This window comes from Onychomys torridus, chromosome 23, assembly GCF_903995425.1.
Source record: "Onychomys torridus chromosome 23, mOncTor1.1, whole genome shotgun sequence".
NCBI classification, from domain to species: domain Eukaryota; kingdom Metazoa; phylum Chordata; class Mammalia; order Rodentia; family Cricetidae; genus Onychomys; species Onychomys torridus.
The window spans coordinates 58,965,361-59,031,375 of record NC_050465.1 but is presented as its reverse complement, the minus strand read 5'-3'; the positions used below and the strand labels follow the sequence as shown (position 1 = coordinate 59,031,375).

The 66,015-nt window shown below is 51.3% G+C and overlaps 2 protein-coding genes and 1 long non-coding RNA gene across 3 annotated transcripts; 1 reads left to right on the top strand and 2 right to left on the bottom strand.

The window, feature by feature from the left end:
- Nucleotides 1-12,217: 12,217 nt before the first annotated feature.
- Wnt10a (Wnt family member 10A) lies at nucleotides 12,218-24,250 on the bottom strand. The gene is given in 5 exon segments (XM_036173443.1): nucleotides 12,218-13,026; nucleotides 13,028-13,345; nucleotides 15,402-15,781; nucleotides 22,338-22,600; nucleotides 23,709-24,250. Coding segments are annotated over 5 exon segments (1,254 nt in total). The 5' UTR covers nucleotides 23,822-24,250; the 3' UTR covers nucleotides 12,218-12,846.
- A 7,207-nt stretch (nucleotides 24,251-31,457) lies between these two features.
- Nucleotides 31,458-44,347, bottom strand: Wnt6 (Wnt family member 6). The gene is made up of 4 exons (XM_036172799.1): nucleotides 44,018-44,347; nucleotides 34,295-34,515; nucleotides 33,745-34,079; nucleotides 31,458-32,216 (listed from the first exon to the last, which is right to left on the bottom strand). The coding sequence occupies exons 1-4, from the start codon at nucleotides 44,101-44,103 to the stop codon at nucleotides 31,755-31,757; spliced, it is 1,104 nt and encodes a 367-aa protein (XP_036028692.1). The 5' UTR covers nucleotides 44,104-44,347; the 3' UTR covers nucleotides 31,458-31,754.
- Nucleotides 38,542-41,038, top strand: LOC118572946. The gene is made up of 4 exons (XR_004943569.1): nucleotides 38,542-38,727; nucleotides 39,136-39,216; nucleotides 40,530-40,705; nucleotides 40,895-41,038. It is a non-coding gene; the product is annotated as an uncharacterized LOC118572946 (long non-coding RNA).
- Nucleotides 44,348-66,015: the final 21,668 nt, after the last annotated feature.

The following is a 66,015-nucleotide window of genomic DNA, read 5'->3' as shown; positions in this document are numbered from 1 at the left end:
CAGTCTCAGAGAGGCAGAAGTTGATACTGAAGTGGGTAGGACCGGGCAGCAGTCCTGTCCACATGAAAGGGGACTCCCTCTGTTCTATGCTCCTCTCCTCCTGCCCCAGAGTGCATCTCTCCATTGGAGGTGAGAAAGCCTTTAAACATCTTATTCTCAGCTCATCTACTGGGTGTGTACTAACAACAGCATGGCCATGCCCAGTCTCATGGGATCCCAAGTAAGGTTCTTCCATCTGCTGTGTCCAGTGTGGCCCCCACCCCACCCCCAGCAAGGCCACAGCTCAGTTGATGAGCTCTGGGGTGGGGGGAGGGGAGCTGCTGTTCCTGCCTACAGTCTAATGTTTGCCATGGTCTCCCAGCCCGCTATACATGACTACTCAATCCAAGACCCTAAATCCAGACATCCAAAAGATTCCTGATACCATCAGCTTAAAGGACTTGGCTCAGGAATCTGGAAGGTTTCACCAGGAGGAGGCAGTATTACCTGACCTCTCCCCTAACTCAAAACGCTTTGTCATGAAGTCTTGTTACACAGATAGCATTAAACCCATGTGACACGGATGAAAACAGGACTCCCAGAAACTCTTCATAAACGTCGAGACCTTAGGAGTCCCACTTCATATAGACCTTAATGTCTGAGTGTAACCATTCCAGAGACTAACAAAGGCCTTTCAATATAACTGATCCTTCAAGGAATTTTAGGCTTCGTATGGTGGTCTATGTCTGTAACTTCAGTTCTCAAAAAACTGAGGCAGGAGAATTGAGAGTTTCTGGCTATCCTGGACTACATAGTGACCATGCTTTTGGAAAGAATTCTGGGAGAGGTGGGCAGTATGAAGAGGTGGCTTATAGGTTAAAAGCACTGACTGCTCTTGCAGAGGACCCAGGTTCAATTCCCAGCACCTACATTATGGCTTACAATGTCTGTAACTCTAGTTCCAGGGGATCTTGTGTCCTCTTTTGACCTACATTGACATCAGGGACTCAAGTGGTATATATCTGAATTTGATGCCCAGAACCTACCTAAAGGTTGAAAAAGGACTGGAGCAATGGCTCAGAGGTTAAGAGCACTGGCTGCTCCTCCAGAGGTTCTGAGTTCAATTTCCCAGCAACCACATGGTGGCTCACAACCATCTATAGTGGGACCTGATGCCTTCTTCTAGCATAAAGTTGTACATGCAGATGGGTCCATATACATAAAAATAAAACAATCTTTAAAATAAATAAATAAGGGGCTGGAGAGATGGTTCGGAGGTTAAAAGCACTGGCTGCTCTTCCAAAGGTCCTGAATTCAATTCTCAGCAATCACATGGTAGCTCACACAATCTGTAGTGAGATATGATGCCCTCTTCTGGTGTGCAGGTATACATACAGATAGAGCACTCTTATACATTAAATAAATAAATAAATAAATCTTAAAAAATAAATAAATGAGTAAATAAATAAAATAAAGGTTGAAAGAATCAACTCTACAAAGTTGTTCTGTGACCTACACACACACACACACACACACACACACACACACACACACACACGGGGGCGGGTGGGGGAGAAAGGCAGAGATAATAAAAATTCTTATTAAAAAATTCTGGGAAGGGGTTGGGAATTTAGTTCAGTGGTAGAGTGCTTGCCTAGGCACAGGCCCTGGGTTCGATCCTCAGCTCAAAAAAAAAAAAAAAAAATCTGGGAAATAGGTGATTTTATTCCATATAGCAGGTGCACATAGAAAGGTCCACAATAGTTATTTTGTCCCAGGTCATGAGGGTAGTGAGAAATAAAGTGAATCCAACCTCACTGCCTCATAGACCACAAAGCCTAGAATCAGCAGGGATCCAAACAGAGGGAGACCAGGCGGCAGCATGAAGCATGGTTCATAGGGGACCAGCATTGGAGAAGAGCCACTGAAGGAACTGAGACGGGAAGGGACAGTTGAGGGAACGGACGCAGTCGGGCTTCAGGGGAACATGGTGTGCAAGGGAAAAAGTGAGAAGAACAGAGCAGATGGTGGAGGAGCCCGGGGCGTGCTCCAGAGCCTGCGTGTGGATGCGCAGTGGGGCCGTTAGCGTCTCAGCATCTGAGCCCCGACTCTGCGCTAGAGAATTCTTAGTGTGACCCTTTGGGGACATCACATCCTTGTCCCCTTGAACCTTGGCAGGAAGATCACAGTCAAACCAGTGCTTCCGCTCCGGACCCTGGATCTTTACAAAGTGATTCACTCAGTCATCAAACTTTATAGTTCACCTCAGACGCAGCCTGTATCGGGGCTGTGGTAGCTCTCTGAGGGGCAGCCCTCAGACCGCAGCGGCTCCGGGGTGGGGTTGGGGGGCCCCTACCCAGTCTCCTCCTGAGACAGAACTTGGTTGAAGTTTCAGGTGCCTGATATTTTTCAGCTCTTACCTACTTCTCAAGATTGATTTTGCTTTTAAGACAGAGTCTCATCTATCCCAGGATCACTTCAACTTCTGATCCTCTTACCTCTGCCTCCCAAGTCCTGCGTGGTATTACAGACATGCACCACGGTACACAGTTTTATGTGGTGTTAAGGATCAGGCCCAGGGCTTCAGGTGTGCTGGGCAAGCACTCTGCCAACTGAATTACAGCTCCAGCCTCCAAGCCTGATCCGAGGCTTCCTGTCAATTCTGGGAGTTGCTCAATATCATCCAGGAAACTCTTCTTCCTGTAAGTGATCAGAGTCCATTTCTGTTGCCGGCAGTGAAGAGCCTCAACTAGTATAGAGACCTATTGAAAGCATCAGCGAGAGATAATGGCATGCATTTTATGGAAGAGGAAAATAGAGTTCTAAGGGGGATGGACTGAAGATTTAGAAAAGGAAGAGGCAGTTATGTTGTGTGAGAGGTATGTGGAGAGCATTGACCTTGTGAGTAGGATGACCATGGATATAAACATGGAAAGGGAAAAGTAGGAGAGTCCAAGTTAACAGCAACTTTGAGACTGGATAGGTAGGAAGATGATGTTGCAAAAAGAAAGAAGCCATTTACAGAGAACTGGCTTGAAGGAGACAGGTATTCATTTATTCAGCAAATATTAAGTGTCTGTTGAATACCATGGACTGAGAGGCACAAAAAAAAAAAAAAAAGAAAAAAAAAAGCAGGGGGGAAAAGAAAGGACTCAGTTCTTTGATGAGCAAATACGCACCTAAATAGTGATTCTGCATTAATAAAGTTTGCTTTGGAGTGCTATACACCCACCACAATACATCTGGCTGGCAGGTAGAATTTCAAAAAAAGATCTAAGGAAGGACAGCTGGCCCAAAGACAGAGATTAGTAGTCATTCCCATAGATGCTCATGTGGTGATATTTTATTTGTGCTCTAATAAATAAAGCTTGTCTGGCGATCAGAGGGAAAAGGCAGCCATTATAAGTAAACACAAAAGTCAGGCAATGTTAGCACATGCCTTTAATCCTATCAGTTGGGAGGCAGGGATCTGTCTAGATCTATGTGAGTTCAAGGCCACACTGGGAACAGAGCCAGGTGTGGTGGCACACACCTGAAATTCTAACACTAGTTAAACCATGGAGGTCTGGAGGTCTGTATAGACAGACAGGAAGTGGCAGAGCTGGGCAGGAAGAGGAAATGATGTAGCTGGACTGAGTGAGCAAATCAGATGGCAGAACATCAAAGCATATAGGCATGGGTAGACAGGAAGTATCTTACTTTTGGAAGCTGTGGAGTTGGTGAGGTGAGGTTAGCATGTGGCTTTCCTGTTACTCTGATATCTCTCAGGTTTTCATCCCTATACCTGGCTCCATGTTTTCTATTAATAAGACCATCTAGAAATTCATCTACATGCTCATTTTATTCATTCACTTATTCAACCATATTTACTGAGCATCTACTATGTTCTCAATTCCATTCCTCAAATTAGAAACACAAAACCTACACAGAGAGAGAGAGAGAGAGAGAGAGACAGACAGACAGACAGACAGAGACAGAGAGACAGAGACAGAGAGCACAAAAGGAAGTCTGAGCTTTTGTCGAGTTTTTGACATGGAGAAAGAGGCAAGTCAGTAAGCAATAGACTGTGGTGGATTTGATGTGAATTGTCCACAAAATGAAGGCCTCTATGAATCCAGGGATTTTTCAATAGAAGATCTGGAAAAGTGGATGTCACTTACCAAAGGAAAAGGATTAAGGAATTTCCCTAAAGCTCCAAAGGGAGTGGAATTGTTTCCAGCCTTTGCCTCCTTTCTTTTTGAATCATTTTGTTCAAAAGTCAGGACATAGGAGGGACCAAGTGATGCTCGGTATCCATGTGATGGGCAAAGGGAACCATGGGATGGCAGAGGTTCTTGAAGCCCAATGTGGAGGAAGATAATGTCTGCCAGGGGACTGGATAAAGTGGAGGCAGCAAGAAGAGAGGAAGATATATAAAAGGGAAAAAAGATAAATGGAAGACAAATTGTGTTTTGTGAGTGGGTTAAAGGTGAAGCCATCATTTTCTACACAGACATGTCTGTCAATGATGATCGATAGATTGTGTTGGTGGATAGATGATAGATTGACAGACACAGAGATGGTTGTTTGTATAATAAAACAGATTGCTTAACACTGTCCACAGAGATGTCTGGGAGCAGTGATACTCCAAGAATAATGAGCTTATCTAGAATGCAAATATCAGTTTCTACATTTCATCTTCCATCAAGACAAATAAAGAATGCTTGTCAAAATGACCGGTGTCAGGGCTAGAGCAGAGAAAATACCAGACCATAAAATAAGGAAGTGCTCAATGAATTTACTGAGCCAGAAACTAACTCGGCAGCTGGATCAAATCTAGGGAATTTGAAGCATTGGAAAAAAATAACGGGGCACTGAGGGAAAGATTTAACATCTGCAGTATTGTTGCCAAAGACACATAACCCACATCTAATCATGAAGAAACAACATACAATCCACATGGGGGAATGTTCTACAATACAATGGGTCTGTAATCTTCTAAACTGTACCGGTCATGAAAGTAAAGCTTTGTAATTGTGTCAGATGGGAGGACACTGGGAAGACAGAATTCAGTGTGATGAATAATTCTGGACTAAATCCTTTTGTTACAAAGGATAGCATTGGCCCAAATGGCTAATAAGGGCTGGGAGTTGGGCAGCATTGATACAGCTATGCTAATTTCCTGATTGGGAGCATCACATTGGGTTAGAAGGAGAATGTCTATTTGTAGAACACATACATATCTAAAGTACTAGGGATAATAGGTCACATGTGGGCAACTTACATCCAAAGCACTAGGGATAATAGGGTTGATGGGGGCAACTTACTCGTATGGTCCAGCAAAGGAGAGTATTCTCCACAACTGTTCTAACATTTCTGTACCTTTCAGACAGTTTCCATGTGGGTCAGTAGTAGAGTACTTGCCTAGCATCTGTGAAATTCTGCATTCAATCCCCAGTATCTGGCAAGTGCAGGCAGGCAAAAAGGAGCAAAAACATTCACTGAGGCAGAGAAGAGTGAGGGGAAAATCAGACAGAATGACATCCAAAAACATCATTTTAGGGTCACAAGAGAGGACAGTTGATGCTCATTGGTGCAGAGGCTGAGGAGGGTGAAGAAGAAGAAGAAGAAGAATGTATTAGGCTTTTTCTGTATTGTTCATTGTGGTAGTATCTTCATACATGGCTTGCAATGGAACATAATAATTCTATCATCCCACCCACAGACAACACTGGGTATATACAGACTCAAGGACTATGTTAGGGTTTTACTGCTGTGAAGAGGCACCATGACCACAGCAACTCTTAAAAGAAAACATTTCATTGGAACTGGCTAACAGTTTAGAGGTTTAGTCCATTATGGTCATGGCAGGAAGCATGATGGTATATAGATAGACATGGTGCTGGAGAGGTAGCTGAGAGTTCTATATCCAGATCCACATGCAGCATGTAAAGAGAGACACTAGATTTAGCTTAAACTTCTGAAACCTCAAAGCCCACCCCCAGTGACACAATTCCTCTATCTTACAAGGTCACGCCTCCAATATGAGTTGGGAGGTGGAGCGCATTTCATTCAAACCACCCTTCCAACAACCTGTTGGTTTCAGTTTCTCTGAGACTGGACACTTGTTCCCATTACAAATGATTAGGATTAATTTTTTTCTGGGCACAGTAGAGCATACTTTTAATCCCAGCAGTAGGGAGGCAGAGGTAGGTGAATCTTTGAGTTCAAGGCCAGCTTGGTCTACAGAGTGAGTTCTAGGATAGCCAGAGATGCACAGAGAAACCCTGTTTTACACACACACACACACACACACACACACACACACACACACACAATTAGATTTATTTATAAGTATTTTGACTGCATGTATGTGTGTGTACCGTGTATATGCCTGGGATCCACAGAGACGGAAATAGAGTGTCAGATCACTTGGAATGGGAGTTACAAATGGTTGTGAACCATTATGTGGGTTCTGGGAACTAAACCCAGATCCTCTGAAAGAGCAGTCAGTATTCTTAACTGCTGAGCTAACTTTCCAGTCCTACAAACTTTTGGATTATTAAAAGAAAATCCAAATAGCATAACCATACTATCTTTTGTTTGTTTGCTTGCTTTTCAATATAGGGTTTCTCTGTGTAACAACTCTGGCTGTCCTGGAACTCCTATGTAGACCAGGCTGGCCTCGAACTTCTGCCTATCTCCAGATAGTGCTTGGGTTAAAGGCATGTGCCATCACCGCCTGCCAGGCCAATCATACTAGTTCTTATTAGAAGGTCTGGTCTCCCAATTCCTAGGGGTTTTTTTGTTTGTTTGTTTTACTTTTTGTTTTGTTTTGTTTTTTCGAGACAGGGTTTCTCTGCGTAGCTTTTCGCCTTTCCTAGAACTTACTCTGGCTGGCCTCAAACTCACAGAGATCCACCTGCCTCTGCCTCCCAAGTGCTGGGATTAAAGGCTGCACCACCACCGCCCAGCAATTTGGCATATTTTAATAACACAATGTGAGGTCTGGAGAGATAGCTCCATGGTTAGGAGCAAGTACTGCTTTTCCAGAGGACCTGGGTTCCAGAGGACTGCACTCCTGTTGGGCAGTTCACAACTGCCTCTAACTCCAGCTTCTGGGAAATGATGCCCTTTTCTGGCTGCATGAGCCACTACACATACAGATAATTTATTTTTTTTTTATTTTAATCCCTCCTTGTAAACAAGGTCTCTCTATGTAGCTTTGGCTGGCCTAGGTTACACAGCTATTTAGACCAACCATCCTTGAACTCAGAGATATCTACCTGCCTCTGCCTCTAGAGTGTTTTAAACCTTTTCAAATATATATATTATGTGATTTTGACTTTTGGACCAAAACATGAACAAATTTTAAACCACCTATAAGAGCTCTTAATGCAAAGTAATTCAGCTCTTAGATGCCTGTTGGATTTTCTTTTTTTTCTTTTTTTTTTTTTTCTGTTGGATTTTCTTACATTAAAGAGAGACCCTGCCCTGTGCTTTTTGTTAATGTATCCTTCCCCAGTATAGAGCAAATACTAAATCAGACACTAAATATATATTCTTCAACCACCTCATTCTAAAGGACACGGCAAGAAATTCTATTGAGCAAATGTGTGGTTATTTATGTAACTGTGTTCCTAATTTAGGGCTTTTACGTTCAGCACTGAGTGATCGTGGGGCGTTGAATGACAGGTCTCAGAACCTGAAGTCAGAGCTTGTGACCTTGTGAGGTCTGGAGAAGCTAGGTCACTGGACTGGGTTTTAGGCACACGTGCATGCAGAAGAAGGGAGGATCAGTAAGATCGATCGTGACGGGCAGAAAGCTAAGAGTATGATTTTGGAGCTACGCGAGTCAGAGGGTGGAGGTTTTCCGCGGGCAAAGGATATGGAATGAGTGGACCCGAGACCCACGGATCAGGAGCGAAACCCTGGACCCTCTGCGGCAGAGGCGCACGGCACGGGCCCTGGTGCGTCACTACTCAGCACCAACAGAGGGCGCCCTGTCCTCAGTAGTTTGTGGTGGGCGGTTCCCAGCTGCTGGCCAGATGTGTGGAGCCGGACTGCGGGAGGCGCGAAGCTTTACTCTAGCCCCTGCAGAGTAACCCGCAGGGAAGAGCAGGAAGGAACGGCAGGGGAATGGGTGGTGGCCGAACGCTCCAATGTCTATCCTCTGCAGACTGCCTGGTTGCTTTCCTTCGCCGGACAGAAAAGGGGAACCCTCTTGCCCAAAGGGGGCGCCGTTTTATGCCTTCCACAAAACACCAGTTACTGGCTGGCGGCTGCTCTGTGGTTGGTTCAGCAAGACCAAGCTGGGTCCATCGGTCAGGGCGTGGGGCCAGGAGAGACCCACGCGGCAGCCTGCGGTGGAAAAAAAGAATAGGCCTTAAGGACCTTGAACTTTTTTGAGTACACACAGCCTTGGACCCCAGACGTTGCAACACACACACACACACACACACACACACACACACACACACACACACACAAGGCTGCAGCCTGAAGCTCCAGATAAGGAGGTCAAGGACACCCCCAGAACCCCCACCTTCTTGATTTGCCTGCTGTTCCCACCCCTAGCCTCTCCCGGGTCTTCGAGGTAATCCTGCTGGGCAAAGCTGTAATTGGCAGCAGACTGGGCCAGGCAGAGGCTGGGGTGGGTGGCCCAGGGGCGGGCGAGGGGCTTAATGTCAGGGCAGTGGCTAGCAGCATGAACTTCAATGCTACTGGAGGTGAAGTGGGAGAGGCCTCTTAGTTCCACAGGCCCGACATGGAATAGTTAAAAGGGGTTTGGGTCAGTTATTGGAAGTCCTTTCCCTGGAAACGGAGGCCGGGATCCCCAAGAAGGGTGCAGGAAGAGGAGAGGGACACCTCGGAAGAACTGGAGAGTAGGGGAGAGAACAGATTCTAAACTCCCCCGCCCCAACCTCAGAAACCCTGGCTTGTCTTGTCCCAAGACTCCTCCCTTGTTCTGACCATCCTCTGCTCCCCTTTCTGCCGCCCCCGTCACCCCCCTTCTCGTGTCCCCAGGGCGCTCCCACCCTGGGGAAGAATGTGCCCTCCTAGCTCACCCTTGCCATGGTAACGGCACACCCCCACCCCCGCGCACCACAGCAGCGGGGCCAGGCCCCGCTGGCGGCGAGAAGGGGGGTGGGGTGGGGATGGGTACCTCCCAGGCCCGCGGACACACCTCGGCTGCCCTGGTTTCCACAGCAACCGGGGGCGTTGCGAAGTGCGCAGTCGCGAACCAGCAAAGGGTTCTCTTCGGTACCCCTTACTCTTCTAATTCACCAGCAAAGGACTCTGGGCTGGATCCAAAGGGATCCTGGGGTGTCCCAGGTTCTGTCCTCAGTCACTCAGAAAGAAAAGGCAGCCCAAGGGTCCCAGAGAGCCTGGCACCTGAAGAGAGATCTCCCTGTCGCCAGCCTGTCCCCCTCCCCCAGCAGAAGCCAAGGCGGGCGCTGGTAGCAGGAAGCTGAGGAAGGACCGGGAGGTACGCCGGCCCCACAGTGGAGCTGTGATTACAGGGACCTGTCCCTCCCGCCCCCGGCTCCCACTCTCATTAAGTCATTTTTTCCCCTGTTGGAAAGTCCCTGTGCCTTGAGCGCAAGGGATGGGGCGACCGCAGGCAGCTGCCGGCAACCACATGAGAAGGGGGTGGGGAGGGAGGAGGAGGGCTGAACCTGGGGTCTGGCCACTCTCCAGAGTGGAAGGCCCCCTGCCGGAGGCTAGCTAGGGGCGCACTAATTCAGAGAACGCAGAGAGAGGGAGCTCCTAGGTGACGGTCAGCCTTGACCTTGCTTCCTCACCTAGGTACTCTGCAGCTGGCAAGTCCGTCTTGGAACGCCCTTCCCCTTTAGGTCCCCTTGGGCGACTGGAGAGCCAGATGCGTGGGTTCCCATCACACTCCAGCGGGCTGTTTCTCCCTGACCTGTAACCCAGCACTGTGCCTCAGACTCATTTGCTGTTAGTTCGCTACCTCCCTCTTCAGGGGACGGTAGACCCCACTAAGTTCTGCCCTGGCAGAAATAACCAAAGTGTTCCTCCGGTCAAGGACAAGGCGGGTCTTTTCATCCTAGGGATGATCCCTGGTTACTTTCTGTTCACATTCCAAATTTCACCTCTGGTGATTTCCAAGTTCTCCAGGCCACCTTCACCCTAAGCTTGGGCTCCTTTCAGCCCATTTCTAATTATTTCCGACTATCATCTCATTCCCACTGTACCTTCAGCTAGTGTACGTAAGTCCAGCATCTTCTCACCTCCATCACCTTTACACCTCCCCTTATGGAGTCCCTTAGGACACTCTGCTATTGCAGGGCCCAGCCTTGGTCCCAGGACTCAACTTCTGGTCCAGACCAGTGAGGCTGGGTGGTAACTTAGGGGAAAATAACTTTGTCCCTTTCCCAACCCAACAGGTCACACTAGCATATATCAAACCATAGACTCTGCCCACTGGAACTCTCTTATAGCTCTGTGTCCTGTCCTCTGTCCCATTCTGCCAGACAACATGTTCTACAGTATGCTGTTTCCACTTTATTCCCAAACTCCATCCTATAATACTCACTTCCAGTCTCCCTCCCGCAAGCTCTGAAAGGCAGAGGACAAGGTCAAGGCTAACGCTGTAGTGGTTTCTGCCAGACTTGGGACTATGCCTCCCTCCTTCAACTATCCCAGCACATCTCTCTTCCTCCCTAGGCTGGGAGGGGAAAGGGGGAACCCAGCCCCCATAGTTCTCTCCAGGATGAACAAGAGGAAAGGAATGAGGCAGGTGTGTCTGTCTGCTCCTGCCTACCTTCCCCTCCTCCCCCAGAGACACTCACCCACCCGCCTGTAGGGCTGTGGTTTTGGTGGGTTTTTTGTTTTGTTTTTTTTTTTGGGGGGGGGAATGGGTCGAGAAACCCTGTCCTCCACTGAGGCAGTAGAACTGGGCACTTGAGAGGTCCTGATGCCTCAGGCATGCCTAGGAGCTGCTGAAACAGAGCAGTTAGAGGACAGGTTGCTGAGGACTATCTAGTGGGTCCAATCTTCCATCTGGAGGGCCAACAGAGAGGTGCATGTTCTAGAGTCACCCCCACAAGGGATGAGGGCAAGGAAATATGGGAAGGGTCCTGTGCAAACTAGCCTTTGGAACAAGACTTTGTCTCTGCTTGGTTTATCAAGATGAATGCCATTAGATGATCATTGGAGGCATCCAGCAAGGTCACTCACTGACTGAACAGCGGGCCTGGATATGGTCAACTGTGCTCTGCCTGCGATCCTTAGGGTCTGTTCTAGAAAATGATCAGCCTTGAGCCAAAGTGAATACAAGCATGAACGCAAATTCCAGCTCAACAGTGTCCTGGTGGAAGTATAAAATCAGGGAGGGGTTTTAACTTGCTAAGTGACACCTTGAGCTGTGGCTCTGGGGCAATGGGGGAGGGGGGTCAGGAAGGCTGCCTACCCACCCCCCAGCTTTCCTGCCTGGACTCCAGAGCCCAGCTCCAGACGGTGAGTCTGTCACCCTCCCCACCACCCTATTCCCAGCCGCACCTCCTGGCCCCACCTGCTCCCTGGGGCGCTAGGCTGGGTTGAGCTGGGTCTTGCCCAGGATTACTCTCCTCAGAGTGCCTCCTGTCTCTGCTGTCGGTTGCTGCTGGGCACAGCCACTCGTCCTGGCTTGTGGCAAAGGGCTCAGGTACAAAGTGGGCGGTTAGAGTTCTGGCACTGAGGGCTCTGGATTCCTGGATCCCGTTCCCCTTCTGGACATCCCTACCGCTGTCATCCAATCCAGGCTTCTGCTAGGTACTAGTTGTAATCCCCTATAACCTGCTTTCTGGCTACCGTCTTGTCTCCATTTCAGCCAGATCCTGGAAGACGTGGGAATCAGAGTACAGCTGCTTAAGATAGCTTGCTTATTCTCTGCAGATCCTTCTTAAATAAAAACCAGTTCCTACCCCAGCTGCCCCAATCTCCGACCTCTCCTATCAGCCCTTGATTTCTACTCTCCAAACGCAGAGGCTGCTCTGCTGCTCCTCCAACAGGTGGAGTCTCTCCCCTCAGAGCTTCGCATTTCTGTAGCCTGTCTGGAAAGCCCTTCCCCATCTATGTACGACTCTTTCTCACTTTGCAGGTCTCAGCATGTATATCACAACTCAGAAGTCTCCCTGGCAGATAGTTTTAGCGGAAAGGGCTCCATTCCGCACAAATCAGCGTATACCCAGTACCCTGGTTAATCTTCCCCACAGTCCATAGCACTGCCTGAAATAATCTTGTTTGTGTGTTTACTGGTTTATTGTCCACTTCCCTTAGTAAGCCTGTAAACTCCAGAAGGCTTCTCTTTCCCCAGAGAGTGCCACAAAGAGAGTGCAAAATAAATATCTGTTAAATGAATGATGGGAGCAGAAGCCTTGGCGGGAGAGTATCTGGGGGCCTTTGTAGAATCGCTTCAGCCTGATTATGTCTGTTTCTTCATTTTAGTTTTCTTCCGCCCGGTACCCATCAGCTTCGGTGCACTGCCTGCTGCTCCTGGGGAAGGGGAGAAAAGACGACAGGAGATAGGCCTGCCAGGCTGGGCTGTTTTGGTGACATGTCCTAGGGTGTGGGGCAGTCTCCAACATCACTCCCAGCTGTCCGAACTAGGAGCCTGAGCCGGTAGAGGGGAACCCACAGAGAGGGTTGTCAGTTGGGTCTAGACTGTCTGCTGATTGCAGATCCTGAGAGCAGGAAGAGCCAACCACCTCTCTCAGGAGCCAAGGATGCTGCTGCTGCTGCTGCTGCTGCTGCTGCTGCTGCTGCTGCTGCTGTTGCTGCTGCTGCGGCTGCTGCTGCTCCTCTCTGGCCCAGACCACTAGCGGCAGAAGCCAGGCGCCAGGTGGCGAACCTTTCCTCAGACCCAGAGGAGCCCGGGCCCGCTCACTTGCAGACGCTGACCCACTCGGTGATTCTGCATTCTTCGCAGACCACGAAGCAGCACCAGTGGAAGCGGCAGTGGCAGCGCTCACTGCGCGTCTGGCGCAGGATGTTGTGGCCGCGGCCACAGCACATGCTGCCGCAGCCGTCGGGGCCCGAGCTGCTCTTGTTGCACAGGCGGCCCCACAGTGCCCGCCGAGTCCAGGCGAGGCTCGCGCTCACAGAAGTCGGGCGATTTCTCAAAGTAGACCAGGTCGGAGTGGCTGGCCCTTCGGCGCAGCCCTGGAGTGCCGGGAGCTGGCGAGGGTGCCCCGGCGGGGCCGGCCTCCAGCTGGCCACCGTTGCGGTTGTGCGGCCGGATGAGCGTGGCGCGGTGGAAGCGGTTGCGCAGCAGCGCCCCCACGGCACGAAACTCGGGCGTCACCTGCCAGCACGTCTTGAGCTGGCAGCTGCCTGAGGTGCCATGGCACTTGCACTTCCGCCGCATGTTCTCCATCACCGCCTGCAGAGGGAGGCACCGAGAGGGCGTGAGGCTGGCAGCCAGCGTCCCGGCCCTCCTCCGGCCACAGAGGCTGGGAACCGGCTCCCATTGTACAGGAGCAAATACTGAGGTCTGAATCTGGGCCTGAGAACTTCTTCAGGCCCTTCTGCAGGCCTCCCACCCACCTGGGGGAATTCCCTCCTTCGAGCTCCTTCCTTCCTCCACAGCCTTTCTAGCAACTGCAAGGGGGCCCTTTGGGCTTGGGGGTTCTTGCTTCCTGAGCCCCGGGGATCCTAAATCTTCAGGGAAATTCCCTCTCCTTTCCCTGGAGCAAGGAGAAGCCTGCTCACCTACATCCCAACCCCAAAGCCTTTGGCCTCCCTCCAGGTGGTTGAGAAGGGCCCCTTTCCGCGGCCACCCAGCCTCCAGCTGTGCCCTGCAGCTCTTTGCGGAGGGCGGGGGTTGTGGGGGGGAAGGGACCAGGTGTGAGGGAGAGGACAGGAGCTGAGGAGATAGCCCCCTCCTGTTGTATCAACTCGAGCTTACTCTGTTCACACAGACAACAGGCACCAAAGCATTCCCCGAATGCAGAACAGAACCCAAACAGCCAAATTGTCAGCCCTGTGGGAGCAGACCAGTTTCCCAGGGAAGCCTACTTGCCACTCAATCTTGGTGCTCAATCTCCTCCCAAGGAACCCCTTAGTGTTACCCTCATAGACACCCACCCGGGGGTTGTCCTCCATATCCTCCACCACCACCACCCCCTTCAAATACTACTTTTTTTTTTTTTTTTGAGCTGAGGATCGAACCCAGAGCCTTGCCCTTGCTAGGCAAGCGCTCTACCACTGAGCTAAATCCCCAACCCTCAAATACTTCTAAGGAAAGCAAAGATCTGAGGTCTTCAAAACTGCTCTGGATATTGAAGGGCTTCACAGCCCACATGTGTATGTAGCCTGTGGTGTCAGCAACACGTGGGAACACGCCCCCATCCCACCCACCCCCAAGCTTCCTTAGGCCAACCGCTCCAGAACATCTGCTTCCCACAGTCTGCAGCCATTAATTAACCACTTTAACAAGGACAAGGAGGAGGCCCTGTTGGTCCCGGCTGGGGTGGTATCAGGAGCTTGGGAAAGGAGCCCCATGCACAGGGCAGGGCTGGGTGGGAGCTGGATGGGACCTGAGGGTAAAACATGCCTCATTTCACCCTCCCTCTAAGCCAAGATGGAAACTGCTGAATCAGCTGCAGAGGGGCAGCTGATGGACTGGAGTGGGCTAGGAGGCCAAGAGGAAAGGAACGTATGGTGAGAGGAAGCCAAGCAGACCGAGAGGGTCAAGAGGAGACATGAGCTCCATTGACTGTGGATGGAGCCCACCTCTGTCACTTCCCCAGCGCAAGCAAGTTTCTCCATCATTCTGTGCCTTGGTTTCCAGATCTGAGCACATACTTATAAGAGTGTTGACATCATAGGTAAGTAGTAGGTAGGCTGATAGCTCAGGACAAATGCCTAACGCATGGTAAGGTGTGATAAATTCAATCTATTGTCCTTTTCCTCCCTTCTGTGTCTATGCGTCTCTGTGTGTATTATTATTGGTGGTGTCACTTTTACCCGGAGGAACTTTAAGGTAGTGTGAGCATTCCAGAAAAAAGAGGTCCTCAATCAACAGGAATCCCCTGCTGGGAGACTGAACAGAAAGCTCAAGACTGGTGATCTCAGGTTCCTAGAGCTAAGAAACATTTAGAGCTGGGTACGTGATGGGTGGTCTTGTTCAATGTTCTGAACAAGTAGGAGGGGACTGTGGCAGCTCAGGTCCTGAATGCCAGCCTACACCTTTCTCTGTTGGTCATCAGAGAAAATGGGAGGAGCAAGTTGTTACGCATGGGGCAGTTTCAGCTCTATTTCCCAGGTCCACTGCAATGCTCCAGCGCACAGTAGGAGGACCCCACAGCATTTTGCTGGGTGAATTAAGAAAGGGCTGTGAGGTTACTGAACTGGGAAGATAGGGTGATTTCTAGGAGGAGCTACCCGGAGTGGATGCAGAGCCTGCTTAGCAGTGGAGCAGTGACCGTGAATCTCACCTGCCTGCCAACACGGTTGTTGTGGAGTCTCATGCGGGCGTGAATGTCTCTATGAGGCTCCCGGGAGTCCAGAAAGTCCTTGGAGAAACGTTCTCCGAAGCCCACATCCGGGCTGCAGCCACCCCACTCCCAGGAGTCCTGCAGGCCTGGGCTGGCAGGGGGCAGAGCAGGGTGTTCTGGGACCCCGTGGCTCAGGCCCTTACCGCGCTGCAGCGCGTCCAGCTGCAGGCGGTGCAGCTTCCGACGGAAGGCTTCTTCGTCCCCACGCCTGGAGGCGTCGCAACCGCAAGCCTGTAGTTTACCCAAGGCGCATGCGTTGGACACTGCGTGCACCACCCCGGCAGCTGCTATGGCGTAGGCGAAAGCACTCTCTCGAAAACCTGTGGCAAGGGGTTAGAGAGATATCTCAGCGCTTAAGAGCACTGGCTGCTCTCCTAAAGGACCCGTGTTCAAATCCCAGCACCCACAGGCAGGTTTGCAACTGTCTAAACTCCAGTTCTCGGGGATCTGACACCTTCACACAGACGTACATGCAAGCAAAATACCAATGCACATAAGATAAAAATAAATCATTAAGGAAAAAGAAAACCTGTGGCAAGACACTAGGAAAACATGGTAGGAAGGCTGAGGATATAGTTGGATGTAGATGGCTCACTAGTATACTGTGAGATTCTAAGGGGGTGTAGTGGGAATGAGGGGGGCAGGAATTACACGCCCTTCTCTTTTTCATTAATACCTCCTTAGCAAGCTTGGAATTTGCATGTCTAGATCTTTCCTCCAGGGCAGAAAGTGCCTGGCAAACACATTCTTTTTCAGATCAGGAACTTAATCTATTACCTTTCGCGGTGATATCTGTAATTTTAAAATAGCCTGGAGAAAGAGGCAAGTGTAACCCAAGGAGTAAATTACAAGCAATGGAATTCCAGACCCCAGGAGATGCCAGTGGGCAGCAGGCTAAGATCCTGTACCCCAGACTGTGGGCTGCTGTGTGCTCACTTTAGGCTGAGCCTGGTACCCTCCCTCTCTGGTGGTTTTCATCCTGGTCTACAGAACATGGCTGAAAGAAGTGAGGACCCTCTCATATTCTGGCCAGCCTGTCTACTTTGTCTTGAGTCTGCTGGTACCTACTGAAGGGTGGTACAGGTGAACCCAGTGTCCTAAGTGGCATCTGGCATGTAGCAGGCAGGGTTGCAAACTGAGTGGGAAGACAGATTCTGCTTCTCATTAGAGGCTTAGGAGGCAAAAGAACTCTCTCTGATTGAGACACTCACAGGGCCCTGGGATGTGCTAGCCTGGCCCAGTGCCTGTTTGTCCTGTTTCCCTCTTGGGTACCCCAGCCTTAGCCATCTCCTGAGAGGGCCCTGGACCTCTACCAGGAGAGGCCTACTCAAAAAGGTAGGTCCAGCTCTCAGATCTACAGGCTACTTCTTGCTTATTCTCCATTGAGAAAGTACTAGCTAGAACCTAACCTCTGGACCCTGGAGACAGCAGGCAATGAGAGAAGCCAGAAGAACTGCCTTCACAAACTAAGGAATCTATCTGTGCCATAGACCCCTGTGGAAGAAACTCAGCATGTGTCAGGAGGGTGATGGCCTTGGAGAATACCAGGGGTTCGGAAGAAACAGGATCCTCCCACTCCAGCCTCAAAGACTAGGATGACACGTTCTCAGAGAGGCTTTACAGGCTCTAGAGAGCTATCTAGGACTAGATAGAACTCCTAGCTCATTCCTGCCCTACACCGCAAAGCTATCTCCTCTTCTTGCCCAGACAAATGATAACAAAGATTTCATGGGGTTTTTTTTAGCAGCTAAGATCTGATTTCTGCAATCATATTGCCAGGGTTTCAAATCTTGGACCTTCTACTGACCAGTTGTTAATAACGGTATGACCTTGGCCAAGAAACTTAATCTCTTTGTGCCTCAGTTTCCTTCTCTGCAAACAAGTGTTATCATTACCTAGCTAACTGTTGTTCCAAGAATTGAAGGAGTTATTAAATTTAAAATACTTAGAATGGTGTCATACTCATAGCAAGTACTGCATAAACATTGCTGTTATTAATATTAAGACCTTCGTGCAATTCTGCTACATTTTTAATTTACATCATTGTTTTTTGTTTCACCCTGATCAAAGACAGAGCCTCGCAGCTCATGACCCATGTCTAGAACAAATCATTTGGATTGGTGGAAGCCTACAAAGCAGATTCTCCCTCTTTATTACTCTTTCTAGCTCAGGACATGCTGGTAACATTTTTCTTTTTTTATAAGGGGCATAGCTAGGACCAGACAGGAGGGGATGAAGATTGATCTGCAGCCTTCAAAGGGGATCTTGGAACTTGGCACAAGCTTCAGGGGAGCAGAAACTGCTGTGAGCTGGTGGAGCCTAAGGGTAAAGAGTAGACCCAAAACTCCAGGACATGCACCCTGCATTTATCCCCTGCCTTTTATCTTTGGAGCTCTAAGCATGCCTCTTACTGCTGCGAGAGTCATCAGCCTGTCTGTTTTAGGACACATGACAATACTCAGACCTCCAGAGGCAGCCTAGACCTCAACACCATCCCCTCAAAACACGAACCAACACACACACACACACACACACTGCAAACTTGGAAATCCCAAAGCCGCAGAGATTATGGAAGTGAGCAAGCCCCCACTTCGCTCTTTTCACCTCCCAGGGCCAACAATTTTCTGCTGAGGGACATGGGCTCCAACTGAGTCTTCCTGCTGAGAAAGAAACCCAGCTATCCCAATTTCCAGTTCCTATGACTGTATACAGTCTTGGCATCAAGTCTATAGGAGTATTCAGGGACAACTATATCTTCAAGATTTTGCCATGGTGAAGACAGGCATGGAAGAATCTGGAAAAAAATGTAACTCACAACCTTAGAGAGTACCCCATGCAACTTAAGATGCCTTCCCACTACATGTTTCTGACAGCTGTCACAGCCATGTGTGGAGGTGACCAGGGCATGCATGGTCACTCTTTCTTTGCTCTAAGCATCCAGGCTCAGAGAAGTCCTGCCCACTGGGTCTGCCCCAGCTCCCATTCAGGGCCCCAGTTTCGGTCTTGGCCCCAACCGTCTGGGCAGATGCAGGCACTGTGCCATCTGGCCAGCTGGAGGGGGAAAAGGGTGGGGCCATAGCCAGCTGGGCTGCCCGGAGCGGGGAGGGGAGGGGGCTTGTTAAGATGCACAATTAGCCGCCCTGCCTTTGATCTGGGACAGAGACTGCCAGCATCTAAGTGGAGTCAGCTGCTACTATAGGCCGCAGCCAACGGCCAGGAAGGGGGCCGGGGGAGTAGGCTTGGAGGACAGGGCAGTATGAAGAGAAGATGATTTAAGGGCCAGTGGGAACAAGGAGGGGCCAGAGAAGCTTAAGCTCTGCCCATTCAAGTCACAGAGGGAGGAGGGGAGAATAGAGGTCTGGTCCCCATTCACTCCTTGCAAATCATCTATGCATGCTCCTAAGCCTGGGTGGTGGGGGAGAGAGAGAGAGAGTCTTGTGCATGTGGGAACAGTTAGGCATGATACAGAATGGATATGTTTACATAAACATAGGTGTGTATGTTCTTCACTTCTTGGAGTACTTGGAGTATACTCTCAATGCCCCAGCTCACCTCTGGGCATGGTGGGCACTGGCCTGGTAGTTTGGGATACAGTATAGAAGAGAGTTGGGCAAGAGCTCTAAAGTCAGGTGGACTGCGTGGAGTCCTGGCTCTCCTGCTCATTTATAAGCGGTGTGACTAATAACAAATTACCCAACCTCTCTTAGCTTCATCTGTAAAGATAATAATAGGACCTACCAAGTGGGGACCATTTGAGGACCCCAAACATGGATACCATGTTTTAGTACAATGCCCAACACATACTACGTGCTTAAGACATGTTGGCTAATTTATTGGGATGTCATCAAAATACTAGGGCTTTAGATGACCCTGAGATACGATTATCTGTGCCTCAGTTTCCCTATCTGAGTGTCACTACATTCCCCACCCCCGGGATGCCTGCTCTGAAAACCATATTCTCTGAAACAGTGAAGAAAGAAGGAACAGGCTCTGGCTACTCTAACTGCTGATTTTTCCTGGGCTGGGGTCCTGGCTTGCTGGAGGATGGCAGGTCCCTTCTTTACATTCATTCCAAATGTAGCTGAGCCTTAGGGCCAGCAGCACCTAACAGTGGCAGCTCCCTGGACCGGCTTTGTGAACCTACCACACTCTACTCTAGTCTCTCCCGATCTCTCACACCTGACACCCTAGGACTTGAGCCCAGGCCCTTTGAACCTCCTTCCTCAAATCTCCTTGCCCTTGCCTCCTGAGGGACTGATGGAGGATTCTCTGTTCATCCCCTAACAGGTGTTATGGCCAGCTCCCGGGGCGGGCAGGGCAGTCATCAACCTATCTGGGTTCATAGTACAAGATGCTGAGGGCATGGGTGCCCTTGTCCCTCAGGTCATTGTTGCCCTTAGGGCTGGGCAAAGAAGCTAGCATGATTTTAGGGCCCTCTCACAGTTCCCCCCCCCCCCCCCCCCGCCACTCTGTCAAGCCCCCTGGAGACTCCTGTGCTTGTCCCCATTTGTCCTCTGGACTGGAGCAGCTCTCTTTGGTTAGGTAAAACCTGGTTGTATTCCTGGGCATTCTCCTCACCTTTACCCTCCGCCCTTCCTTAGACACATCTGTCCAGTTCAGTCTCTCTTTGGGAAGGTTTCAGGAGGATGGTGTGGCAGTAACAGCACTACCGTAGGGAAACCTAAGGAACCCCCACTTACCCTCAGTAGTCCTTGAAATTAATTATGCCAGAATATATTTTAAAAGAACTTCCTTGGCAGCCTGGATCAGAAGGGTCAGCTGCTGATAGTACACTGGTGTGTGTGTGTGTGTGTGTGTGTGTGTGTGTGTGTGTGTGTGTGTGCAGAGCCAGGTCGACAGGCTCCACACCGATCACGATGAGATAGAGGAAGGAACCAGATAGCCAGGGGCTGGCCTCCACCAAGAGTTGCCTGCTGGGATTCAAATTTAGTGAGTCCTGGCGAAGAGGGCCTAGAAATGGACCCGGAAATGAGCCCAAAGGAGCTAGATATGAGGGCAGGCTCGGTGGCAGTGAAGAGGCAAAGGGGGTTGGGAGGATGGCAATTGTCTTTCCAAAAGCCCAGAGCTGTCCCCACTAAGAAGGGAGAGGTAGAAATGAGGTGTTGCAACGGATGGGGGGGGGGGGCGGGGCAGAAGCCACTGAGGTAGGGCGGGGTTCCTAGGCCTAAGGAGAGAACCCAGCCCCAGTGGCTGGCGGAGTCCTGGAGCCACAGTCCCGCCCCCTCTCAGCACTAGGTGCCGCCCCGCCCTGGCTAGCCCTGGCAAGTCTCCCCCTCCACCCCTAACCTCTCTCCCCACCGTCCCCCCAGCTCACCTCCCGCTTATTAAACTGCAGGTGAACCCAGATCACCTGGCCCCGCGCCAAACCCGCGCGGCTCCAAACTCGCCCCTAACCTCCAAAGACCCCAGGTCCTTCACCGGGTGGCAGCCGCCTGATTGGAACCCCATCACGACTCCTGGATTCAGGCTAGAGAGATCACCAGGACTTGGGGCAGGTGGGGCGGGACCCTGAGGCCAGGGAGAGGACTTAAAGAGTTAGCCCAGGTTCGCCTCTCTGGTGGTGGCAGGGAAAAGACCCTCAAAGCCTGCGGGGCCACCAGTGTACAGAAGTTGAGGCTGGAGCTCAGGAAGAAAATGCAGCTGTGTGAGGAGAGTAGGTGACCTAGCAACCCCCCGGAGTGGCAGAGGGTGGCTCTAGGGAGGCGGTGAGCACCGGTCTGGCCCAGCTGGAGCCTGGAAGATGCTGAGACCTGTCTGCCACTTGGTGTCAGCAAGCGCGGGCGGTGAGGAGTGGGTGGTGAGGTGTCGTGCAGAAGGAGTGGAGCATGCTTGCGGGCAGGGGATCCCTTGCAGAAATGTCCCCCCACCAACTGTCGGGAAGGGATGATCTGACTGTGCGGGGCTAGAGGGATGCGAGCGCGGGGCAAGGTGTGTGTGTATTGGGGGGGGGGGAGTTGCTCTCGGAGAGCAGCGGGGAGCAGTCTGCTGCGGCCCGCGGGGATTAGTTCGCGGCTGCATGCCGCCACACGCGTCGGGCTGGGCTCGGCCGGGTAGAAACAGCGCCCGAGGCGTGCGGGGGAGGCAGGAGGGAGCGCGCAGGGGCGGGGCAGCGGCCTGGGGCTGAGCAGGGGGAGGCTGAGGTGTCCCCTAACTTGGGGGCCCAAGGAGTGCAAGCACGGGTCCTACTAAAAGGGAAACCAACCCTGATTAAGGTTCTTTCTGCAATTGGGACACATTAAAGCCTAGGTCCCCACAGAAGCCCTAGGCATTAAGGCCATGCCCCCTCCTCCTCCACTACCAACTAGACTCGCTCAAAGCCTAAGGAACCAGGGCTACCAGGTCTCCTCATTGTCCTGACAAACAACTCAGACAAGAAACTATACCCAGTTAGACAAACCCAAGCTGCAATCTTGCCCCAGAGACCTGAGTCAAGGCCTCGGCCAGGAGGTCAGTGAGAGTTGAAGCAAGCAGTGAAAGGACCTGCCAGCCACAGCTTGGCCGTTCTAGGGAGTGTCCAGGTGGGCTTGGGTTATTCAGAAGTTGGGGACAGAGAACAGGCAGTGTAAATGGAGGAAGGTGCCAGGGATATTTTCTGAGTCTGAAGCATGAGGTATGGAACAGAGGGGATACGGTCTAGTGGTCAGGCATGGAGTCCACCACCCTCAGTCAGAGACACTTCCAGCCCATGTTTCTGCCCCCATTCCGGATACTTTTCTCAGACCAGAAAGAACATGGCTTGCAGAATACAGGGGTGTGAGGAGACGCCACCTTGAGCGTTCATTAGGGATAGCTAGCAGGTTCTGGGGTACAGGTCCCGAGTGGGAAGGGCAAGAGTTTAGAATGGGGAGCAGCTACCTCTACTGAAGATGGGACTCTCGTAGGGGACTTTGTTCCGAGTCTCCAGGCTGGAACAGTTCCAGCGCTGGTCCCGGAACTGATGCTGGCACTCGTGGATGGCGATCTGGATGCCCTGGATAGCAGAGGCGGCCACGTCAGGGTGACGCACGCACACCTCCATCTGCCGCCGGCTCAGGCCGGGCAATGTGAGGCACACTGTGTTGGCGTTGAGTACAGGCTCTGGGGGTAGGCGGAGGCCCAGGATGTCGTTGGGTGCTGACCTGCAGGCATATGGGGTGGGGTGGATAAGCGTTTTGTGGGAGACTGTGAGGGCCTGTTTAATAACACACATTCTGTCCCACAGGCCATAATCACTCTACCCCAACTCCTGGTTCTTAAGGTTGGGCCCAGGAATACATGCCTTTCCTCATCCACTCCAACACAATCCACCCAGCTGCACACCCATGAAGGTAAATATATGAACTCGGTATTTTAGAAGTTCATCCCCAAGCACATATGCCTCAAAGGGTGCCCCAGGAGTCTACCCCAAAGCCAGGCTTCAGCAACTAGCATTGCTTCCTTCCGACATGCTCCTGCACACATAATGGAGGAAGCATTTACCACTTACACACTTCATCAGACAAGCACGCACACAGAGGCACATTCACACATATGCTTGTCCTAACATACATTGGCCCATAAGCTCTCCAAGTTACACTATATTTATGCAAACTGCTGGTTGCCCAACCTAGCTTACGGGAACACACACACACACACACACACATACACACACACACACACACACACACACACACATACACACACACACACACACACACACACATACACACACACACACATACACACACACACACATACACACACACACACATACACACACACACACACACACACACACACACACACACACACACACACACACACACACACACACTTTGCCTTTCAGCATCAGTCTCTCACTTGACCCCACCTGAGATGGGGAAACCCCCTTCTACCCCTCTTTCCTACTCCTGTATGGGATGATCCAAAAGGGGCAAGGAGGCAGTTTGAACTTATTCTTGGAGTGGGGGTGCATTGCCCCCAGGGTGAAAAGAACTCGTAGCTGGCACTTATTCCCAAATACCCACCTCCGGACCTAGCTACCATCACCCACCTGGGCACTGCCCTAGCTCCCTGGACTGCCCATATCCTGTCACCAGTCCAACCTCTTCCTTGAAGGTAGCTCGCTAACTTTGATTGGACACCAGTACTTTTCCTGTGACCCTGTCTCCCCGCTCACTCCAGGGTCCCTTCCCCAGCAAGAGCACCGGGAGCGGCCCCCGGGGGTCCTAGCTCTCCAAGAGGGCGGAGCATGAGGTGAGGGCTCACCTGGGCACAGCGGCAGCCAGCAGCAGTAGGAAGAACAGGAGCGCCCAGAGCTCAGGCCGCGGCTGGGGCCGGGGTGGGAGCCGCAGCCAGGGGTGAGGGTGGGCGCTGCCCATGGCGCGCGGGCCTTGACAGGCCACGAGTGGGGGGCTCACAGCCCGGTGGGACTGGCGAGCCAGGGTCGCCGGCGCATGATCGGCAGGGGTGGGGCGGCTGCGACACACAGCTCCTACTCAGGTCACGGCTCCCGCAGCAGACGGCGCCCGCCTCCCCGCTCCATGGGGCAGCGCCCCCGGGCACCGCCCTCGGGGGGGTGGATGGGGAGCGGGCGAACCGGGCACCTCCTGGCACTGGGGTCCAGGGAATTTCCCGAGGCCCCCTTGCGACAACTCCTGGTTTCTCTAGAGGGTAGGGGGGGGGCCCGGAGGTGCAGCGGGCTGGGGACTCGAGGCCAAGGTGCTGGGGAGCCCCCCCCCCAGCGCCGCGCTGCGAGCCTGCGCTTCTGAGGGTGTGCAAGGCGGGCGCGGTGGGGGCGGTACTGTCTGGCCCAGCCCCACCGCCTGGAGAGTGAGTGACTGTCCTGGCTCCAGGAGCTCTGCCCCCCCCCCCATGTAGTGTCTAAGGGTTCTACCCCAAGTGACGTCACGACAGGGGGTGGCGTGCTCTCGTCCCCGAGGCCACTGAGTCCGTGGTGTGTGTGTAGGGAGGGGGGGCGTGCAGAGGGTGAAGGAAGGAGAGGTACTTGTGTCTTGGCTCTTGGCACCCTGCACCCTGAGATGTCGGGTGCTGGTCTGTGTGTTAACCAGAGGTGTGTGTGCCTCACTGAAGCTGAAACACAGCTGCAGGGGAGTGTCCCACCCCACCCCAGCACACACCTGCGGGGCTGCAGGGGAGAGGCCGAGGCCCCTCGGTTTGGCCTTCTCTGCTTCTAGAGGGACTTCCCCTAGCTTGCCTAGAGAGACAGGTGTGTGTGTGTGTGTGTGTGTGTGTGTGTGTGTGTGTGTGTGTGTGTAGGTCCTGGAGAGGGGTTTGGCCACCTCTGGCTTTCCCTCTGCTTTGCCCTGTGACCTTCCAAAGGCTCTCTTGGAGTCACACTCCATCTCTTATGAAATGAGTAGTGGAGGGGCCACTTCATCTAGTCAGTGAGCCACCGGAGGCAGAAAGGACAGGACTCTAGGAAATGCGTGTTGGGACCTAGGTGCCTCGGGATGGCTCTAGCTAACAGGAGTAGGGATTAGAGAACCTTCTAATCAGAAGTGGGCAGTCAGAACATTTTATTCAGAAACACTCCCCTCCCCCTCTTTTTTTGTTTCACAAGAAAATACGGAGGCCCAGAGAGGGCCGTGACTTAGGTAAAGTCAAACAGCAAATTAGACAAAGCACTAAGGTGGATTGACTTCTGAGTCCCACCACACCAGCGTGTCCCCTACATGATAAGCAGCTTGCTGTTGCCCAAGGATGCTTTGAGACACACCCTAGTCCTGGCCCTGGTCCTAAAGGGCCTGTCTGAATAGTCCCCTGGGGTCCCTTCCTTGTCTCAAAGCCCTGGTTGAACACTGGTCTCTGCTTAGTATAGGGCTTGTGTCTGTGACCAGGGAAGGGTCTGAGAACCAGAGGCTTTGGTCTTGGGTCAGGACAACACGTCTGACTCCTGCTCTGTCTTCAGCATGGTCCTCTGTGAAATGGGCACAAGTCTCCCATTTCTATACACCCACATCCCTCACATCCCAGGGCCTCCTCTCTCTGAAGAGAGGCCCTCCTGGCTTGAGAAGAGAACTCTCATGGCCTCTGGGCTCATGGACAAAGAAAGGGGGCCCATTCCAGGAATTGACCATCCTCGGAGAATTGAAGGGGAGGTGCCTTTCTTGCCCCCAGACTGTCAAGTGGTGGGGGTGGCCTGAACAGCAGCAGGCTGGTGACATGCTCTCCCTCCTCCCCCATCTCTGCCGGCAGCCATCGCAGCTGTCAGGAATTAAGAGCTTGGAGCTGCTGGGGGTTGGGGTGGGACAATGAGAGAGCAGTCTGGCTGGGCAGCAAGAAAACAGCCAGAGGCAGGAAGCAGCCGGTGTCACCAGAGCCTCGTTTGACCCTAGCCACCCGGCTGCCCTCCCAACTCTCCCCCACCATGGTGCTGCAGGATCAAACCAATCACCTGATCCTGCAGTAGGGTCTGACACAGGAAGGAGGCATAACCCCAGGATAGGCATCTGCAGGTTGGAGAATCAAGTTCCAACTGGCTGTTGGAGAAACTGAGGCCTAGAATAGATTTGGGATAGACTCCACCCAACCCAGGCAGTGAGGCCATATTCAAGGTGCAGACCTCCTTGTTCCTCACCCAGTGCTCACCTTAATGTATCCCACACTTGAAGGAGCATATATATCCCCTGGGGTAGACTATTGTGGGAATATTGATTCTAGGTCCTAAGGTACTGAATCAGCTTTTCCCAGGCACAAGGCCTGGGGATCTTCATTCATAACCATCTCCCAAATGTTTAGGGGAAACCACCTTTGGAAAATGCTGTTGGCCTGGAAAGCAGCTGGCTGTTTCTCCTTTTGGCTTCTGTCTGAGGAAGGAGAGGAAGGGTCTCTGCGTCAGGACCCATGAAACACAGAGGTGCAAGGGGAGAAAGGATTTTCCCCACTTTGGAAACTCTGGAAGGTGACTACTGGTGCCTGTAGCCTGTGCCTCCATCTTTGGTCTTGCCCGAGGTCATGAGGCCTGCCTAGCAATGCCCACATGCATAAGTGACAGACTTTGGCCTATGTGTAGATGAATCTTGGTGTGCATCTGGGACCCTAACCTGGATGACCTATGCCATTGCCAAGCCTCTACCAGCACCAGCAGCCCCCAGTCTCCACCCCAGACCTGCCCTGCGACCTGGCCTTCAGCCCAGCCCCAGCCCCCGCAACCGCCTGCCAGAGACCACAATTACAGGGGCCACTGGGGGTGGGGGTGGGGAGCTAGGAGGATGAAAGGCAGCTAGAGAATGATTCCAGCTGTAGCAGCTCTGGGGGAGGTCTCAGGGAGGGAGGGCTGGGGGAGGCACAGGGTGAGAACAGGTGGGACCCTCACAGCCCCAGCCTAGCCCAGTCTAGTCCTGCTCTGTCTGGATGCTCAGTTGGAGAAGTTGGTCTGGGTGAAGAAGAGAAGGAAGATCTCTAGATGGATAAGGGGCCCTCCTTCCTGTTGACCCTGCCTCAGCAAGGTAAGGGGAAGCAGTTTACTGTTTCCATGTCTCCAACTTCCTAATGTGTGATGCTCAAAGGGAAAGAGAGATGAGCTGGGAGTCTTGACCTCCGACTCACCTCATCATAGGCCCTTCCACTCAGCCTTCTCACCCATCTGCTATGTTCTGCCTTTTCCTGATGTGGTCACACACCACACACATCTGGGGTGCCTCTGTGCTCTTCCCCTTTGCCCAAGTTCCACATGTCCCCCACCCCTCAGCCAGCAGGGGACCTTGCCTGTGCCTGGGGCTGAGCAGCTGGGCAAGCTAGGGGAGGGGATGTCAGGGGGTATTTCTGAGCTCTGTCTCTCACCCCATCCTCAGACAGCTGGGCCAGAGCACAGCGCCATCTCTGCGCTTACAAAGGAGCAGGCTCATGACCGCCAACCATGGCTTCCTGTTCTGCATCTTCACTTTTTAAGTTAGGGAGTTCCCAGCCCCCTGTGGGACTCGGGTCTTAGACAATGGATCCCTGCCATGTGACTAGCAACTTAAAGACCTGAACAGAGCTGGGTGGTGGTGGCACACACCTTTAAGCCCAGCACTTAGGAGGCAGAGACAGGAAGATCTCTGAGTTTGAGGCCAGCCTGGTCTACAGAGCTGGTTTCAAGATAGCCAGAATTACACAGAGAAACCCTGTCTAGAAACACCCCTCCCCAGTCTGTTCTGTACTCTCACCGTGTGCCAAGAAGCTCTCAGACTTCTGCCCAATTTTGTGATGGGGTCACTGAGGCACAGATAGGTTAGCTGCTTAGCTGCTTAGCTGCTTAGCTGACTTGGCCAGGGCCCTTTTTAAAAAATATATATATATATATATATGTATGTGTGTGTGTGTGTGTGTGTGTGTGTGTGTGTGTGTGTTTTACCTTCTTTTCAACCTACTTGGAGTGGTGTTGATTCATATGGTCTGCTTTTCTGGCACATAGAGGAAAATACTCAACACCCCCCCCCCCCCCATCATCCATCTCATCTCAGAACACCAGACCAGAACCAGGAAGTCATAGAGACACAGACTGGAGTCCCAGTCCAAGATCTGGTTAACCTAGAGGTTCCAGACAGCCTGAAACCCCAGAGGCTTGACCTAAGCTGTCCGTGGGTCTCCAGTCCTGCCATGGGGGGGCTTCCTGCTCTTGAATTCCCCAGACATCCTTCTCTGGCAGCCTCCGTCCTTAGAGAAGTTGGACTTGGAGGCCCTCTGGTGGTCTATTTGTGAAGTACAAGACATTGAAAAAGCGCTGGACTGAGCGGGCATTGTAAGCGCCTGGGTTGACTTTCATAGTCTGCATCAGACTTTGGGTCTGCATTGGGAAAAAAGGGAAGGGAAGGGAAGGAAGAGGGAAGAGAAAGGAAGACAGGAGAAGGGAGGGGAGGAGAAGAGAGGCACAGCAGCAGCACCCTCCCAGAGCTCTGGGAAAGGCAGATCTGTGGATATAAACTCCACCCTCAGAGCTTTCCTTTCCTGTACCCCCCCAAGGCCATTTCTACTCTCCCTCTTGGAAAGTTAGAGTCTGCTTCTGTCAGGAGGTTCTGAGTTCACATTCTCAATGAGATTGCCCTGCAGCCCAGGCGTTTGATGGAAGAAACACAGAAGGGAAGCCACAAATCCCCCCTTCTTCTTCCACAGCCTGACATCCCCTGTCTACCATGATGCTTGAGGGCCCGGCCCAGATAGACAGACCATCCAGTGGGAGTAGATGGAAGCCAGCATTAGTGTCTGTCCTGAGGTCCCTTCCTCTGTTTCACTTAAAGAAAGAACTCTGCCCCATCCCCTGTGGTCTTAGAAATCTGTCAATCTTTCATAGTATCGTGTTTTCGCGGGAACTAATCAGTGTCTTCCTTGGGATTAGAATTGAGGAGGCTTTTACAAATATATTGTGTGTGTGTGCATTCATGCTTTGCCTGTATGTATGTTTGAGCAACATGTGGATATCTGGTGCCTGCAGACCCAAAGAAGGCATCTGGTCCTTTGGAGCTGGAGTAAAGGATGGTTGCGAGCTACCATGTGGATGATGGGAAGTTAACCTGGGTCCTCTGGAAAAGCAACAAGTGTTCAGTTTCTCCAGCCTAGGGATCCCCTTCAAAACAAAAACAAAACAAAACAAACAAATAAAAAAAAAAAAAAAACCCACTCCTAAGCATGTAGGCCCAAAGCTGTCATATAGAGAAAATGTCCACAGGGAGAGGATGAGGATGGTAGACAGACACGGTGAGCTGAAATAATAGACACAGAGGTTAGGGACTGAGGAATAAGAGACACAGAGGGGGTGGAGGAGAGACAGCGGGACCTGTAGTGACGTCACTTAAGTCCGTGCATTCAACTCAGCTGTGGCTGAAAGCGGACTAAATTCTGTAATTCCCTTTGACCTAGTCTGACAGTCAGATGTCTTCCCTTGCAGTCAGAGCTGCCCCAGACCTGCAAAACAACAACCCTCTACCCCTACTCCCACAACAACTACCCTTTGTGAAACATAAATTTGGCATAATTTGCCAAACGCCATGCTAAGTGTTTTTCCTATCTTAAGAAAAAGAAACCCTCCCAACGTGTCTCTCTGAGGGTGTGGGATGGGTCAAGATGGCTGCATCTTCTTATTCTTTCCTCCCGCTGCTAGGCAGTCTGTTTCCCCTGGCCTGACTCTGTGATCTGTTCCAGCCAAGAGAGAGCAATAGTGATATTATGTAACGTCCATGGCTGGCCTCTCAGAAGACAAAATCTGCCTGGAGGCTCGACATGCTCTTTTCTTGATGTCTTTCTACCTTCAGGCCACCACACAGGGAGAAAGCCCAAACCAGCCACACAGAGACCCACCTGAGTCCTTAGGCATGGAAACAAAACCCCAAGAACTGCCCAGACCAGCACATCTTCACGCAGAATGACCCCAGGCACTCCACACCAAAGTGCCCTCTGAACCAGACCCCGGAGCTGAGTTCCGACACATAGTTGTCCAAGGAGGATACTGAGTAGTTAGTTACTTAGAGGCTGTTGTTACTTTGCCCTAGATAACTGAGATAGAGTGAGACCACACAGGAAGAGAAAACAGGCCGCACCAGCCTGTGCTACACCAGCTTCAACCCCAATAATCTGAACCAAAGGCCCATACCTTTTCCTGCTTAGCTGCAAGGGGAAAGAGTCCTGCCCCAACTGCAGCGTTCCCACTGGGGGAATATTCCACAGGTGGGCTGTGCACCCGATTCTCTTGGACTGAAGATGAGGGCACAAGCCTCAACTCTAGAGAACCCAGAACTACTCATGTGTCTCTTGACCTCTCACAATCAGCTCCCTGAGGGGAGCCTGCTTTAAAAAAAATATAAGGCTGGATGCCAGACAAGTCCCTGGTACAAGCTTGTTTCCTCTGAGTGTGATTAGAAACACTCACTATACTGGGCAGGCAGTCTGCACAGAGTGTGCGTGTGCATGTGTGTGTGTGTGTGTGTGTGTGTGTGTGTGTGTGTGTGTGTGTATATATGGCCACCAGAAGACAAACTTGGGTGTTGTCTCTTGAATTATTACATTTACTTAATTATTATATATATATATATATATGGAGAGAGAGATTGTGTTGTTCTAGGAATCAATTCAGGTCATTGGGGGAGCACACACCTTTATCTATTGAGTCATCGAGAAGCCCCTTTTTGAGACAATCTTTCACTTGGGAAATCACCAAGTATAGGCCTAGGCCTGGCTAGCTAGCCCCAATGATCTTCTTGTCTCCCTCTCCCAAATGCTGGGATTAGGAATCCATCACCATGTTGGGCTTTGTTTGTTTGTTTGTTGTTGTTTTGAGACAGGGTTTTTCTGTATAGCCATGGTGTCCTGGAACTCACTCTGTAGACCAGGCTGGCCCCAAATTCAGAGATCCGCCTGCCTCTGATTAAAGGCATGTGCGGCCACTACCAGGCCACGTTGGGTTTTTAATGTGAGTGCTGAGGGTGGAACTCAGGGCCAGCCCCTGTGCTTGCAAAGCAAGCCCTTTACCTGAGTGATCTCACAGCCGGCAACAGTCTTTTTAGAGCAATGGGATGGTTAGTTTTGATGGTAACAAAAGCAGGTGTTCCTCGCAAGTAGTTTCATTGTATTTTACAGTTTATAAAGAGCTTTAATCTTATGACCCCAAAAGTCTACCCTTGATTTCCTCGGGAGTCACAGAAACAGACATGATGTCCTAAAAAATGAACACAAAGGCCCAACAACTGAGTACGCCACTAGAAGCTGCTGGGCCCTTTGTGTCCCTTTAAAATGGAATCACTTGTTCTCAAGATTCAGGTGCCTGATGTGGATGGAAATGAACAAAGGAGTGCCGAGGGAGAGCTACAGGGTTTCCAGGACCCCCCTCCCCTGCCTCGGTGGTGGGTGGGATTATAGATTCAGGTCAAAATGTAAGTTCTGTCAGGACCACCTAACTCCCTTCCATATCCTGGCCCTCTAGGAATACCTCCCCTCAAACTGTGCATCCTGTCCTATTGATTTAAATGTCTTTATTGATACTAAAGTCGCCCACCCACCCCAGTAATTCTGAGGAGCACCGTCTCCAGAGGCCTGAGTCTGGATTTTTTATTTCCATCTGGGAGGCCAAAGGGAGTAAGAAGAGCCTGCATAATCCCCCGCAGAGGGCCCTTCTGGGGGATGCTGAAGGAGCAGGGTCCTCAGGCCTGGGCGGGCAGGTGTAAACCTCAAGCTCCCAGCCCCTATAGTTTCCCAAGGCCTAGATATGTATTTTTCCTAGGGAGCAGCTGGGCCCAGACAGCGCCCCCTGCTGGAATCCAGTGGTCCTGCAGATTTGCCAGAGGTGGCTGCGCGCACTTCCAGAGGCAGGCAGGCGGCGAGTCAGAGGCACAGGCTGAGCTCCTTGCGCACGCGGCAGCGGTGGCACTGCACCACGCAGCACCAGTGGAAGCGGCACAGGCAGTTCTCCTCGAGCTGTACGCTCTCCTGACGGTGTCCGCGACCGCAGCACAACAGGTCGCAGCCGCTGAGGTCCGGAGCACTACTGTTGCAGGCGCGGCCGCGCGTGCCGGGCGAGCCGGTGCGCCGGTTGGGGGCGCAGAAGTCGGGCGAGTCGGCGGCGTAGAGGAGGTCGGCTCGGCCGGGAGGCTTGAGCGTGCGGACTGCAGGCAGCAGGGCTTTGCCATCGTTGGTGCCCATGACGCGCGAGGCGCCGTGGAAGCGTTCCAGAAGCCGTGCGCCCACCTCGCGGAACGGAGGCAGCTTCTGCCAGCAGGTGCGCAGCGCGCACGAACCCGAAAGTCCGTGGCACTTACATTCTGTGCGCGTGTGGCTCCTCACCGCCTGCGGGAGCAGAGGGGCGGGGCGATGGGCGGGGCAGAGAGAGGCGTGGGGACCAACGGAAAGCAAAGGAAGGAAGCAGAGGGAGAGAAGGGAGAGCGAGAAAGAAAGGAAAGGAGGGGGGAGGGAGGGAGGAAGTGAGAGGAAGGAAGGAAGGAATGAAGGAAGGAAGGAAGGAAGGGAGGGAGGGAGGGAGGGAGGGAGGGGAGGGAGGGAGGGAGGGAGGGGAGGGAGGAAGGGAGGAAAGGAGATATAGGTAGCCAGGCAGGCAGGCAGGTAGGTACAAGGTTAGAAGGAGAAAATCAAGAAAATGACCGCTCAGAGAGGGAGAAAGGATGACAAAGACGGAGAAGAAAGAGAGTGGCAAGTGGAAACGGTGGATAGAGCAGAGATTCCAGGGTCCAAAGCCAGGGAGCGGGAGAGAATAGAAGGGACGCAGTGGTGAGATTCTCCGTTCTCCCTGGAGTGGGGAGAAGCGGCGGCAGCTGTGGCAGCCTAGCCCTCCTGCCAACCCGGCCTCTTCATTCCTGCCCCTTCTACCCCTCGCGGCCCCAGGCAGAGCTGAGCAGACACAGCCAGCCGCCTGGGCGTCTGTCTCTGTCACCCCTCCCCAATCCTCTCAACAGGTATGTGGGCCTGTCGGGACATTCCTCTCCTGAGCCCCCTCCTCCCTGTCTGCCTGATGCCTTGGGCTAAACCTTAAAGGACACAGAATGTGTGGGGAGGGATGTTCCTCAGCTACTCTAGAACTGAGACAGCAGATGTAGGAGGGTCCACCCGAATGCACTAAGGAGATCAGGATCCAGTACTCTCTTGCTTGCCAGTCTGAAGCTGGGTCTGGGCTCTCCTGGCCTCTACTGACTTCCCACAGTCCTTTCCAAGTCACTTCTTCTAGGCTTTGTTCTAACCCTCACTTCCTCTGGTGCCTCCGCCACCAGACCCCAGACCCTCCCGTGGCTCCTATTCTTTTTTCTCTGTGCAGTTTTGGTGCCTGTTCTGGATCTCGGCTGTAGACCAGGCTGGCCTCGAACTCACAGAGATCTGCCTGGCTCTGCCTCCCGAGTGCTGGGATTAAAGGCGTGCACCACCACCATCCAGCTATGGCTCCTATTCTTAATTTCATCCCTAGCCCTGCTCCTGCCCTGATGTCTACCTCACTTGTCATGTATCAGAGGGATGCCACCCCTTCTTGGGTCTCTACTGGTCCTCAGTACTATTCTAGAAGTGTCCTTTTTGCACCTTGCACACTGTTCCTCTCAGCTCCACACACTCGTGTCCCCTACCCTCTAGACTGGACAGCTCATCGGCCATGTGTATCTGTGTCCTGGCCCAAGTCCCAATCCTCCCGAGTTGCCCCTGTCTGGTTCACTCCCACACGCATCAACACCCTCCTACACATTCACACCTTTACTTGTGCCCATGCTACCACAAATATGCTGCCACCCACACTCTGCCACACCCACTGGCACTCTCTTGCATACTCACACTTCCACACTCGTGCACGACACCTAAAGCTCCTGCCCGTACGCACCAGCCTGCCTGCCTCATTGTTGTGCAGCTGCACCAGTGCCCGGATGTCCCCACGTCCCCGCTTGTGCTGGGCATCCATAAAGAGCCTTGACTTCTCATCCCCGAAGTCCACATCGTCTCCGCAGCCTCCCCACTCCCAGGCCCCGCTGGCATCTGGGGAACCTGTTGGCCCTGGAGGTCCAGGAGTGCCCAGAAGGCCAGAAGGCCTAGGCGGTGCTCGCCCGCGGGGTGCCTGGCATCCACACTGCAGGAGTTCTCCCATGGAACAGGCCTGCGTAACTGCGTGGCTGGCGCCGGCTGCGGTAATCGCAAACACGAAGGCTGTCTCTCTGATATCTGCGGAGGGAGGATGGAGATGAAGCCAGTGACTGCCCAATATGAAAGGGGACCCTCCTCCCCCAGCCTGTCCTGGGCCATCTGGGAGACGGGTGTGGAGGGGCAAGATGGGCAGATCTAGGGGGTAGATCAGGAGACAGGGTTCAAGCAGCCTCCCCAAACCTGCTCCCCCCGCAAGAAGGCACATCCCTCTCCGGGGCCTCTCCCACACTAACCCTGCTGCAAGACGCGCCCAAAGGCCTTGCTGTGACTGGAGCAGTTCCAGCGTCGGAAACGGAACTGGAACTGACATTCTCGGACCCCCAGCCTTGCGCCCCGGGCGAGCTCTGCCACCACTTCTGGCTCTGACTGGCACAGCTCAGCCTGCCGTCCTGCCAGCCGCCTGGCCTTCCTGCAGATGCTGGTAGGATCCATGACCAGGGGGCTACCCACAGCCCTGGGGAGCAGAACAGCAGGTCAGGAGTGGACCTCCCAAAACATAAGAGACCTGGGGTGGGGTGGGAATGAAGGAGAGGGAGCTGGCCCCACTCAGCCCACAGCCAGGTGCTACAGCGTCTCTCTGTCCAACTCACTGAGACTGATATTGTCCCTCTGGTCTCCTTCCCATCCCATGTCTGTGTCCCCTCTCTACTGAAGCCTAGACTGGAAATTGCATTATGACAAGAACTCAGTCTTATCCTTCCGTGTGCATCTCCATTAATAAACCCTTGAAGGGACTTTGCTCAAGGTGAAGGCAGCTGTCGCCATGGAGGCCAAGGCTAAAATTCAATAGGCCTAGCCCAAAAGGGAAACAAGGAAGAAATTAGCAGAAAAAAAAGATTAAGAAAGCTGTCAACACCACCACCCCCATTTCATAAAAGAAAGCATTCTAAGAAAAGTAAACAGTATCAAGGGAGGATGTGGCCTTAGTGGGCTGCAACCTGGACAGCCCCAGTACAAAGCAGGGGCCATCTGAAGGACAGAACGGCCGTGAGGTATTAGAGTGTCTAGAGAACAGAGCCTAAAATAAAGAAGAAAAAAGCCACATCCCCTCTTAGCTCAACTTCTGTAAAATGAGAAATTTTCGCTTAGATAGGACCCGCCTATCCTGCTGCTCCCCGTTTCCCTGAGCTAGACGGCTTCAGGAAGGAGCTGGGAACGTAGCTGCTCAGCATTGTTGGCAAATAGGTGATGCTGACCCTTCTCTTGCTCCAGGGTAGCTGGCTTTCCCAGAGAGAGATGGCACCAAGCCAAGCCCTGTGTGCTAGGGTGATATAACCAACTAACTGTGGGGTGGAGGGGTGATGTTTGGTTTGTGGGTAAAGACCTGCTGGAAAGTTCTGCACCTTGTCAGCAGCCTCTTTACCCTGCCCACCTTCATTCCACCTGAGGAGAGAGCTGCCACATGGTTTCCATAGGTTGTCAGCCAGGAATTCACACCTGGGGGGAAACCCGCTTGAATCAGATGGCTCCTATTTGAATATAGCTAAGAGCTCAGGCTTGAAGGGATATGTGGGCAGAGCTGGGGAGGTTAATTTGAGACCATTCAAAACCCTTCTGTAGAGGGCAGAGAAAGACAGGCTGGGGGGTGACTGGGGGGGTGCACACTGGAGGCAGTGGAGTATACAATGTAGAAGAAAATGTTGGCAAAAGAGTGTGAGAGGTCAGGGTGGCCTACTTTTCAGCTTTGCTTCCGTGCATATCCACCCCACTGTCCCCATTTACTCCACAAGTACGGGCTGCCCAGGCATGTCCTGAGATGTAATGGTCTTAAATAGCAACAAGAGGAATTTAGGTCTTAAGGTAAAACTCTCAGCACTGAAGATGAGGTTCTCAAAGAGATGTTTGCAGAAAGATGTGAAAGCCCCATCTCTTAAGGATCTCTCTCCCTCCCTCCCTCTCTCTCTCTCTCTCTCTCTCTCTCACACACACACACACACACACACACACACACACACACACACACACACGGGAACGATGCTGTTATCCCTACTCAAATAGTTCAGGGATCAAGCCTCTCTTCTGGGCAGAAACAGGCAGCAGAAGTTCTCTTGTATTGAGCTTGGGCACCCCTCACCCCCACCCTGCCCAGCACCAGCCCTATCCCACTGTCTCAGCCCCAGAGAAGGGACCCATGGAGTAATGATCAGTGAGCCAAGGTTAGGACAACCCAAGCCAGCTCCCAGTGGCCCAATGACCTTGGAGAATTGATCAGCCTCTGCCTACCTATCTCTCCAACCCCCAACCAAGACCGATGTTGTCTCACTCTTACTTTGTCCGTCCCATGGCTGTATCCCTCTTTACTCCAGTCTAGACTAAAAACTGCACTACAAAAAGAATTCAGTCTTATCTTTCTGTGTACATCTTCATTAATAAATCTGTCCACTTATCCACCTCATTAAAAAAGGATTTGGATTTGAGTGGCTTCCAGAATGGTTGTTTACGGTAGGTAGATAAGGTTATGAGCTCCCTCGTTATTGGGACAGTCTTTTTTCTTTCTTCCTTTTTCTTTATTTTCCCTGGAAGCTTTTGGGGTACCTGATTTATATTCCTGCAATGTTTATTCTGAAGGTTTGCATGTCATGAATTCTACATTATGGATGAATAGATAGATATGAAATAACCATGAATACTTAACATATGTTTCTGAATGAAGGAGCCATAAAGCCCCCCCTTGAGTCCAGGACCCATTGATGTGGTATCATATCATGACTCCTAGTGTCATATCCTCAAACAGTTTCTCTCCCCGAGATGAGAGAAGCAAAGCGGGCCTCTCTGCAGCTGTTCAGCTCCTCTCTACCACCTGCACACCCTAACTCCTCCTGACTGTGCGAAGCTCTGAAAATTCGCCTTCCCCATCTCCATGACCCCTACCACTAAGTTCCCCAGCCCCACCCCATCCCACCCCTGCCCTCTGCACACTCCCTATTTTCCCAAGGTTGAATGGACTTATCTTCTCAAGGTCACTGTGCCCCATCCCTCCCCTTTCCTGCCTCCTCCCTTGGCAAAGCAGGAAAGAGTTTGGGGCATGTAAGGGAGATCTGCAAAACCCTCTTGGCCTTGTCCGCTTCCCAAGGATAGGAGAGAAATCATGGGGATATGAAGGGCAGGGCCCCCAGGAGGTGGGGCCGGCCCTTCACAAGGTTGAGGGGCTGGCTAGCTTCCTGGGAACTAGTCTTGTTTACCAGCTGGTCAGGAGGCGGGATGGGCAGTGATAGCATTAGACTCCCCAAGAGACCAGCTTGTTCCCTGCCCTCCTGTCCTAAAGACATAGGAAATGAAACTCCAGAGAAGACACAAGACAGAGGGTATTGAACAAACTACCCAGCCCTACTTCTAACCCTGGTTTTTGTCATTTGTGGGTGGGCTGAGCCATTCCAGACAAATCAGTTTCCTCTATGGACTTAAGGGAAAATAATGAGTTGATCCAGAAGTGCTTCAGTCTCAGTGGTAATATCTGAGTCCACTTCTCCAACAGCTGCCCACCCTCCTCTCTCATTCCTTCTCATTTACTTTGCTTCCTGGATATTTGTCTCCTTACATAAGGAGTGCTGCTTTGGGGGAGTCTGGATCACTGTTGACCTGGGGTCAGCTCAAAGAAGATGCACACTTTTAGAACAATTTTTATATCTTAAAGCCGGAATGCATGGTGGGAAGGAATAGATATCCTACATAGGCTCTGGGATATAATCTTATGGCCACTTCTGGGCACATAGAACGTGGCTATCCCTAAAAAAAAAAACAAAAACAAAAACAAAACACCTCAGTATACAGACAAGAAGGTAGGCTCACTCTAACTGGCCTGGCCTGCACTGAGAATTCTCTTTCAAGGACCACCGTTGATGGATCTGTGGCCCATTAAGATGGAACTAGAAGCCAGGCAGTTCCTACTAGCAATATCTATAGACCTGTGCCCCAGAAACCCCAATATTCTGGTTCAGCTTACTCTTCTAACCTCTGGACTCAGAGAATAGAAGGAAATGTTGAAGACCAGCTCATTCACCTCCGTCACTTCATAGTCACACAGATGAGCAAGGTGAGCAGAGTTGATGGTCTCTGGCCACTTACTGAGGGAGTTCTCATTGCAAAACAGAGCCAGGCATGGTGACACACACCTTTAATCCCAGCACTTGGGTGGCAGAGGCAGGTGGTGGGTCTCTGAGTTAAAAGCCAGCCTGGTCTACAGAGCAAGTTTTTGGCCAACCAGGGTTATAAAGGCTCAACCATAACAAACATCCACCAACAGGAGCTGGTCTGGTGGCACATGTCTGTGATTCCAGCTCCTCGGGAAGCCAAGGCCAGCTCAAGTAAGCTTGAGTCTGGGAGAAGACTCAGTAAGACCGTATCTCAAAAAGTTCAGATGTAGCAGCCTTGCCGGGCATGCTTGAGGCTGTGGGCTCCATCTCCAGTACTGTTCAGATAAAATGAACACCCAAAGCGGGACTGGAAGGAAGTGGGAAGACCCCAGGTAGCCTCTCACAGTAGCTCCACACAGCTCACCCCTGCTATCAGGACTCGGGGCTCCACCCCAGACCACACTTCTGGACTCAAGGCCACTTCCTCTGCAACTGTAAGTCAAGACGTTCTTAGCCAGCATCTCTGCAATCTCACCTCAGCTCCCACTCTCCCTCAGGAGCACCAGCCCTGGCCTCAGCTGGTTGTCACTCATGTGAGTATGCCCTGCCAGTGGTCCCCTTGTCTCCTCAATTAGGTAGAAGTCTCATTCACTTAATAACAGGAATCTCACACGTGGGTGTGGTGTCATCAGTGGAACACACACTCAGGAATTGGGGGATCCAGGCTCTGTCATAGGTTTGTGTGAAGTGGAGTGAGTCCCTGGCGTGTGAAACACACTTGGTATTTGTTGGATGGATGATAAAAGTTAAACACCAGTTCCTCAGCTGGAAAATGAAACTCATAATCCCACCCTAACCCCCCCCCCCATGTATAATGTACAGAGAGTGGATCCCATCAAGTGCTTGTATTCTTAGGCCTGCTCAACAGTAGGGATGTAGGTGGTATGTGTGGAGCCCCAAGAATGTTCTTTTTGCAACACTCTTTCTCCTTCTCCATTCAGCCTACCCAGTGTCCAGAGCACCCACTAGGATCCACCCCCTTACCCAGCTGGATCACTGAGGCCAATGGGACCACAGACCATGTAAGTGCCTAACCTCCTAGGAGAGTCTCATGGCAAGCATGCCAGTCTCTCGACCCCACTCCCAACTCCTTACCCCCAAGATCCTTCATCTGACCCCACCTCTTAGGAGCCAGCAGAGGGAGCTCTGAGCCCTGGGGCTGTGGGTGGGGGTGTGTGGAGGAGGTGGGGGAGGTGGGTGGTGGAAAAGGGGGCAGAAAAATGTTGCCTGACGGCTGCTGAGGCTGCCGGGCCTGTGCCCGCCCGCCTGTCCTGTCCTGCTCTGTCTACTCCTAACTCGGTAATTACTGCTCCCCTCCCCCAGTCCCTACCCCCATCCCAACCACCACATCAAAGCCAGTGATGCCCCAGCTCCATTAACCCCTGCCTCCCCACTACCCACCTGTGGCCCCCACTCACCCTTCCCCACACAGACACAATTTGGTCCCCTGTGTCCTTCCTCACACCTTTATCTCCATCTTTTTTTCTTTTTCTTTTCTTTTGAGAGGCAGGGGCTTTCCCTTCCCAGACAGACTTCACTGAGCAAAAGGGCTTCCTGCTTCCCAAAGCTCTGGAGGCAATGCCCTCCACTGGATGCCTGGTGGACACTTGTAATACTCTTGCATGTACAGTGGAGAACACACATCTGAGGGTGAGATGGGGGAGCAACAGGGCTTGTGAAGGCCTTGCCCCTCATCCCAATTCCCACCCTCACTGCACAGAAGGAGAGGGCACCAAGAAAGAGACAGGACTCTCAGCTACCAACGTGCAGGTTTAGCACTGGGCAAGTTCCCCCCTGTCCTTGGACCTTCTACCCTTACCACTGACCATAATAGACTAGGTTACCTCTCAGTCCTTTCTAGATCAAATTCTAGATTAAACAGAGGGCTCCGGGCTGGTAGAGCCAGCCAAAGAAGCCTCCTCCGGGCCACTGTTCTCTCTGCAAAAGCTCCCAGCTGGCCAGGAAAGACATGCCAAGCTAGGGGGCGCTCTCATCTATCTACAGAGGGCAAGAGGCATCTGGTTCCCTGAGGCCTCCTGCTGGCTGGCCAGGGCTGGCTGCTGCCCTGCCCCATTCTCTCCACAGCTGCACTTCCCCATCAAAGTACACATTCTGGAATCCCCCTTGCAGGGCCCTGGTGATGGGGCCTCCCACTGACCTCCAGCCACCAACTCCAGGCTTCAGATGTGAACGGGGCAGGAGGGAGCCTCACCCCCACCCCCAGGAAATGTCACAGTGCCAGGACTCTGGTGGGCTCAGGGCATGCTCTGGCCGGGATCAAGCCAGCCTCCTTTGCCCCTGCTCTTTTCTGCTCACAGCCCCATTGTCTCCCCAGAAGGGAAGCTGCCAAGGCTGAGGCCTGGAAAAGGGACTGGATGGCTACCCCACCCCCAAGCCATCCCTACTCTGGAGCTTGATGGAGAGCCAGCATCAGCATTGACCAGGAAGGATCAGGGGCCCCAGATAAAGACAGGATGGCCTAATGACCAGGACCAGCATGGACACACAAAGGTATGGCTGAGGGCAGCTAGAAAACCTGAGTGCCAGGAAGAGGTCTGGTCCTTTTCCTGCCTCCCTGTGGGGTCCTTGACCTTTAGCTCTGGTTTCTTTTCCATAAAGAGGGAAACAAAAGTGGGGTGGCTGGGGGTATATTGGGAGGCTTCTTCTGGTGGAACACAGGAGAATTGGTTTATTTCACAGAAAATACAGAACAGTGAGAGGAAAGAGGAAGAGTGAAGAAGGGAGATTGATTTGGCTCTGCTATGAGAGTGAGCTATTTTCTACATCCACTGATTGGAGGTATAAATAAAGATGGATCAGACCTTGTGGAGAGGGGAGTAGAGAGCAGAGGAGGAGGGGACCTGGTGACCTGGGAGCCAGAGTCCCTTTCCTGCCTTCACTCTTAGGACAGAGTTCTTGGAGGGAGGGCAGAGCATAGGTTGGATGGCCTGGAGGCAGGGGCTGGACAAGATGACCTCAAGAGAGCCTGGCCAGTGTCCTGGAATCTGAGGTTCTGTGATTCACGAAGATACGGTTACACTGGAGAGATACACAGAGGCTGGCGGCGGCGGAGTTTAGGAAGCACGCACTGCTACATAGCAAGACCCTGTCTCAAAACTAAACAAGAACAATTAAAAATAGAAACCTCGCATTGCATTGGGAGGAGGTGGAGGGGGAAGAAAGGTGGAGGAAAAACTTCTTTGTAACCAAAAGGCCTGGTCTCTGAGCCGATTGACCCAAAGCCCGGGTCACTCTCCTCTAGGACCCTCTTTTAGTGACCTAGACAGTCAAGTCACCCAGAGACCCTGGTGTCCTCCCAGCCCCTAGCCCGTGGCTGGATTGTGGAAATGGCTGCTGGAGGTCACACTGCTTTTCTGACCACCCATGGAGATTCTAGCTTGGCTATCATCCTCTGAGAAGGAAGAGGAGGAAGGCACCAGTCCTGAAGAACCCAGCTCTAGTGAGACCGGGGAAGTAGGGTGGTGGCAAGTGCCAAGAACCTCAGGCTAACAACCCAGCAAGATCTACCCACTGGCCCAAGCCTGGCCCGGGTAGGCTATGACAGGACAGGAACATGCTCAGGAGTCAAAGACTGCGAAAGTCAACCTGGGCTCAGACCAAAGGAATTAAGTGTCAGAAATAGACAGAGAAGGGGCCAAGGCAAGTGGGAGGAGCAGGTTCTCTCTGAGACACATCTGAGAGAAGCATTCGCTGGCTACCTTATCACCCTGGCCCTCACTCTTCACTTTGCTCCCCACTGCAGCTGTGGCCATGAAGGCCCCTGTGTTCTCCCACACCTGCCCTCCTCATCTCCTCCCCCACTCCCTGCTTCCCAGAGTCAGGGTCAGTCTCCAGAGGGCCCAGGCCCCTCTCCCCTTGGCTTGGCTCCCACCCAGCAGCCCTTCCTGAACAAAGGAATCCTCACAGATACAAACCCAGAAAGCCACACTCCGGTAAACCTGTGTCCAGCACCTATACTACCCTGGACTTCTAGAACTCTCGAGACAAAGGAACGGGGCAAAAAGACTCCAGAAAACACAGCTGTCAGTCAAGTGCAGTAACTGCACAGTTGCCCAAGGCTCAGAGCATAGTGAGAGCACAGGATAGCAGTGGGGAGGGGGCGTGACTGGGCAGTCAGAATGACAGCTCTGTGGAGGAAGTGGTATGTATTTAATTGTTAGAACAATTTAGACCAATGGGGAAGGAAGAAAGAGATGGCAGGGACAGCCCTGTCCTACATCTTGAGAAAGAGTAAAATTAGGAAAGGTGTGTACGAGGGCAGAGAGAGGGAGCTCTTTTGACTCTTTATTCCTTATTTAAACGAACCCCACTTTTCATTCCCCCAGAGGGCCTAGGAGGATGAGCAGCAGGATTGGGAAGAGGGCTCTTAATGTCAGGTCATTCTGTAGGTCTTCCCACCCAGTCCTCCCGGCAAGCCTGGCAGGTAGGGAGATTGTTCTTTAAAAACAGAGTTTGTAGGGTAGGGTGGGAAAGTGATTCACTTAAAACCACAGATTTAATGGCTGGGATTAGATCCGTCTGTCAAAACTGCTAAGTACCAGCATCGCAGCTAAACTAAAGACGTATGTTCCCTAACCCGAACCTGGGTCTTGTATTTGCCCTCTCACTGACACCCATGAGGTTGCCTCTCCCGCATCGCGGAAGGATAGCGGCCAGCAGCTTCCTGTGTGGGCACACTACTCAATCTCAGTCGAGGAGAGGGATGGGCCTGCCCCACCCCTGGGTCCAAAGCCGCGAAGGCGGGGGAGAGAGGACGGAGAGGGTCGGAGTCCAGCCAATGACACGGCGAGATGCAAATGTGGACGTCCCTGCTGTTTTAGGATTGGCTAATCTAGCAGCACTCTCGCCCAAGCCCCTCCTCTGCGAACACTGAGCTATTCCGGGCGGGTGTTTGTGGCTCTAAAAACTAAGAGGAAAAAAAAGTCTTGAGGATTTGGATCTGAGTTGTCCCGGCGGAGCCCCCGCTTCTTCTCCTCCCCTATCCTACCCCTCGAGGCTCAGGGCTCTGGAAACCTTCGAAGTCTAGGTGTCTGCTCTGGCTAAATCCAATCGCAGAGTCCGAGTCTGAGAATTTGCCCCATCCCTCCCGCCGGCCTGTCCCCTACTCGCTTCACCAGGACGCTCCCCGGTTCCCACATCTCCGCTACACATTTTTAAAAAATCGTTACTTCCCACGTCTGGAAGGGCCGGCCTCCAGGATCTCCTTCCTGTCTTTCTTACTTGCTGGGGGCGGGAAGCAGTGAAGAAAGTCAGAGTCCTGACTCAGTTTCCCCATTTACATTCCCTTTTTCTCCACATCGCCCATGCTGAAAGAGCTAGCCATGGTGAGGTCGTAGGTAACGAGGGGCGGGAAAGAGGCTGCTGTTTGATCCTCTGCCTTACAGCTTCCCATCTCCTTCTCGTCTTTTCCCCAAATCCTGTTCCAGAGTTCTTTTCTCCCGTCTTCACCTAATCTCTCACTATGGGTCTCACAACGTCTGACAGCTTTTCCCTATCTACCTGCCAATTCCTTGTGATATGAAGTGAACACATTTCTCTGGGGGGGGAGAAGACACGGGGGGGGGGACACAATAGACTATCCAGGGGCAGGGAGCGTCAAGGTGCCACTTCAGAAGTGCTCGGGCAGAGACCAGAAAGAAACTGCTAGGGTCCCGGTGCAACTGCCAGGTGGCTGGGATCCCGGAGAGGGTAGAGCCTGAAGGCAGCCAGCAGGGTCGTGGTACTGAGTTCCAATACAGGCTCGGGTCCCCACCCCCTGGCATTTGGAGTTGCGCGGGGGCGACAGTCCCATTCAGCACTCACCACCACAGTCCCCCGACGTGCGCGGGGCACAGGAGCAACAGCAACAGCAGCCCGAGGCGGGAGGGCACCGGCGGCGGCAGCATCATGAGCGCTCTACCGCAGTCTGGCGCGGGCTGGGGGGTGTGAGGCTGCGGGGTGAGCCGGGGCGCGCCGCCGCCGGGTTTCAGGGCGATCGCAGCGATCGAGGCGGCGGCCGGGAGACGAGGACTCCGCCGGCGGCAGCGGCGGTGGCGGCGGGGGGGCCCATCCCGGGCGAGGAGGGCGCGGCGGAGGCGGAGAGCGGACGGAGCAGCCAGCGCCTGTGTCTCCTGCGGAGCTCGCTGGAGAGAAGAAATCAGAGCCGGGGGCGGGGGTGGGAGGGGAGCGGGGCCGGAGCGTGGGCGGGGGAGGGGGCCAGGGGGGCCACGGGGGTGGCAGTTGCGACAGTCAGGCGGCGGGACTCCTGGGAGGGAGCCGTGCGCCCCGGGGCGGCGGGCGCAGAGCGCAGCGGAGGGCGGGAGCCCGGTGCTGGGGCGGGGCCCGCGCGCGCTCCTGGGTGCGGGACCCGCCCGCCTGCCCCTCTCCTCGCCTCTGCGGGGTTGTCCCCTGCTATCCCTGGGCCTGCGGCACCGAGTGGCGGGAAGAAATAGTAGAGAAGGGAAAAGCGGGGGGGGGGGGGGGGGGGGGGAGGAACGGGGGAAGGGGGACTGGCTGGGAGAAGTTTGACAGGTTTGTTGACTGTAAAGAGAGAAAACTTCCCAGGAATGAGGGAGTTTGGGGGGGAGGGAACAGTGCTCAGGGAGATACAGATGGGGGCCAGGGAGGAAGTCGGCCGGGGGCTCGGGATGCTCCGTAGAGGGCTGTCCAACTCGACTGCCAGCCCAAGGCACTTTGAAGGCGTTACTTTCTTGAGGATAGCCCCTTCTTCAGCCTCTATCCCTGCAAGGAGCCAGCCCGAGGCCTGGGTTCTAGCTCCCCAGCCTCGCGTCCAGCCGGTGTTTGGGGGCGGACAGCGTGGGGGAGATAAGACTGCAGTGGAGCCTCTCCAGGGCCTGCGCTCCAGCATTCGCTCCTCAGAAGTGGGGTGGAGGGGTCAGCGCTTGCTGTAGCGGGGTCTCGCTTGTCCACGGGTCCCTGCCTCGAGTTTCTTCCCCAACTTGGCCCGGGCAGAAGGGGTGGGAAAGCCAGCTGCAGGTGAGGTGGTTTATCTGATTCTCTAATGCCACAAAAATGTCTTTGATGCCCCTGACCCCCTCCCCACGCGGGGGAGATCAAAGGCCTCGTGGGGAGGAGGGACAGCTCCATTCATCAAGCCAAGCGGCTGGCAGCGGGGCGGCAGCCTCTGCTCCTCTGGCCTGGGGCAGAGGCCCCCCGACGTGCCCCAGGAGTGCCGAGGGACAGGTGGTGCGGACATTCCGAAGCAGGAGCCAATTTCTCTGCCACCACTATCTAGAGGGCCCATCAACCTTCAACAGGGGACCTTAAGCTCACGTGGCAGAAATTTCACACCAGAGGGGAAAGTTCCTTGTCCTTTGGGGTGGGGAGGAATTTAGAAGTGGAACTGAGAATACTGCCAAATAGACAAACACCACTGATGAGCAGAGAGGAGGCAAGGTCCTGCATGGTCCAGAGAGTGGGGCATATGGGTGAAGATGAGACTTGGGGCCAGAATGGAGGCAGGAGGAGACCAGAGATGCCTACATCAGGAAGGGGAGCAGATTCCCGGAAGGAAGGGGAACGCAGAGTGAAGAAGAGAGAGAAGAGGAGAAATCTTAGCCTAGGCACAAAAATCAGGCCTTGGATTTTCTGGGAGCCCCAAGGCAGAGGGCCCTGGTGTCAAAGGTGCACCAGTGTAGTCCTTGTCCTGGGTACTGAGATTTGAAGAGCGTGGGTTACTCTGGGAAAGGAAAGAAGCAGGGGAGGCGGAGGAGGCAGCGCTTAGCCAGATAATGGACCAACCTCTGTTCCTCCCATCCTGGCGGGCGCACACTGCTCCAGCACGTAGCAATTTCCGAAAACACTGCCTTTGTGTTAGGCAGTACCAAGTCTGCACATTGCACATTCAAAGACATACCAGGCTGGGTAAATACTGAAGCTAGTTGGTGCCAACCTGGCAGCCAGGCGGTTTGGGGGGTCCCTGGAGGCTGCAGGTGGCCAATGACCAGCTCCCTGGGAACCGGTGCCTCTGTTCCAAGCCCCTTATCCCCACCCTGCTACTGTTATTGCAGATTATGAAATGCTCTCCCTGTCCTGCATTCTTCTCCGAGGCAAGAATTTTAATGTATTTGTCTTTGTCATCAGGGGACCTGGGCTCTGGGATCGCCCTGAGGAGGGAGCGCCCCAAATCTAGTCTGTGCTGATTCCAGACCCCAGGCTCTCTCAGTTACCCCACCTCCCCCCTCCCATGCCCTAGTCCTGCCCCCTGCTTCCCCCTCCTAAGACACTGTCTCTCCGTGGGGTGGATAAAAATGATGTTATTGAAACAACAGAATTGGGAGCAGTGGCAGGGAGCAAGGATCAGCTCAGGAAACTGGGGTGTTTGCCAAGAAGCCTGCTCCCCCGCAGGCGGCCTTTCTGCCCCTACCCCCCACCTTTCCTCTAAACACACACACACACACACACACACACACACACACACACACACACACACACACACACACACACACACAGTTGGCCCCACCCCTCCTGCAATGAGCTCCAGCTAGATCTTGCAGAATCTTTAGCCATCCCTGGACTCTGGAAGCCTTCGTCCACTCCCCCCCCCCCCCCCCCCAGCCCCACTGCAGAATCAGTTGGCAAGTATTACTTGCAGAAGCATCAGAGCAGAGAAGACTGGGGCCTGAGCCTGTGACAAGACAGACAGGTCTGGAGTCCCCACTCCAGAGCTTTGGTTCCAAGGTATTTTGTGTTTGTTATCTGGAAACCAGGGCTCCCGGGATCATCCTGATTTACCTCTCTATCTGCACACAGGTGCCCCCTTTGTCCTTGGGCTAGAATCTGGACAGAGTCAGATCAATGACTTTTGTCTTTGTGCCCCCTCAAACCTTCAGAAACTTGAGTTTGGAAGTTCTGGGGGTTTCAAGTCACCGCTGTTACCTTAGTTAGATTTTTCCAAAGAGCAGAGATGGGGACTGAGGCACACAAGCATCTAGAGATGTGTATGCACATATGCACACTCACACGTACATCAGATGGACCCAGGCAAATGTACAACCCCACAGAAACCACACCCTTGCCTCCCATTCCACAATACTAGGTAATTTTCATGGGCAGGTACAGATGGAGAGAGTTGTTGGGCTGACTGGGGCTGAGATTCATGCCAACCTCCCTGAAAATCACACCCATGTACACACAAATCACACACACACACACACACACACACACACACACACACACACACACACGCTGCCTCTGCATATATGTCTGTCTAGAGAAACATTGCATGGGATGGAAACAGAAAAGGTGGCAAGTAGTGTAGCAGTGGGCAGCTTGAGTTTGGAGACGACAGCCTGGGCATCGGGAGCCTCCAGCCCTCCCTCCAGCCCTTCACCTTAGTGCTGTGAACCTGTAAATTCCACTTCTAGGTTCTGGTGCAAAGACCCTGAAGGGGAGACCTGAGTGTCCGGCTGTGGGGTTGAAGAGGAAGGAGGGGCAGAGGTGGGGACTGTGGAGGGAGAGAGAGGCAGCTGGAGACAGATAACATCGAACCGCTGCAGGCGAAAGCAGAGCCCTCTGTCCCTACTGGATTCTCTCTCCCGCCGCCCTTCTGTGGCCTCATGTCTCCCCCCTGTACAGAATTCGGTCTCTAAATCATTCTGTTGTGGGGTTGTTGTTTTTTCCCTTTCTTTCCTCGGGGTGACTGAAGCTGCAGGAGCCCAGGAATTTAGGCCTGTGAACCTTCCCCTCCCAGGAAGCTCCATTCTTCCCTCTTCCCTCCGTCCTTCTCTAGCACAGGGTCTAACTCTCCTTTTCAGGAAGGGCCTTGAGAATTCCTTCAAGCCCTGGGTCTCTGGAACCTGGAAGAACAGGGAAGAGGAAAACTGACCATTAGAGAGATGGAGGGAAGGAAAAGAAAGAAACAAGAGAGAGAGAGAATTATTTCTTCCCCCTCTGGGTATCCCAGAGAGCTCTATTCAACTTCCATAGCCTGTGTATCATATCCCGAGAGTGTGTCCACCCTTTGCCTCCTCCTACCTGCCTCACAGGCCCAGCTCCAAGGAAATTCCTTCTGAACCATTGTCTCCACAGGGACTCCCACCTCAGAGCCCACCTGCCCCCTCTCTTCCTGTCTCTGTCCTTTCAAGTCCAATCCAATCAGAGAGAGAAATAACCTGCCTGGAAGAATCTTGAAATAAAGGGCAGGGGCTGAGCACAGAGGGGCTGCCTCCCACCAAGGCTGTGTTGGGAGGACATGTCCCAATGTCCTCCCAACACAAGGACAACACAGGACAGGGAACATTGGCTTCCACATAGTTCCACCCCAGCAGCCCAACAGGAGACGTTAGCCCTGTGAACCTCTGCAATGTCTTGTCCCAGGCTGTCTCCTGCACGGGTTTTCCTTTGTTGTCTGGTCTTTGTTTTTATGATAGTGGATCTGCTTCTCAAATGCAGGACCTCAACCATTCCAGGAAAGCATATTATCTCTGAGTTGCATCCCACAGTCCAACTCCTGTGGTTTTGATGGGGGGGGGGGGCGGAATAGCAACCTAGTCAGTCAGAGCTCCAGAGTCCAGGTCCTCAGAGCCAGCCTCTGTCCTGGATGTATTACTGGCTGTTGATATTCTCACCCTGGCAGCAGGAAGCACCTACTATGTGCTGGGCAGCCAACTAGATAGTGAGGTTCTGAATAATCACGTGGATTCGTGTAATGGATCTGACTAATCACAGTGTCTCAAAAAAGGAAGGAAGGAAGGAAGGAAGGAAGGAAGGAAGGAAGGAAGGAAGGAAGGAAAAGAAAACGACACAGCCTTGATGGCACCTAGGAGGATGAAAGGACCTAGGAAGGTTCTTTGGGGGGCAATGAGCCACTCAGAGAGTGGAGATGTTTCTCTGAAGAAGAATGTTCCAGCTAAGATCTAAGAAGACAGTCAGGAGGCACAAGGAGGGAAGAGGATTTTAAGCAGAGGGAACAGCCCATGAGAAAGTCCTGCTAAGAGTGGGGGGGGGGGGGGGGGGGGCAGTGAGCTTGTGGCAGAACAGGGCGATTAGGCCCAGGGATTTGGGGTGATCAGATGAAGAAAAGCTTTCTAGTCATAGAAGTGATTTTTCAATTATTAAATTTAAATTTAATATCCACTGTCGATGGGAAGAAAAGGAGATGGAGGAGATCTCCATAGGACAAGAGACCTAACACGTATAAAGAACAAAAGAGGCAAAGCTGTGCTCCAGTGTTTACAGGGCAGGCGAATTACAGATGCTGAACTTACCACGAGGCTATAGATAAACCCTCCATCAACCAAATCTATCCTGCGTGGACAATGCATTCAATGCATCTAACCTACTGAGTTGGCCTGACATCTAATGGGCATGCTCAGAACCCATACATTATTCACTTGATTCATAATAAAGCACTGACTATTTCATATAATGTATACTATGCTGAAATGAAGCGTGGAAAGCTGAATGGGGTACAGCCCACACAGGTGGGTACTTTATAAGCATGAAGAGTTAAAAAAAAACAAGCAGCACAGTGTACAGGAAGGACCCTCTCACAGTTCCCCCTGGTTGGGCTGCCCCAGAGCTCAGAGGAGCATCCTACTGCATATGACTAGCCCAAGAAATGAGATCCAAAGAATGATGTCTAGTGGATGCAGAGAACTTTCTTGCCCTCATGAAGGCAAACCTTGGTAAGTAGGGTGAGCCAAGAGCAGTTTGTAAGTAGCTACTCACCACCATAAAAGTCTGGGGTAGTTGCTCTCAGGCTGAGAGAAGGAGGCAGTTGTGTCTCTAGGAGCCCGTGGAGAGGGATCGCTAGCGAAAGTCTGCAACTTTTCGTGGACGTTCATTTCATCGGCGTGCAATTAATTGTACCTTTGTTTCATGCTCTTTTCCGTATTCGTTATTTTCACTGGGGAAAAAGGCGTGTGTGTTTACGTAGACACATGGTCAGATTTTCTTTCTGCAGATAGGAAAGACAGAAAGGTAGAAATTCATTCTCTTACTTTCATCTCAGTGGTGAGGTTTGAATGCACCACGCGTCCGGCCTAGAAATACCCCTCCATCTTTAATATGGCCCATCTTTGAGTTCTACATGGTTCTTGAACCAAGTATACAAAAGCCTCATGGGGCCGAGCGGTGGTGGTGCACGCCTGTAATCCCAGCACTCAGGAGGCAGAGGCAAGTGGATCTCTATGAGTTCGAGGCCAGCCTGGCCTACAGAGCGAGTTCCAGCAAAGGAGCAAAGCTACACAGAGAAACCCTGTCTCAAAAGAAAAAAAAAAAAGCCTCATGGGACTTCGGGACACAGGTATGACCTTTAAGGAGGCCAGCCTGTATCCTCTAGAGAAACATCTAATGAAGTTAGGAGGTTGAGGATTATGGGTATCTTCTTACTAGTTTTCCCAGAAGCCCAGAGGTAACCTCCTTCTCCAGCATCCATTCTGTACTGCTTAGCCACACAAAGTGATGTCCCCTGCAATGGGGTGACAGGAGCAAAGTGGGGAATCAACCTAGGAAAACCCTGGAGATTTCACCGGGGCAGTAGGACATGGTCACTCCTATGCTTTGAGAAGATGGGTTATGCCCCTCACTGTGGAGACAGGATCAGAGAACAGCCCAAGTTACAGGGAGCAAGAAGACCAGTTACAAGGCTCTGTGGCTGGCTGTCAAAACAATGTGGCTTTGACCTGGATGTGTGGCAGAGGGGCAGAGGACCTGACGACCTGTGTCAGGGACCTGGAGTGGACCAGGAGACTCGGTGAGAAAGCCCAAGGGCAACTCAGGATGCCTCAGAGTCTTAACCCCTAAGAGCATGGATGCTGACGTCATTCACCCTCAGAGGAGTGCTCAAGGGGGATCGACTTTGGGCAAGGTTGTGAATTCGAGATGCTTCCAAAAACAAACATCCGTGAAGATTTATCTGGCAGGCAGTTAGATATACAGGCCTGGAGCAGAGGGACGTAGGGTGCAATTAGTTAGATACATGGGCTGAGTCATTGTGATGTAGGGTGCAATTACTGTGGATTTCCCAGAGGACAGTACGGGGTTGAGAGCAGCCTTGAGGAAGGATGGTCAGTCATGGCTCAGTGAGGGATGAGGATGTGGAGGAGATAGAGGAGAGGCTGGGACAGAAGACAAAGAGCTTAGCAGGTTCACTGAAGCCAAGGTAAGGGCCACCCCAGGAGGCACACAGTGGGCATACCTGTCAACCCCTCTGAGAGGTCAATAATAGAACTATCTTCTAGAAAGAAGGATGACTCTCCATTGGTGAAATCTAGGCCAGTGCTGGGATGGCTACCCACCACAACTCTCCTTTTCCACACTCTTTCTTTCCTTCCATACTCCCCCCTCCGGGTGGTTCTCTCTCTCTCTCTTTCTCTCTCTCCCTCTCTCTCTCTCTCCCCTCTCTCTCCCAATAAAGTTCTATAAAGGTTTAAAAAAAAGAAAGAAAGAAAAAGAAAGCAGGATGAAAAACACTGGGTGAGCCAAACCCTAGGCCAATTTGCTGATGCCCAAACCCCATCCCACCACCTTCTTGCCGTGAAACTTTCACTGGCATTGCTTGGTTTGCCAGATACAACCTGTGCTTAACTTGGCATCCTCCTGCCCCAGTCCAGCTCGGCTCTTACTTATCTTCGTTTTGTCCCCTGGGAAAGTCCTGGCCATCCAAGTAGCTCTTGGTCAAACCCTCAGCCCTGGCCCACCCATTCCCCTTCTCTGACCTCACGTCTCAGCCAGACCCGTTCAACCCCAACTTCCCCCAAGACCTTTGATACCTGTAGCAACCCCTCCATTTCCCAGTAGCTCACAGCACTTTAAATCTGCTTTGTAGGAAAAACAGCATTTAGACTGGGTTTACGTATGTCTCACTCCTTTGCTTCTGAATGTGTTAGAGGATTTGAGCTGAATCTCTGACACTTCAGACCTTCTGAATTACTAGAAAGGGGGCGATATCCTGCAGGGAAGGACAACCCAGGGCAGTTTAGTGGAGAGTGGTGTATCCTCACGCAACCGGGTCTTCTGAGCTGAGATAAGAAATTGGAGAGTCCCTCACACTCCTAGGCTGGGCCCTCTCCAGGCCTTGGTTAACTCTACCCCCTGGTTAACTCCAAAAGCCTCTCCTAACGGAGTCCTAGCACAGGGCCACAGCGCCATCTCCTGGCAAATGGCACAGTGTTCCATAGGAAAGACTGAAAGTGTCCACAGGACAGAAATGTGAAGGTAGAATGAACTCCGATTTGCAAGGTCAGCAATACAGCTCTGGGTCTACAAAAGTAAAGTCTTGAAGATGTGTAGAGCAAGCCCTTGAGTACTGGGGATGAGCTGCACATCTGATCTTGCTTTCTGGAGAGTGTGCCACCAAAAGTGACCAGACAGCTCATAGGACTTCTGAATTGGCACTCAAAAGAAGCTGTTTTTCTCCTGCAACTGGAGTTTCAGACAGTTGTGAGCTGCCATGTAGATGCTGGGAATTGAACCCGGGTCCTCTGGAAAAACAGCCAATGCTCTTAACCTCTGAGCCATCTCTCCAGCCCCCAAAGAAGCTATTCAAAAGCGGGCGGGGGGGGGGGGGGCGGGGGGCGGGGCGGACTCTGTCTGTATGTGAACTATGGTTATAAGTACATTTTGAGTGTTTGAATAGTTGGAAGTAGCCATGTTTAAACACAAGTATGGCTTGACCACTTGATAGAATATTACACAGGTGCCAGCCACAGAGAAATCCTGTCTCAGACACCCCCCCATAAAAAATTATGAAGATCAGAGAAACTTTGTCTCAAAAAATTTTTTTAAAAATTACACAGAGGCTGGGTGGTGGTGGTGCACACCTTTAATCCCAGCACTCAGGAGGCAGAGGCAGGTGGATCTCTGTGAGTTCGAGGCCAGCCTGGTCTACAGAACAAGGTCCAGGACAGGCACCAAAGCTACACAGAGAAACCTTGTCTTGAAAAAAAAAACAAAAGCAAAATTACACAGGCTTTAAAGTGTGAAGTATGCATATTGTATTGGAACCAGGAACATTCACTATAAAATAATGCCAAGTGATGAAAGAGCCTCAATGTAAGGCTTTGTTTGTTTTTCAAAGTCTCATGTCACCCAGACTAAGTAGTCAAGGATGGCCTTGAACTTGTATGCATCACCATTCCAGGTTAATGCAATGATGGGAATTGAACCCAGGGCCTTCTAGATGCTAGGCAAGTACTCTCCCAACTGAGCTGCATCCCCAACCTTGCTAATTTTTGTTATCAAAACATCAGCTATTTAATTGGGAAAAATACCACAAACAAGTGGGGGATTAATTAGGAAAATGTTGCAAGTTCTCAGGGCTAAGTGTCCTTCGGGGACAGTCATGTTCAGAGACTCACTTAGCACGGGCCTGACCCAGAGCATGAGCTTCGTAAATGTCTGTGGAGCCACTAAGTGAACACAACAAGGTCCTAATACGCCTGCCACCTGACATGGTCCTTGTCAGTTCTCTGCCCTTCAGCCAGTGGCCCCCAGTTATTCGTTCTGACTGTATAAGGGCCCAGCCCATGCAGGAAGGCTGTCACTGAGTCCCACAGACCAACTTTATGCTCCCCTTTATCGGTACCTCCATTCCAAGTGAACCTCACATGGTCAGAGGGTGGCCCCCAGTGAGCCAGGTAAGTCACACATTTTGGATTCATATTGAGAATCACTCTTGCATCTTGAGCGTGTAAAATGGATCAGCAACAAGATGGGTTCTGTTGATTTAAACGTTGAGATGACTTTGGGGTATGAGAGGTTTGCTTGGAGCAACATCTGTAAAAAGATGGGAAGGAAGAGGAATTGGGTACACAAAGTCTCAGCCACTCCCCAACCCAGGAGCCCCTTGCCAAGTTAAAATGGTCATGCCTTTGCCATCTTTATCATTGGCTATGTGGGCAGCCCCAGCAAGGGTAAGAGATGTTTCCTGCCGCTGATAGGCTTTGATTCTGGAGGACCTTGATAACTGGAGACCTACATCTGCTCACTGCACTCCTGGTAGCTTGTGAGAAACCCCTTCCCTGCCGGGTGGTGGTGGCAGCACACACCTTTAGTCCCAGCACTCGAAAGGCAGAGGCAGGCAGATCTCTGTGAGTTCAAGACCAGCCTGGTCTCCAAAGTGAGTTCCAGGAAAGGAGCAAAGCCACACAGAGAAACCCTGTCTCAAAAGGCAAACAAACAAACAAGCAAACAAACAAACAAACAAAAAAACAGAAACCCCTTCCTTGAAGAGGAACCTGGGCAGTTCGGCTCTGTGTTCACATGGATTCAGTGTTGGGCAAAGAGAAAATTAGAGCTGAGATCATCATCAGAAGTGAGATGATCATTCCAGCTTGTGATACTACCCCAACCTCTCCCCCCACAAAGCCTCTTCCTGCCCCATCTGTCTACCCCACACTGGCATGCCCCAGACAAGCCATCCAATCCAAACCAGATTGCCGTGGAGACACCATTAGTGATGGCCTGTCCGAAGTGAACCACGAGATACCCAGCATGCTCGGGAATGTTCCTCCTCCTGACTGTGCCTTCCTGGGCTTCCTGTGTGCTCATATCCCACATCTACCCTGCCTTTGCCACAAGCCCCAGCTACTGCTCTCACATGCCCACTGTCTTGCTTCCCTGGCACACCAAATATCCTGTTGCTCAGACCCTGCCTTCACTATTACAGCTTATTCACCACTTTGGGTCACTTTACTTTAAATTTCAGAAGGCAAGCAAGATCTTATCAGTTGAATTTACAGATAGCTAGATGTGGTGGCCCCCAAAGGGGGTGGCACTATGAGGAGGTGGGCTTTGAGGTCTCGTACATGCTCTAGATATCGCCTGATGTCTCAGACCACTTCCTGTTGCCTGAAAACTAAGATGTAGGACACTCAGCTCCCTGTCCAGCACCATGACTGCCTGAATGCCCCCATGTCTCACCATGATAATGAACTGAACCTCTGAACTGTAAGTGAGCCACCACAATTAAACCCTAACTAAGACACCAGAGTTTGATCAAATTCAGAAAAGTCACTTATTAGCTCTGAAAATTTAGGCAGAGAACTAACTGGCCTGTGCCTCCCATGAGAATCTTAATTTCCAGGGCCAACTCCCCAGAGCTGTGTAAGGATAGCATCCTGAAGACACAGAGAAAGGGCAATACCAAAAGATACTAGGGCCAGGCATGGTGGTGCACGCCTTTAATCCCAGAACTCAGGACGCAGACCCAGGTGGATCTCTGTGAGTTCGAAGCCAACCTGGTCTACATAGTGAGTTTCAGGACAGCCAGAGCTATGTAGAGAGATCCAAAATAAATAAATAAATAAAAATTTAAAAAATTAAAAAGATACTAGGTATCTTCCCCCAAATTATTTTATTTTATTTTATTTTATTTTATTGAGACAAGATCGCATATAACCCAGACTGGCCTGAAAGTTGCTATGTAGCTAGGCTAGTCTTAAATTTCCAATCCTCCTTCCTCCACTTCTCAAATGCCAAGATTACAGGTTTGTACCCCACACTCAGGCAAAATTTATTATTTTAATTTTCTATTTATGCCTATGAGCATATGTCTGAGTATGCATATATCACAGGAGTGCCCTTGCCGGCAGAGGCCAGAGGAGGGCATTGGGTTCCCAGGAGCTGGAGTTACAGGTGGTTGTGAGCATCCTGACGGAGCGCTGAGAACCAAACCCAGGTCCTCTGGAAGAGCAGCCAGCACTACTAACTGCCCAGCATCTCTCTAGGCCAACGTGTTTTTTAAGTGAAGAATTTAGGACAAGGACCAAATATTCCTGCACTAAATAAGGATAATTCCCAAAGAACCAGAGTTATCTATGGCTCCATTGCCTTGGAACTTTATGTTAAAATGAGACAATTTGAAGAATAAGGGGTAAGTCATAATAGTTTAAGTGGAACAGAGATAACATAAAGAATCCAGTGGTGACGGCATCTGGAGAAACAGGACCTATGCCCAGATGTTAAATTCATCCACACTTCGAGGGGGAAAGGGAGGGTCTCCAGGAGGAGCAACAGGATCCAATGTCCCTGAGTACCACAAAGGACAGGCCAAGCTGGGCTCTCACCCCTAGCTAGGAGTCCCCTGTGACTGGTGCTCCTGAGAGGCTAGAGGGCCTGGTCTGGCAACTTGTCAGTCTTTGGCATTTTTTTTCCAACAATGGTGTACTCCAGGAAGGCCAAAATTCCGACCCTGGGAGCTGAGTGCTAATTTTGTATTCCAAGTCTGGCCCTTTCTCCATTACAAGGAAGAGTGGGCCTGTCTGAGTCCTAATCCAATGTAGATCCCACAATCCTTGTGTGGTGACTCCTAGAAGCCAGCAGAGGGCGCCGTATCCTAACGAACAAATTTGAAGCCCCCTCCAGCGACCACTCTGTAGCCAGAGTCAGGAAAGTTACTTGGATTCAGTGAGATCTCAGAGGGACCAACAGGACCACAGCTGCTGTGGACAAAGCCCTGAGAAGGGACAGGGTGAACCAGTGGGGACCAGGGCTGTTCTGGGAAATCAGTGATTCTCAACCTTTCTAATGCTTCGACCCTTTAACACAGTTCCTCATGTTGTGGTGAGCCCCCCAACCATAAAATTACGATCATTGCTAATTGATACCTGTAATTTTGCTACTGTTAAGAATCGTAAGGTCGTTTTGGAGATAGAGAGTTTGTCGTGGGGTCGAGACCCACATGCTGAGAAACCCTATTGTAGATTAGCATCTACCCTGATCCTTCAAGAGTAACATTCCATTCTAACACCACCTTCCCTTGGGGACCTCTACACTGGAGAGGAGACTGCTTTTCTCTTCCTCCATCTCACCACTTCAAAGCATTTTTAGAATGCTCTTGGGGGAAGAGAAACACAGCATCATCAGAACCTGCTGAGTTCCACTGAAGACTCAAAGGTATCATTTTTGCCTCCGGGTTCAAAGCGAATTTGTGATTTCAAGATGTTTAAACAAAATTAGTTGGTAGATATTATTAGTAACGGTAAAAGTAAATGCAAACATGAAAAATGTTCATAAATAGGAAGACTGTTCTTTCTTTCACAGCAACTGTTATGAGACATGGGTGCTTCATAAACCGACAAAGCCAAGACAGTCTTCCACTAAGAGAAACTGGAACATGTCTAGGATCGGCCTAGAAATGGCGGTGGCAGCTGCTTCTGCTTCTTCTTCGTCTCCTTCTCCTCCCCCCCTCCTTTTTTTGTTTGTTTGTTTGTTTGTTTGTTTTGTTTTTTGGAGGCAAGGTTTCTCTGTGTAGCTTTGGAGCCTGTTCTGGATCTCACTCTGTAGACCAGGCTGGCCTTGAACTCACAAAGATCTGCCTGGCTCTGCCTCCCAAGTGCTGGGATTAAAGGTGTGTGCCACCACCACCACCACCTGGCATCCTCCTTTTTTCCCTCCCCCTTCTGGAGACAGGCTTTCCCTGCAGACCAGTCTGGCCTCAAACTCAGAGATCCACCTCTGCCTCTCAAGCATTAAAGATGTGTGCCACGATGTGCGGCCTGAGTTCTCTTATCAAAAACTTTGTTATGATTGGTTTTAAGATAAGCTGTCCCCTACACGTTACATAGCTAAGGATGACTTTGGACTTTTTCTTTTTTTTTTTTTCCTGGAACTTGATTTGTAGCCCAGGCTGGCCTCGAACTCACAGAGATCCACCTGCCTCTGCCTCCCGAGTGCTGGGATTACAGGCGTGTGCCACCACCGCCCGGCGACTTTGGACTTCTAATCCTCCTACCTCCTTCTCCCAAGGGCCCAGATTACAGGCTTTTGGGCCACACCTGGTTTATGTGGTGCTGGACTTCAAACCCAGGGCCTTCTGCATGCTGGGCAAACATTCCACATCCTTAGCCTCTTTTCAGTGTTATGCCTGTCTTCATTCTTTGGAATTTCCTAGTGATATGCATGTGTTACTTTTGAAATGTCAACCCTTGGAGGGAGATATTACTCCTCCCATTTTAGGAATGTGGGCATCAAGTCTCAGTGAATGTCTGCTGTGGTCTGCTGAGAGTCATGTGACCAGCGCAGGCATGTCTGCAGCCAGGCAGAGCAAAGACTCTGTTGAGACCCTGAAACAAGGAGGTTACACTCTACCCAAGGTCTCCTTTTTGCTTGTTTGCTTGTTTTGGGTTTCTTGTTTCTGGTGCTAGGAACTGAACCTAGAGCCTCGTACACAAACCACTCACAGAGCTGTAACTCCGGCCTTACCCAAGAGTTTGCTATTGGGTCTGGGTGAACTAGAGCTGTTCAGGACAGCCAAACAGCTGCTCTGTGGGTGGGAACTTGAACCTGGCCTAGGGGTGACACTTGTTTATCTTTCTAACTTTATTTTATTTCTCTCTTGCAGAGCTGAGGGTTGAGCCTTGGGTCTTACACAGTAGGTGAGCATTGTCCCCCTGAACTACCCACCCCAATCCCTAAAATCGACACCTACACCTGTGGAGCTACTAGGATGGGACTTCCTGAAGAAGGACAGAGAGAGGAGGTCGGGGAGAGAAAGACAAAAGAAACATTGGCAAGAATGATGGACCCTGAACGCAAAGTCATGGAAGGTAAAAGAAACATGGAGGGCATGAGGCTGTACTGAGCAGTAGCGCTGAGCTTGGTTATTGGAGGGTGTTGTCGGTGAATCCAGGCTGAACTTGACAGACTGGCCTGGACAATCACTGTAGTTAGGTACTCCCCGGCACCACAACACACACCTTGAGACTTTGGGCTGTGGTATAAGGATGGTCCAAGGGCCAACAGCTAGGCTGTGGGATGTTTCCTTGTGGAATAAAGCACGGGCAAGGAAGGTCTCCTCCTCTGTGGAGGTAGCAGGGAGTGGGACATGGACCCCAGAACTGACATTGCCACCTCTGGATTTGGGAGAACATACTGGAGTTCCTGGTTTAAAGTAAATCGAAGCCAGCCCTCCACCCAGTGCCCTAGGGACCCAGCCAATTTCCAAATCAGTTAAAACAAATGAAATTGAGCTTACCATGGCATGTGGCTGAAATTATTCTAATGCGGCCTGTCTTCTGAGAATTAATTTGGGATCTCCCTACCTTCCCTGAGAGTGTATCTAAGTCCTCGAGTACTTACATAATGCCCAGATCTGGACTTAAGGACCAGTGTTTGGTCCTCAATCATAATCTGAGTGTGCAGGCATCCACAGCCACATCCATCACCCATCTGGTCCTCAGTTGGTAAGCCATACAGGTCGAGGCTCATTTCCATCAGCCCTTTTCTCTCTCCATATCTGGCCTCCTCTTGAGCACAGTAGACATCCCTGTTGCTGGCCTTGAACTTATGATCCCCCTGCCTCAGTCTTCCAAAGCCAGGTCCATGTCACTGGGCCTAGCTTGTAACACGAAATCTAAATGGTCTTTTAATAAAAAACCCGGATCCAGATATTGGGGTAGATGCTGAAAGATCAGAGAGACAAAGGAACAAGCCGTTGCCACGCCTCACCTCCAGGACTCCTCAGCTGAAAAGCCTTTTGGCCGAAAAGGGCTTCTGCTGAAAAAACCCTACTTCCTGTCTCCTCACGCCTTATATACCTTTCTCTGCCCAGCCAACACTTCCTTCCTAGTACTGGGATTAGAGGTATGTGCCACCACTGCCTGGTATCTGTGTTTAATGTAGTTTAATCTTGTTCTGTTCTCTGATCTTCAGGCAAATTTTATTAGGGTACACAATATATCACCACACTAGCGCCTCTCTATATTCATAAAAGTTTTAATCTATTCATTTAAATTATCCATAGTTTTACATTTTTTCTTGTTTTTCTGTTTCTTTTTAGAGGTCATGGTCTGCTATGTAAGACATTGCTTCCTGGAGCATGCACTCTAGAATTTCCTGGACTAGGGGGATGAATGAACTGCTTTTACTAGTCATGAAATGTAATATGTCAGTTGCTCTTGCATAGCTATAACAGAGTTCCTGGAGGAACAACTTAGTAAAGATGTATCTCGGCTTATGATCTCAGAGGGATCTGTCTGTGCCTGTGCAGCCTCGTGGCCTTGGTCAGCAGGAGGCTGTTCACTTCATGGCAGATTGGAAGCAGAGAGTGAGGAAAAGACTGGAGATCCTGTATAACCTTCAAAGTCACACTTCCAAGTGTATTAATTCTTCCAGCTAGGCTCCATCTCTTAAAGTTTCCAGAATTTTCCAAAATCACACCACCAGCAGGGGAACTAAGCACACGAGCCTATGGGCATGGTTCATGTTTAAGTCATAACATATATCCTTCTATCTTTTAAGAAATTAACTTATTTTTATCTTATGTGCGTTGGTGCTTTGCCTGCGTGTGTGTCTTTAAGGGTGTCAGATCCCCTGGAACTGGAGTTAGACAGTTGTGAGCTGCCATGTGGTTGCTGGGAATTGAACCTGGGTCCTCTGGAAGAGCAGCCAGTGCTCTTCACCGCTGAGCCATCTCTCCAGCCCCTCCTTCTGTCTTTTTGATAAATTTTCTTTTGATATAAAATTACAATTTGGCAGCAAGGTGTGGCGGCACTTTAACCCCAGCACTCAGGAGGCGGAGGAAGAGGCAGGCAGATATCTGAGTTTGAGCCCAACCTGGTGTACAGAGCAAATTCCAGGACAGCCAAAGCTACACAGAGACATCCTGTCTCACACACACACACACACACACACACACACACACACACACTCACACACTCACTCACACACACACAGTCTCACACTCACACACATTCACACACACTCTCACACACACTCACACACTCTCACACACACTCACACACTCACACACACTCACACACACACTCACACACACTCACACACACTCACACACACTCTCACACACACTCACACTCACACACACTCACACACACTCACACACACTCACACACACTCCAAAAAAATTACTTTAGCATTTACTTTAAGTACTGAAGATATTCTTCTGCTTCCTGTTTATTATTATTATTGTTTTTGTTTTTGTTTTTGTTTTTGAGATAGGATTTCTTTGTACAGCCCTAGCTGGAACTAGCTCTGTAGACCAGGCTGGCCTCAAATTCACAGGGATCCTCCTGCCTCTGCCTCCTGAGTGCTGGGATTAAAGGCGTGCACCACCACTGCCCAGCTTAAAATTATTTTTACATTTATTTATTTAGAGAAAAGCACACACACACACACACACAACCACACTACTTGTGTGGAAGTCAGAAAACGCTGTAAGAAAGTCTGTTTTCTTCTTCCACTGTGTAGTGCTGGGAAGTAAACCGAGGTCTTCCTAGAGAAGAGCAAACTCAGGTGGTTTGGTGGGAGGTAATGAATGACAGGAGGGTGTGGCTCTTTGGGGCTGATTTGACCTCATTCTACAGGGCAGCCTCGGAGATTCTCACATTTTATCCTCTCAGGGCCATTTCCAGGAGGAAAGAGCTCTGTTGTTTCAGCAAGAGTTAAACACGCTCCCTTTGGGATGAATTCTATCAATTTCGCCATCGCTGTAGCCAGAGGTTCTCTGTGGTCAGTTGTCTTCAGCAGACACTTCTGGGACTCACTTGTAGTTGAACTCTCAAAAAGCCACAGAATCTGAGATTAGGGGGAGTATGGTTTCTTTAGTAATGGAAATTGTTAGGTAAAAACTTGAAGAGCAGGGGTCAGGAGATGATTCAGCCCGTAGTGTGCTTATTGTGCAAGTGTGAGGGCCTGAGTCTAGATCCCCAGCACCCAAGGAACAGCTGGGTGTATGTGCCTGTGGTACCAGCACTGGGGGTAGGGGTGGAGGATAGGTAGATCCCTGACACTCACAGGCCAGCCAGTGTAGCCAAATTAGTGAGCTCCATGTTTGGCGAGACACCCTGTCCCCCAAAGTAAGGTAGAGGGCTAGCTCAGTGGCTAGCAAGCTCTTGATGTTCTTCCAGAGGCCCAGAGTTCAGTTTCCAGCACCTATGTTGGGCAGCTCACACCAGCCCTCTAACTCCAACTTTAGAGGATCTGATGTCCCCTTCTGACCTCCACAAACACCCACACTTACTTCCACATACCCACGCCGTCAGCCACATGGATACACAGAATTAAAACAAACAAAACTGAATATTAAAGTGCTAGGATTTCAGGAGATACAAGTTTAAAAGAAGATGGATGGAGAACAATTGTAAAAATCGTCTATATCGACCTCTGCCTCCACATTCGCGCACACACACACACACACACACACACACACACACACAAACATACACACACACACACACACAGAGAGAGAGAGAGAGAGAGAGAGAGAGAGAGAGAGAGAGAGAGAGAACAGTTTTTTAAAAGATTAATTTATTTATTATGTATATAGTATTTTGTTTGCATGTATCCTTGCAGGCCAGAAGAGGGCATCAGATCTCATTACAGATGGTGGTTGCTGGGAATTGAACTCAGGACCTCTAGAAGAACAGCCAGTGTTCTTAACCTCTAAGCCATCTCTCCCGCCCAAGAGAACATTTTTAAAGCCCTCAAGGGAGACCTAAAGTTTTGCCCAAAGAGAGGCAACGACATTCCTGATACCAACAACATCTGCATAACACCATCCCCAGCATCCCTCCAGAAAAAGGTCCAGAGGGGGGCTGTGAGGCCACCAAATTGTATTAACAAGACACGCATTCTGTCCAGGTCTGGACCCATGTTCTCCAGGACAGGGTGACAGAGGCCACTTTCTCAGTGTCTGGACCACTCAGGCCTCAGTTACCCCGTTTGCAACTTCTCAGTGATAGGTTTCATCTAGGGCGCCCCCCCTCAACCTCTTCAAGGTGTTTTTATCCCCTTGATACAAAAAATAATAATAATAAACACTTAAAAACAGGATCTCCAACCTCATTACCAGACAAATCTGCTCTGCCGTGAGGGCAGCCAAATCCACTCTAGGGTCAAAGTGCACAGCCCTTCTTATATATCCAGTGTGTAAGAGAGCCAAGAAGTAGGGTTACACGAAACGTAACTCCGCAGCCAGAGATGAAAACCAACCACCAAAGGAGTACACGCTACCCAGCTGAGGCTTGTGCCTTCTGCTGATTCGCCTTGCCTGAGGGGGTGGGTGGGGGGTGGGGCTGGCAGCCAGAACAGATGTGGGCACAGTGGTCAAGAAGTAGGCACAAGGGAGGGGGGTAGAGGCAGGGGCAGGGTAGAGGCAGGGCCAGGGCAGGGCAGGGCAGGGCCATGGCAAGGCAGGGCAGGGCAGGGCAGGGCCATGGCAAGGCAGGGCAGGGCAGGGCCGGGAAGGGAAGAGTAGAACACTCCTTTACACAGAAAACCACAACAGTTTCAGAACAGTACAGCTCTGTCTCTGCTGGACGAGGCCACCTCAACTCTGAAGGCTGGTGAGAATCAGAGTCATCCCACATGGCCTGCCTTCAAAGTCTTGGAACTGGAAGTCTGGAGACCAGGGAGCAGGTGGTGAGGTGAGACTAACCACTACTAACCACTTACGGAGCATCTAGTACCTGCCAGGCCTGGGCTTTTCACGAGTCATCTCATATGTCAGCTGTGGCTGCTGGAATCCAGAAACGGTAAATGTTAGCCTTGTCTCCATCACTTGATATTTTTTATCAAGTTACTTCATCTATTTTTGCCTCTGTTTCTTCATCTGCGACACAGAAATAATAAAACGATTCATCTCACAGGGCTGCGCACATGCTCAGCTGCCTCTGATGCATTTCACACCGTGTCTGGGAGATTATCGAATACTGCATAAGCATTCTATCAGTACTTGGGAACTGCTAAGCCTAGCCCAAACCCCTACAGTGGGAGTGCTAGCCAGAGAAAGGTCTGGCTGTTCTAGCAAAGGTTCAACTTCTCAGTGGCTTAGACAAGGCCATTTGTTTCTAACGTAACTGTCCAAAACCAAGAAAGCCAGATGAGGATGGGGTTGAAGATATGCTATGATTTGTCTGTGTCCCCAAAGTTCGTATGTTGGAAAGATCTCCCCTGTATAACAACACTGAGATGGGGGGGCCTTTGAGGGGTGATGAGTTCAGAGTCTTCGCTTGGGAGTGGATGATTGCAGAATTCATGAAAGTAGGCTCGTTATCTTGAGAGTGGGTTTCCATTTGAGTGAGTTCACCTCTCTCTTGCTCTAAAGCATGTTTCCTCGCCCTTCTGCCTTCGGCTGTGAAGTCCCTGATGGCTCAAGGTTCTTGATCTTGGATTTCTTCAGCCTCCAGATCCATGAGAAATAAATTTCACTGTAAATTACCCAGTGTAGGATATCCTGTTAGGGTAACACAAAACAGACACAGATAAGTAGATCTAGAAGAAGGTAGAGGAGGTCCTGACATTTTCAACCTGTGTCTTCCACCATGGTGATCTAATGGTTGCCCGAGTGCTGCCATCATATATACCCCATTAGGAGCCTAGGGGATGTTTCCCTCTTCCAAGGGCACCCTTATGAAGTTGCATGTGATAATGCTGCTGAAATATTGTTGGCCAGATTTAGTCACATGGCCACACAATCTGCAAAGGAAGCTGGGAAATATAAATGTGGGGTCTCACTGATAGAGGAAGAGAGAAGAGAATCCATGGGTTTGCCTACCCCACAGGAAGAAAACATTCACATCTTCTGAAGAACAGTGAGTCAGTTCCAGCTAGACGCCAGTTCTCTGAGGCATGGGTATCCCATTACCAGGTGGCCCTGTTCTGATGCCCCATAGCCCATCAGGCAGAGACCTGTCCTTCGTACTATCCACTAATGACAGTGGAAGAGAAGCAGGATAAATGTAATTAAAACATCCCAGAACAGGAAAGGATGACCACCCTGCTGAGTCCACTGGATATTAACAACCCCTAAGTCCAGACTACTGCTGGGTCTGGTCTCTGGAACCTCGGCTTTCCATGCAGGCAGCTTTGCCCATGAGAAGCTGGTCTTTACCCAGTATCCACTGCAGCTATGTGGGGTGGCATGCCTTCATCTTAGATATTCCAGTTTTCCCAGATGTCTTCCAGCTGTTGGAAGGGTGGAAGGGTGGATGATAACTGGAGAGAAGGGTCAAGTGAGGCCTTGATGGTCAGGTTTATTTGCCAATTTGACACTCTCAAAACTCTTAGAAGGCTGTTTGGCTCCCAATTTGAGTAGCCACAGCCAATGGTCCCACGTAAGCATTGCTGCCGTGCCAGGGTTCTCTAGACTTGGAGTTCTTGCCTGTTCTCTCTCAAACTGGTATGGCCTCCTGGAAGAATGTGAACAAACTTGTTTGGCCCTAAGAGGAATTCACCTTTCCTTTGCACATTTGTTTGTGGGGTTTTTTGGTTGTTGGTTTTTTTTGTTGTTGTTTGTGTGTGTGTGTGTGTGTGTGTGTGTGTGTGTGTGTGTGTGTGTGAGAGAGAGAGAGAGAGAGAGAGAGAGAGAGAGAGAGAGAGAGAGACTTGGTATTTTGTTTTGGTTTAGTTTGGCTTAGTTTGGTTTGGTTTTTTTAAGACAGGGTTTCTGTGTAGCCCTCATTGTTCTGGATCTCGCTCTGTAGACCAGGCTGACCTTGAACTCAGAGATCTGCCAGCCTCTGTCTCCCAAGTGCTGGGATTGAAGGTGTGTGACACCACCACCCAGCTGGTGTTTTTTTTTTTGTTTGTTTGTTGTTGTTGTTGTTTTTGTTGTTGTTGTTTTTGTTGTTGTTTTTGTTTTTGTTTTGTTTTTTGTTTTGTGTGTGTGTGTGCGTGTGTGTTTGACAAGGTCTCATATACACCAGGCTGTCTTGAACTCCCTACATAGCTAAGGATGACCTTACACCTCTAACCCCCTGCCTCCACCTCCTGAGTGTCGAGGTTACAGTATGCACCACTATGCTGATTTATGAAGAACTATGGATCAAACCATGGCTTCACGCAGGCTGGGCAGGCATTCTACCAACTTGGGTACATCCGGGCCATCTTCTCTTCAT

Excerpts from the sequence above, each read along its gene's own strand:
- Wnt6 (XM_036172799.1), bottom strand. The coding sequence starts at position 44,103 with ATGATGCTGCCGCCGCCGGTGCCCTCCCGCCTCGGGCTGCTGTTGCTG. Across the intron at positions 34,516-44,017 it reads CACGTCGGGGGACTGTGGTG|GGCTGTGGGTAGCCCCCTGG; the intron begins GTGAGTGCTGAA and ends TCTGCTCCCCAG. Across the intron at positions 32,217-33,744 it reads ACAATGAGGCAGGCAGGCTG|GCGGTGAGGAGCCACACGCG; the intron begins GTGCGTACGGGC and ends CTGCTCCCGCAG.